Source organism: Medicago truncatula, chromosome 7, assembly GCF_003473485.1.
Source record: "Medicago truncatula cultivar Jemalong A17 chromosome 7, MtrunA17r5.0-ANR, whole genome shotgun sequence".
Classification (NCBI taxonomy): domain Eukaryota; kingdom Viridiplantae; phylum Streptophyta; class Magnoliopsida; order Fabales; family Fabaceae; genus Medicago; species Medicago truncatula.
The window spans coordinates 39,110,340-39,171,287 of NC_053048.1; the positions used below are offsets into that span (position 1 = coordinate 39,110,340).

Sequence of the window (60,948 nt, forward strand, 5' to 3'; positions counted from 1 at the left end):
TATTTTTTTCAATGTATATGGCTCGTACAGTAACACGGATAGACGATCTAATTTATCCAATATACCAGTACATGTTTTTGTTTTCATTTTTATCCATTAATTTTCAATATATGCTCATCTGCTATCCATTAATTTTTATCAAAATAGCCTAAGTATCAAAGCAATGAAGTAGTATAAATTAAATGCCAAATCTCTTTGTATCAAAAAAAAAATGCCAAATCTCTTTTTCTTTTCTTTCTTTTTTGTGAGAGAGAATGCAATTCTAAGTCATAAATTATTGTGGACGACAGGACGATGGATGGAAGATGTCCAGGGTACTATGAATATCAAGTGGCTCCACTAACACAGTATATTTTGCTGGATAAAAATGTATTATTTCTTTAAGACCACAAGTAGGTAAATAATAGTAGGAAGTTAGAAAAATATTAGTCAGTATTTAAACTACAGACCAATATTACAACTTTTTCCTACTCTAGTCAAAGTATTGGCAAGAAAAAGGAAATAGGTCGAAACACAAAAGACCATAAATAACATTGTGTAAAGTTATTCAACTAGAGAATAATCTACTTCAGATTGTAGATGTCTAAAACACCAATCGAACTTGAGGGATCTTTTTCCATAAGGAGCTGGAAGCATAATGCATTTTTGCAATCTTTTATCATCCCCTGAATAGACACGGCATGTTGTAGAATCTTCATTGTTGGCATAAACAGAGTTGCTCTCATATCCCCACCTGTTTGGGTTGCTCAATGCATAACAATTTCTCGGCCTACAATTCGCAGCATAAAGTAATGCAACGTCGCCTAAAGTTTTCAATTTGACATAATTCATGGTTGAGAAGTCTATCTTATACACTTTCCATATTGTACTCAACTTTAAATCAACCACTAAAAGTTGCTCATCACAATTAACCAACCTAAGGAACGTGTGGTATGGTTCATCGGGAGTACTCTTCAAATTTAGAAATCTAATATTTGCAGAATTCAAGCTTAGTACCCCTATATTGGCCTTATGAGTGACAATATATATTATATTATGCAAAACCACAAAGTCAACAACTCTCCCTAAATGTCTCTTTATCGAATAAGTAACCCACCCACAATTTCGAGATTGATAGACATGCAAACGAAGGCTGCATAAAACCACCAAGACAAATTCGTCAGAGCATTTCCCAAAAGCAAGCAAAGCACGATCGATTGTAAAAAAGTTGCTTTGAGAGGTAGGGGTATTGACTATCGTCTTTATTCTTGTGAATGGGTTGATTAGCATAAGTGAATTATTACGGCAATGCGCCATGATAAAATATCCGCTAGAAGACGTAACATATCTACACCATCGTAAGAAGGAGTACTCCATCTTCAAGCAATAAACTTTTTGGTCGAGTATGTTTATAAAGGAATATGATATACCACGATGAATTTGAAGAAGTAATGGTTCTTGGGACGTCAAGAAATTTCTCCAATAAATTTTATGAAAAGCCCTCCAATTCTTGCACACACCGGCAAACTGAAAGTGGTCATCGAAATCTAGTGTTTCGGAAATGATATCAAGCACATCCATAGGAAGTTGACAGTTCTCACCTACCTTGTTCACTGTTTTCCCTCCTTAATTTGTATCATAACAATAACAGTATTAGGTGATTTCTAAACATATGTTTTTATATTTATTTCTAAAACATAAGATATTATATTATTAATCTCACACCAATACGAAGAAAAACAATAGAGTATAATTATTGAAGGGTTGAATACAAACAGATAAAGCAAAAGTAAAGGCATATAGTAGAAACATAGTATCAAGATATGTGAAGTGCAATGGAAAAAGTAGGAACGAACCAGTTGGAATGATGAGGAAGGTGTTGAATCTGAATATTAAACCTGGATATCCTTGAAGCAGCTCCCTCACTCTTGCTTGGACACCTCTTATATCAATTATTTCAGCCTTGAAATCTTTTATGAGTTTTAAAAACTCATCATACTTTAACATGTTATCATGCTTAGATGCAAGTTTGACTTCCTTAAGAAGAGACTCAAGTGCATAATCATGGCCATCGTTTTGCGGGATGTTAATCTTTATTAATCAAAATAAATAGTAATATTCAGTATAACTTCAAAATAATAAAACCAAAATAATTTAAAGAGGAAGAAGCGAAAGCATACCATTGGAGGCTGATTCTGAAGCTAATGAGGGAATGAAATCGGTAGACTGGGTTAAACCCTAATTCAGAGTAAGTTATAATATTCGATACCTTTGATTGATTTAAAAAAGAAAGGAAGATTAAGTTATAATTGAATAGTATTGTTTTATATTTTATGATCAAATCAAATCAATTTGATTGTTCCTCCTATTGTCGTCGGTTGCTATTTAAATCTATATAAAGAAAATATTGGGTTTTGGAGAGATTGATTTTGGGATGATTTTTTTTATTAAAAAAGATAAGAATTTTTGTTATATTATTGTCGTTTTTTTTTTGACAGAATATTATTGTCGTTGTTGAAAAATATAAATATGATTTGTTTAGTTTGTTACATATATAAATATGATTTGATGAGTTTGTTACATTTGAAAATCACAAATATTTTTTTTTGAAGGAAAAGTCACAAATATTTATAATTATAATTTTAATCTATATCAAAAAATTTATATAAAATTTTAATCTATATCAAAAAATTTATATAAAATATTGTTTGTAATTTACACGCATTTTTTTTTATAGAATATCGTTGATAATCTACACGCGTCAGCCTAATTTTTTTTATCTCCACTAGCATTTAGACAGGCACGAATTCAACATGTCATGTATGTTTATCCGCCTTTTATACTACGTCAATGCGTATAAATTATAAGCAATATTTATATGAAATTTTGTTTTTTATAAAAATTTTAACTTACTCAAATTACTCCCGGGAACAACATACACGAGAATGTAAAGACAGGAGTTTGAATCATGGGTATTTTTTTAAAAAATTGTTTGGCACATTCTTGAATATTCCTAGGAAAATTGGAAGTTATTTTCTTTTAAAAAAAGTATACAAAATTTCATGGAAATGTTGGAAGGTAGAAGAAGTTATTTCATTCACAAGATTTATACTCGGGAATAATTATTTTCAATCTTGTAACAGATATGGGTATACTCTTTCCCCACCCATCTATCTTTCCAAAAACTAGTCCCCCTCCCATTTGAAACCTTCCGCACCACCCTATTCGTAAACCGATTGACACCAACACTTCCTTATAAAGTCATCAAATCCTTCCACCATCCGGAAGAAAACTGCGGCCATCTAGTCCCTTCCTCCGGAGGGAAACCGAAAATAGTGTCACCATATTTTTCTCTCAATAGTCAACACCACTTTCCAAAAATGTATGTCCTCTTGAAGTAGTCTCATTTCCACTTAGCCATAAGGCTCAAATTCACCAACTTCACTTCTCTCACCCCCAAACCTTCCCTTGCTTCTAGGTTTGACCCAACAAATTTTTCAGCTCCCTCCAACCCCTACCCAAAGAAATTATCTTTGGATACGAATTACCATTCTCACCCGTCACCACCTTTGCCGGTATTTTCATGAAGGACAAAAAGAAGATAGAAATTGCAATCATTACGGAGTTAAGAAGAATGATTCTACCTCCAAGGCTCACATATTTGCTTGTTCATAAATATTTTGGTCAAGTAAAGCATTGGCTCTTGTAAAGCATTGGTCCCGATAGATTGTTATTAGAAACATCAAGAAGTTGAAGTTGAGGCAGAGTTGTAAGAATATGAGGTATTGAACCAATCAATCTATTCTCAGCAAGAGTCAAGTTCACTAAATTAGACAAATTAAAAAATGCAAAATTGCCAAATCAACCCTCACAATTTTTCCTCTTCGACACTTAACCACTCCCTCGTCAATACAATCATCCTTCCCTTTACCATTTGACACAAAATAAGCATGCCCAAAAGATTCCAAAATCTCAAGCGAAATCTTGACTTGGGGATCACAAGGTCCAACATCACTCCCAAAAAATTTATTTATTCCCAAGTTGCCTTAACACCCTTTTGAAACATTACATTGATATTGGTCCTTAAAGAAAATTGTGGTCCAAAGAGATGCTCTTCAAGTTAGGGAGAGTGAACAAAGAAGGTGGAATCAAACCAGTTAACAAGTTTAACTGAAGCTGCAAATCAAATAAATAGTTGAATTAAAACTAACGTGAATTGAACTCGCGAACATAATGTCCTTAAGCCATGACGGAGAGAAGAATTTCATGGATGATATAATGTCAATTTTCATTTATGAATTCTTCTCCATTTTCATTTGAGTCATTTATTATTTTTACCGCACTTGACAACCATCATGTAAGCACACAACCTCAAATCCTCCTTCACCTAATTTATCTCGAAACAAGTTTGTCATTCTTATGTCACACACACACGCACACGCGTGCGAGCGCTCATGCGCACACACACATGATTTTTTTAAGATCCACCTTTGTAATAAAATATGATACCTCATACATATACAAATAATCACAATAGGTATCACAAATCCAACGCAAAGCAAGGATGCCCCTTCATGAAACTAAGTAAGATTAGAAATAACTATCAATAATTAATTTAAATTGTCAAATCTTAAATAACCAACTAACCACAAGACTAACAGATAGATGAACCAGTCCTAGCTTATAAAACATAAACTAAATAAGACTAGAAATAACTAGCAATAAATAAAATATAAAAAAAAGAGTTGTATTAATTGAACTACCATTTGTATGACAACTTATGAGTCAACCATAAATTTACATAAAAAAACGAGGTATTGACACAAAAACCCTTAGGAAGTATATTAGCGAGGGTGACCTTGTCTAATGATCCTTTGGAAATGAAGTTATAGAGATCCTTTGGAAATGAAGTCATAGATTAGTGCTTTTTAATTTTGTTCTCATAACAAAAACCCAAAAGTGAAACAATGTTCACATGTGAGGTTCTAGTAATTCTATCTACTTCATTTATGAAATCTTTTCCATCTCCCTTTGAATCATTTATTATTTTCACCTCTACTTGATGACTATCACGTAAGCTTATATTGTACACAACCCTAAATCCTCCTTTACCTAATTTCTATTGAAAGGCGCAACTTCTTCTCTCCATGGCGATCAATCTAAAACAACAACACTAAGACTTGTTTTGATTGCAGGTATATTTTATACTCTTTATGTGTGTGTGTGTCAATCTTTTATTGTATTGTTTTAATGTATTTCGACCATGTTCTACTTGTTGGTATTATGTTATATTATACATATTAACAACCTAATAATTTAGTTCAAATATTTTTTGAACTATCGCTTTTAACTTAAACATTTTTGTGGGTGATTTCCAAACATGCACTAAATCAATGTTCACAAAAATTATTAGTTATAGTTGTAAAAATTAGGAATAAATTATCTCTATAAATAATAATCATCATATAAATAAAATCATCAATTAAATATTTAAGCGAATAAACAAGAGGGATATCAAGTAAACTTATCTGTTCTTGAAATTGCGGTGATTCGAAGTCGGTAATGTTGAAATAAACAAACAAGTCATTAACGATGATGACCTGCACACTAGTAAACCGTTGAATAACACGAGGCGTGACAAAGTCACTGTCCTTAAGGATTTATTCGCCTCATAAGCGCATATCCTCCCAGGACACAACATATTCTTCTCAGATATGAATCACATCAGAGGTGACAGAACAGCTTAAATCTATCTCTAAGATAGCAGGAGATGTAACCCCAAAATAGTCAATATTTTTTGAGAGGAGAGAAAACTATTTTTTGTTTATGTTTTTGGGAGAGGAGTATTTCTCTTGCTACCGATGAAAGACTATTTAAGAAAAAGCTTCACTCCTATTTGTTTACGTAAAAAGACTTTTTCTAAGCAAGTAAAAGAATTCTTTATCATGCAAAAATAAAGCCTTAATAATAGCTATTCAATTGTGCATGTTGGAATGAAAATATAACTGCCTCTGACTCAGGAAACAAGTAAATGTGCTTAAATAAAAATAGTTAATTACATTAACTTTTGAAATAAAATAAAACCCAAAAGTTACAACAATCCCCCACATATTTCAAAAGTTATAATAAAAGGTTAAATAGAGTTTTCTTGGGTAAACATCGTAGATGTAATGCATCGGAACAATGTAGCAAGCTATGAAACCCGTCCTAGACTAATGAGACTTAACACACAGTGAATTGGTTTAGCAAGCTATGGAACCCAAGACACTTGTTGTATGCAAGAGGTCTCACAATCACATTACACCCCCACAATTCTTGTTGTTACGCGGTTGTGCGCTAATAGGCCGTGCGCGTGCCTGGTATTTATGAGTGCTCCAGAGACCCGCCACGGTCTCATGCAAGCGGCCCCACTTGACACTCATATAGGTGATTTCATCTAGTGTATGCTACGACCATACACCACCCATAAGGGCTTATGGTAATCATTAAAAGTCTTAACAACTTATCCATCAATTTTATATTATTTAGCACATCTCATCCATTATCATACACTATAGGAAAGAGACAACATTATTTTAATGCTAACAGAACTAACAAGTAACTTGTTTTTACCCATTGAACCTTCTTCATGGGATCTCCAATCACAGAGGTTGGGTTCCCATTACTTGTCGTTTTCTAGTGGCATAGTCTCATTTCCCTAAATTTCTTCCCAGGGGGTTTTATATATGGATCCGCTTAATTCACAAATATTGACTAAGACGTCTCTAAGTCAATTACCTCTTATTTCATCAAGTCTATAATAATAAACTTGGATTACACACTAAATTTACACAAGTCGGCCTAGGGGCTACTAAACGACATCTTATTCATCAACAAGATAAATTTACTTTTTATTCTTATTGGATTCATATCAATTTGACATCTTTGTATTTTTTTTAATACAAAGGTTTATTCATTCTATAAAGAACATCTATTCTCATATATATTATCAAAACATCATCCATGATATATTATCATAGGTTTGCTTAAATAAACTCTAAGCAACAATACCCCCACATAGGGGAAAATTTGAATCTATGTTTAGAATTATTATACAGGTCTACTTGGAAATGCTTCCTAGCGACAACGATCCCATATTGGGTAAATATAAATCCATGTGTAAATTTTATTTAAGTCTGCTAGAATTATTTTTCAAGTGATATCACCCCCACATTGGGGAAAATAAATTTACACATAGATAAATCAAACATCATTGCATTATTTTAATATACAATGGATAATCCACAATATGTCACCAATATTTTAAGGTGTATCTCAATATATATCTCATGAGTTTATCAAGTACCACAAAAAAAAAAAATATACATGTCCGCTTAAATTACTTTTAAGCGACAACATCTATATTGCCCTTATTTCACTCATAGTTGAAATAGACATATTAGAATTCCATGACGTCTTAGTCAATATTTGTGAATTTAACGAATTCGTAGACAAAAACCCGGGAAGAAAACGAAGGAAATGAACTATGCCACTCGAAAACGACAAGTGATGGGAACCCAACCTTTATGATTGGAGATCCCATGAAAAAGGTTCAATGGGAAAAACAAGTCACTTGTTAGTTATGTTAGCACTAAACTGTTTTGTCCTTTTCCTATAATGTTATGACAATGAGATGAGAAGTGCTAATTAAATTAAAATTTGAGGGTTAGGCTTTTAATGCCTTTAATGATTACCATAATCCTTTAGGTTAGTGTGTGGTTGTAGCATGCACTAGATGGAATCACCTATATGAGTGTCAAGTGGGGCCGCTTGCATGAGACCGTGGCGGGTCTCTAGAGCACTCATGAAAACCAGACATGTGCACGGCCTAAATGCGCAACACAACGATGACACGAAAATTGTGGGGGTGTATTGTGATTATGAGACCTCTAGCATACATCAAGTGTATTGGGTTCCATAGCTTGCTAAACCAATTCACTGTGTGTTAAGTCTCATTAGTCTAGGACGGGTTCCATAGCTTGCTACACGGTTCGATGTATTACATTCATAGGTGACTCAGGCTAATTATTTTCTTAATTTAAAACTTTTGAAATATGTGGGCGATTGTTATATATTTTAGATATTTCAAAAGTTATTTATATTTAATTATTTATTTTATTCTAATTGATTTAATTAATTTTATTTGGAAACTAAATTTGCTGACTTCTTCAATTCATCACGTTTCTGTTTTGCCAAATTTGTGTAAAATTCTTTTGAAATAATCTTCCTATTTAATAGGTGATATTTGTTAAACTTAATTGTTTTTCAATGTGCTTTTAAATGTCCTATTTAATAGGTGTACACATATGTGTGTAATTCTGTTGTGATATCAAGTGCCTGAGTAATTGAGTCTGTATATTTTTCTCGTGTTCTGATAGCTTCGATATGATTATCGTCGAGATGAACCTGTTGTACTCTGGAGAAGTTGCGTAATTCTGCGAATAATTTCTTAGTTCAGTGATATTGTCACGCCTCAGGTTTTACTTTTTATTTTCTTGTTTTGCAGGTTATGATCCTTCAGTCATCCGCAATCAACAGTTATCAACACTTATCTTTTTTATTTGTTACTTATTACTAGTTATTTCTAATCTTATTTAGTTTCGGTTTTATAAGTTATATGTAGTTCATGTATAAGTTACTTTTGAGGTTAGTTGGTTATTTAAGATTTAACAATTTAAATTACTTATTTTATCTTTCAACTAACTCTTTTAAACATAAATAATTATATATTATTTATAATCATCATTCACTTTTTTGATCTCATGCAGGAGGATTTCATTAAAATCAAATAACCGTAGTGTGGAGGATTTCATTGAAAGATATTGAGCATATCAATATGCCACGTGAAAAGAATGACAAATACCTTTCAAGAGAAATTAGGTAAAGGAGGATTCAGTGATGTGTACAATTCAAGCTTACGTGATGGTCGTCAAGTAGCGGTGAAAATAATAAAGGAGGATTTCATAAATGAAGTAGATAGAATTGGTAAAACCTCACATATGAACATTGTTTCACTTTTGGGTTTTTGTTATGAGAACAAAATTAAAAAGCACTAATTTATGACTTCATCATGTCCAAAGGATCATTGGATAAGATCATCCTCACTAATACAACTCTTTTTTTTTAATCTTTTATTCATTGCTAGTTATTTCTAGTCTTATTTAGTTTATGTTTTGTAAGTTAGGACGGGTTCATCTATTTGTTAGTCTTGTGCTTAGTTGGTTATTTAGGATTTTTGACAATTTAAATTAATTGATAGTTATTTTTAATCTTATTTAGTTTCATGCAGGGGCAATAGGGTTGGAAATGAGTCGAACCGAATCAAACTTATATGAGTTCGACTCGACTTGATAAAAATTAAATCAATTCGAAATTCGACTCGAGTTCGTCACAAACTTTTTTTCTAGCTCGAACTCGACTCGATTCAAACTCGAGAAAAACTCGGTTCGACTTGATAGCTCGAATCAAATAAAGAGAAAAAAAACTCAAGTGGACAAAGAAAACAAACTTTTTTTTCTAGCTCGAACTCGATTCAAACTTAAAAAAATTCGGCTCGACTCAATAGCTCGAATCAAATAATAAAAGAAAAGAGAAAAAAAAAACTCAAATGAAAAACAAATAACAAATATTCAAACGGTCTTAAGACCACTTAAATAAATGCAACACTATGAACTAATCAATACACTATTGATCAATTCTCACAACGAGATAGTCTTGCATAGACACAAGCAATTAGGCACAAACTTTAAGCACACACATAAATAAATAAAAATTAAAGATAAATAAAATGGTCACATCAATTAGTCTGTTTCTAACCAAGTATTTCTCTTCCCACAACATGTTAAACACCGTTTCTAGCTGCTCTTTTATAAGCCATCTTGCTCTCTGTTGTTCATGAAATGGCCGATGTAGGACTAAATGTATTATGTATGTCACACTAGATTTTTTTCGTTGATAGCTACGCAAAATGTATAATGTATGCTACTAGTGTTAAATAAAATAATTAAAACTCTTGAGTTTAATTTTTTAATTCAATTATATATATATATATATATATATATATATATATATATATATATATCGAGCTGGTTCATGAACCAAATGAGTCGAGTTATACATAGTTTAAGTTCAACTCGTTTACTTAACGAACTTTATTTTCAACTCAAATTCGGCTCATTTAGTTCATGAATCAAGTTCAACGAATTAATTATCGAATCGAGTCTCGAACTATTTTTAAGTTGGTTTGGTTCATTGTCAGCCCTAAAGGGCATCCTTGCTTAGCATTGGATTTGTGATACCTATTGTGATTATTTGTATACGTAAGAGGTATCATATTTTATTACAAAGTTGGATCTTAAAAAAAAAAAAAAACATATGCATGTGCGTGCGTGCGTGCATGACATAAGAATAACAAACTTATTTCGAGATAAATTAGGTGAAGAAGGATTTGGTGTTTTGTGCTTGCATGATGGTGCGGTAAAAATAAGTCATTCAAATGAAAATGGAGAAGAATTCATAAATGAAAATTGACATTGTAACATCCATGAAATTCTTCTCTCGGTCATGGCTTAACAAAATTAGGTTCGCGAGTTCAATTCAGGTTAGTTTTAATTCAACTTATTTATTTGATTTGCATCTTGAATTAAACTTCTTAATTGATTTGATTCCACCTTCTTTGTTAACTCTCCCTAACTTGAAGAACATCTCTTTGGACCACAATTTTCTTCAAGGACCAGTATCAATGTAATGTTTCACAAGGGTGTTAAGGCAACTTGGGAATCAAATAAAAATTTCGGGAGCGATGTTAGACCTTGTGATCCGCAAGTCAAGATTTCGCTTGAGATTTTTGAATCTTTTGGGCATGCTGATTTTGTCAAATGGTAAAGGGAACGATGCTTTGTACTGACAAGGGAGTGGTTAAGTGTCGAAGAGTACAAAAATTGTGAGTGTTGATATGGCAATTTCGCATTTTTCAATTTGTCTAATTTAGTGAACTTAACTCTTGTTGTGAATTCGGACACAAATTTCACACCAATACAAATTATATGATGTGTGGAGTAAGTATCAATGACAACCAACAACCAAAGTAAACCACAAGCAACAACAATAATATAGACCTAGTTTATAATCCAATTGCATAACAAAACCACAATTCAAGCAAGGAATAAACAAGTTAAAGAGAGTAAAGAAAAGATAACAACACCAAGAAATGTTCACCCAGTTCGGTCCAACTTGACCTACTCTGGAGGAGAGATTGATCTCTCCAATCCACTATCAATGAGTTCTTACAAAGAGATACAAATGGGTTACAAGAAATTAGCTTCAACAAGCTCACAAAGCACAACCATGAATTTTCCCCAAAAGGCACCAACCCTTTTCACAAGAGCCCCCTCTTTTGGTTCTCCAAGATTCACATCTTGAAGCTTTGAACCTCACCCAAAGACCCTCAACCTTTAGTATCTAAAACCCTAAAAGTTCCCTCCTTTGGTTTCCATGAGATTCACCAAGCTTTTTCAACAAATGGGTCATGGAGTGCTTACATAGTGTTCAGATCCGGACAAAATCGTGTCACAATTTTCCAAATCATGACACGTTTGGTGCGTACGATCCAAGGTACGATCAACTTTATCCTGAAAACGTGCCCAGCAAGCTGAAAATTGTGTCACGTTTTCCCAAAATCGTATCACGATTGGATACCCTGAAAACCATGCTCACTGCCTAGAAAATCGTGTCACGATTATGAACTTTTCCCAAAACCATTTTTGAGCCACATCTCAACTACTCTTGTTGGGAAATTGAAGCGGCGAGAAAGCATGCTAAGCTCTATGCGGACATTGAAAATGTAGAATTGTGCGGTTAGTGAGAACTTATAAATTAACATAAAAGCTTATTTACTTGCATAAATTATTTTTTGTAAGCTAAAAAATATGTCAATCCAAACAGGCCCCATATATAAAGGGAACACATGGCTTTAGGTTGGCCTTTTCACTTCCAATTATACACCTAAACAAATTTGCATATAAAAATGTTATATTTTTGTTGTCATTGAAAAAGATAAGAATTTATATTATATTTGGTATATTTTTTGTGTCATTGAAAAAGATAAGTATTGTTTGTTTTTTTGAACAAGATAAATTTGCATATAAAAATGTTATATTTTTGTTGTCATTGAAAAAGATAAGTATTGTTTATCTAAGGAGGGTTATTATATATTCTACCCTCCTTAGATAAATATAGTTTGTTACAATATAAAAGCGCATAATTTAAATCAAAATTAAAATTTCCTAAAAAATTCTATTCTTAATCTATATATGCATTAGCGGCTAGCGCAATAAAAAGAGTGGACATAATTTTGAGATGACTTTTTAACTTCCAATTATATCTCTCAGGTGTCAATTTGGATGAGGTAATTTAGATTCATAAAAAAAAAATCAATTATATCCTTAAATAAATTTGCCTCTGAGATGTTTTTTTTAGCAAATCTAAGAATACTGTATTTTTTTTTACAAATAAAAATGATATATTGTTGTTTTAATTAAAAAAAAAAATAGTATTTATATTATATTTACTATATTATTGGTATCATTAAAAAAAAAAAAGAATATTATCCGGTATTGTGTGTTAGATCATATTGAAACTTGTGTTCACACGTTTGTGTGGTGTTATTTATCATTTTTCATATGGTCTTCCATTGGCTAGAAATTGTGTTAGTGATGCTCTAGGATCCGTTTAGTTCGAGAGTTTTGGAGGGAAGAAGAGGGGAGATAATATTTTTAATATGACATTTTTGGTTCAATTTTTAGAAGGGATGGAAGAGAAGAGGAGCAAAATCTCTTCGAACCCACTTTTGGCTTCCCCTAAATTGGAGTTTGTTGGAAGGGAGAGGTGAGATGATCTCTTTAAAATTTTATTGCATTGCCAAAATTATCTTTAGATTAATTTAAAATCTCAATATTATCTTTGTAATAATTATTATTATTATTATTAGGTTATATTATCCCCACGGACCCCTAGTCTCACATCACAACTAATCTCTATTTAGTAGTTATTCCCGACCTGCTAGAAGCCCACAAGAGCTGGACCCGAAAGCCTCGCACTCAAAGGAACTAGAGACAACACGGTGAGAAAGCATGCTAAGCTCTATGCGGACAACCGTATAGACGCACATCCCGACTCCATTTCGACCATCCAGATCATCTTTAACAGACTCATATATTCACGCTGCATCTCATGGAGGTAGTTACAAGCCTCCGTGCCTATATAAGGGTGATTCTTCATCACCCTCGAGGTACGATTCACTTTCACCTTGCATTATGCTTAACCACCTCATTCACATTCTGACTTGAGCATTGGAGTGTTAACGCACTTGTAGGTACTTTTCACTCCCACCGTGGAATGACTAGCTCCGCCGCACCATGAGCATCCATCTGTATTGCCTGTGCTTTTGCTCTTATAATTGGGTTGATATTTATATACCCATTATATTCCCTTCTTAATATAAGTTTCTTTGCTTCAAGAAAAAAGCACATATGATGTCACATACATAGATTGTCTCTGAATTTTGACATTAAAATAACACAACTCATTTCATATATACAATCAATACTACAATTACACAGTGACAACTGTTGTAAGCTTCAATAGCGAAGGCAATACTAAGGTTTTTCAATTTCTTCTAGTAGACACCCTTTTGATAATCAGGCTCACAGAAAGCTCCTCCAAGATCATCACAAGCCTCTGCTTGGAAAACCCTGAAAAACACATCATCATCCATTTAACATTACAATTCTGATTTCATATTTCAACATTCAATAGTGAAGCTAATGAAAGTAGTAATTAAATTTTACTATAGCGAAATCATACGTCTTAGGCTCATTGTAATCAAGATATTCCCTCTCAATGTTCCCTGAAGCTGCAGTCTTTGGTGTATCATTCCTTGCTTCAGGCTGCAGCTTGACTTCAGGATTCATGTCTGCCAAACAAGCATCACCTCCAACAGTTTCACATGCCTCAGCTGGAAACACTCTGACAATAACACAAACAAATGTTATGGCAAAAACCATGTTGTGACTCTCCAAAATTTAGTCCTGAAACAAAATTCTAAAAGTCCAAAAGAATAATTGTGATGGTTGATTTTAGTTATAGAGATCATTTTTTAATTTTGCTAATTTTGATGAACAAATTCAGATTGCATGTACTTACAATTTCATGAACTAAATTACTGATTCATTAGTGAAATATGTATTTTATCAAAAACAATGAATATTTTTAGATTACCATTTGTCACAAATAGGTAGATCAGTTACTTAGCTAAAAAAACCATTGAAGGAGTTTCATGCAAGAGTTTGAACCATACCATGGAAACTAATAATATACTACTCACTTAGCAATATGTACCTATAAATAATGAGCACGATCTGTGCTTCCTATGTTTATAAATATAATTACAACCAACACTTTCAAGCATCAACAAACAAGCCTAAGAAAACCTAAACTAAACTAAAATGAATTAAGGTGGTAGAGAATGAAGGCTTACGAGAATGCAGAATTGTAATCAACTGTTGAAGGATCAGAGTTGTCGGTTACAACTTTGATTGCAGTGTAACGAGGTGGAGAAGAACGTGAGGCAATCAATTTGGTAGGGAAACTCAAATTAGTGGCAAGATGTGAGATACTCTTTGGTGTTGTTAAAGGCACAAAGGTAGTGGTTGCAAAGGTTAGAGCTGTCTGCATTTTTTAAGGGTATTGTTAGTGACCTTTTGAGTTGAATTAATCTTCTAAGGAAAGTTTGGTTTCGATTTATAGAATAGGAATAGGATACCTATCACTATAGTGGATGAGATATTTAGTATTCAGGATAAGGTTTCCTTTTTGTCTTGGGAGATAGATTGTCCTGGCTCACAAAATAATTGTGAATTTCTTGGACCTTTACAATCACTACTAGTCCATGTTTGTGTATTCTCTATTCTTATCTGTAAGAGCATTTCGTACAGCCAGGTGTAAGCATAACAGTAATACTATATTATCTATACATTTCTACATAATCCAAGGATCAAAATGTTGATTTACTTCTAAGTTATGTTATTTATTCATGTTGAGTTTATAGTATATTAAACATTTTTATTATAATTGATCAAATAACATTTTTTTTTTTTATTATTTTTAAAAATACATAATCCAATGACTCAATACGTTAACAGAGTTCCTATGAGAACACTTGTAAACACAACTTTACATTGGACATTTGTCTAATATAAATAGAAACATTTTTAATATCATCATTAATAAATAGAAACATCGTTGTAAACAGGTCAAAATGGACGTCTCTGCCTAGGGACAATATTCTTGTCCCAAACCAACAGAAAATGGAAGTTCCAATTACTCTGTTCAAATTTTCTACAACCAATGATCTCTGAAAAGTTTGAAAAATTTCAATTGCCAGTTCAAATTTGAAATGTTTCAGTAGAACGAGATCAACTTGAGTTGAGAGTATATCCATCCCATTCAACAATTTGTGACAAATCTCAAAGTATTTAGGGATTTTTTTCTTCTTCTTATTTTCTTGAGGTTGCTCAACTATTAATCAAGGACTGTGATTTAATAATATTTCACAATAAGATGAATAAAGTCGGCAAAACAAATCAAGCAACTATGTTTCTTGCAACAAATTCCAGATAGGAGGCAGTAGTTTGAGAATATTCCGAAAGTGAAAAAACATGAACAAAGCAAAACAGCTTAGCTACAAAATACCATTAAAACTCATGAAAACCAGTTTACAAAATGTCTGACCATCACTTTTCTCCTTTATAGACTTTGTTGATCATCACATAAAAGAAAAATGTTTTCCTCAGATAATTCTTTCTTCAGCCAATCAAACATTGTAATAAATACAGCATTGTCTATCTAAACCTGAAAGGAGGCACATCAAACTTCTGTAGTCAGAATTCCTATATTGTGATTTCTAGATCTCTACCATGGATAACCTTGATTATAAATCACTCATACCAATTAAATTATACATATTGACTCTCACGTTTTCCCTCGATGGAACTATGATTCTTTCCATGCTCTGCTAGCCGCAATACATGATGAAACAGAGGAGCTATTGAGGAACTGTAAGTCAGCAACTCAAGCTAACTTCATCCCAGATTTCATTTAGAAGACAGTTGGGTGTGGTCAGCAAATAAAAGTAGACTGAAAAACACCATTTACACCTCAGATTTTAAGGAGTGTCTCACACAGACTAGATCGTCCAACTTATTGCCATCCATTTTATATTGAGAGACCCCTTCCATCTGCCTGTAGTGAACCTGTGCTTCTTTCCTCAAACTTTTCAAAGGCATGACTTCCCATTTTTTATAATTTGAATACTTTCTGACATCACTCATATCTGATGATCCTGAAATAGGCCCGCCTTTGTCTGGGTCCACATTGCCCCACACCTTACAATTGCCAAACTGTCCTTTACCACCAGCCTTATCAGCTGAACTCTTTCTCAAGTGCCAAGCTGCTGCATGTGCTTGGCTTATCATTTCTCTACTTGGCACATCTGACCAGTCTTGCCTCCTCTTGGATCTCATTGGGGAGTGAATCCTGATTACCTACAATTAAACCAAATGTCAAAAACATATAAAAAGAATACAAGGGTTATTCTATGTGGAATTATATAATGCAAATACCCCAAGACATTCTAGAAGTTGGTAGTATGCTCTTCCTTGAAGTGGATTGTGACCTTTCCTAGGAGCAGAGAAGTATCTTGTCCTATAAGGAAACAAAAGTGATAATAAGGAAGATAAAACATGTACAGCAATCAATATGTGAAATAAATCAAAATTCAAATAGGTAAACCCACCATTCAGTGTATCCCGGATCAACAGTGAAACCATATATATCAACAATATCACACATGGAGAGTGCTAATTCGATAGACTTCATTCCAGTTCCTTTGGCACCTCGACGCAGTACAATACCTTGAAAGAGATAGACTGGATTTGGTAGAGTCTGCATAAAAAGGTAGTGCAAAAGAATGTGGATAAACTAACTCTAGGAAGTATACAATGGCAACCATCTTCATCAAATTTATATACCAAAAGGCATCAAATAAATATCTATCAAAGAACAGATTCTCACCTTTATAACTGCATTGATTTCTCTGTGTGTCAGACTTTTTATTATGAGTACCTCATCATCTGCAAAATAACAAAATTAATTTACTCATTTAATAAATGTAAACACTAGATTTCTAGTTGAGTGAAATTCTAGATTTCTAGTTACACGGGATAGGGAACCTATCTACCAGTTGATTTCTATAAATTTGAGCAAGATATTTAAATTAGACCAGCTAGCAGCTATCCAGATATATATTGATAAATTCATCAATATACTTGATAGAATCTAATAAATTGCATCAAACAAACAATTTTTTGTTATTACTTTAATTTATTTACTTATATGGGGATTATACTTATGAGCCATACCATACTATAAGTTATGGGATAGGGTAAATGAAATGAGCAGAGACTAAGAAAAGAATCCAAGGAGTGAAGTTATGGGATAGGGTTACTGATGATCAGATTGGCTTAATGCTTGTAAGGTCAACCATGGAAGCGATTTACTTGATACGAGGAGTGAAGTGATATTGGGAGGATAAATAAAACTTACACACGGTTTTGCATTAAGCCCGTGGGTGGCCAAATTTTTGCATCCTCAATCCTCAGAACAGTCTTACACCACCGCTGGAATCGGCAGATTTGAAGCTGCGTATTGCAGTATCCAATTTGCTCATACACCAAAAGAATACATCTCATTGTGGTTGGTGTAGATGTGTGGATTATTTAGACAAGGAAAAAAAAGGGTGGGACAGAATGAGTATCCTGCAAAGTGGATCTAGTGCATGATGTGATGGGTTAGGCCCAAATAGGTCTTAGTGATGAGATTAATGAATGAAAAGTAAAAGAAAACTTGGATAGTTATGCCAACCGAGCTTTGTTTTGGGTATAGTGGGCCAAGCCAAAGCGAATAGAGTTCAGGAAATATATACATTCATTCGCTTATTGTTTCTACAATGTAGATTAGAATGGGGAGACAAGGATGAGGATAAAAGGGTTTCTTATGTTCAAGTTTTCAGGTCGAACAAAACCTTGAAAACAAGGTTGAATTTCAGGGGAGTGGTATTGTTATGGACAATCAAAGTGGTTAGCTGGTTTGTTAGAGGGAATCCGCTACATAATAAATGCAAGGGTGGAGGGGGATCATTCAGATTTGTAAAAGTTTGAGTGAATATAGTAGTGGCTCTGTTGTAGAAAAGAAACTCTTGGAGAGAGAGATCTTTCACTTGTTATCAATATTTAACAAAATTGCTACTTAATTTCAGTTCTATCTATCAATTTTCCATTACAATTTCTACATTTTCGCAGCGATGCCTCTGTAGAAAAAGTGCCGGGATTGAAAGTAACACTGAAGTTCTGCTATTGAAGACATTTTATAGACCAATAAATGGGAGGATCCAGTGGTGAAGAAGCCAGTCAGTTTAAAATTTTTGTGTAGCCCTGTTAGGGATATAACGGTGGTTGATCTCAACAGCTAGGGAAACAAGACTATTCGCCGTAGTTTTTATTGATTCAAGGAAAATGGATACACAAAGGGCTATTCTGTTATGGGTTCTACTTGTTGTTGCCTAATCCACCCATATCGATGCATTTTTCACTTCAAGTACTGATCGAAGTTGGCTCTATATCAAAATTTCACAAAAGGATAAAATCAATTATGAAACTTTAAATATCCCCATTTATCACGGAAAATTTTAAGAACGGGATATTCAGATCAATTAGAGATGTAACCTTGATAGAAAGGGAAACAAAAGTGTTTTGGTTCTACTTCTGAAAACTGTTCTTTGATTTTCTTACTGTGTCGTAGAGTTGAATCCAGCTTCTCTCACATTATTTCCAAAATCTTTAGATAAAAATGTAACCATACCAGGAAGAAATACAAACAGGGTATATTTTTCTTTTTAAGCAAATTTCATACAATACAAGAATGTTATGTGATTTGTACATGCTCCTCAAACCTTCTAAGTTTATCCACGTTTTTTATAGCACGCCACACTTCACAAATGATCATGTACTAATGTTCAAGTAATATCACATAGATGCTTAAGTCGGTAAATTTGGGGAGAGTGGAGGGGATTAAAATTGGATCAGTGGTTCATAATCATGTTGGCAAAGTGCAACGAGGCCTAGTGCCAAGGCATTCAACCATTTAATTAAACAAAAATACGGTTAAACACGTATAATGCGATGGGAGAAATCCTTATGCTAAAATTTAGAATTATAATTTATGCAATTCTGAGGACATGAAAACCAGGCATAACCCTTCACATGGGATGGAATTAGAAGAATATGAAACACAAAAAATTAAAAAAATAAATGAATCAACAATGCTACAAGAAATTACACAAGGTAAAGTTCTCTGTAATTTCTTAGGTAACAAAAGATGGGTATAACCTATTTAAGGCATATAGAGATTTAAGGGAGCAACCAATGGTAAATGATGGTGAGGGTGAATATAATCTCAGTATAACTAATGTGACCCAGAATCACATGCGTGGTTATCGATAAAATTTGACATTTTTGTTTAATTATTATCATGTATAGTAACTTACCAGAACCATTTAAGATAGGAACCATGTTGCGAGCAGCACCTCTCACGACTAGACGGAAATCCCTCTTAAGACCAACGTACTTGGCATATTTCTACACAATTCATAGAGGTAAGGTAAGCTTTTGAAATAAAGTTTCAAATTAGGCCATGTTTGAGCTTTTATTAGCATATGTCAATAAGTAACTGGATATCAACTCAACAGAAAGCCAAGTTTTAGAACAATAAATTATTTTAAAGTTGATATCTAAGAAAAATTTACCTCATTAACAGGGGCCTCATTGTCTCGAAAAACAGCATCATGACTATCAATTTCTTTGCCAAATTCTGTCTTCAGAAGGTCCCCAGAATTCCCAACAACAGCACAAGTACGAAACTGCCGTGGGTGAAAGGGGGGTTTTGCGGGTAATAATATATTAAGCTGTTCTTCACAAAGAGTCTTATTATAGCACTTCTTTGCCCCCCTACAAGAAGAAAACTTGTAACTACACTTGCTTCATAATCAAATGTTCACAGAAAATACAATTGACACACAAACAGAAGTCAATTTTTGAGATTCATACAATTGTGCTATTCTTAGTGGAGCATAATCTACCCAACCACCAGGACGAACGTCAAGATACTCTCTTGTCAACACTGTGGTCATGTTACGGTACTGCAACAGCACAACATAGTATTCAGTACAGATTCGTCCTAAAACACAACTTAAGCAGAGGTGAAAATATAAACCATAGAAATCTACCTGTTCCCATAGTAGTATTGCCTCACACACATCATACGTGTACTCCAAAGGCTCAAATTTTTTGAACTGCTGATTGTACTGCAGTTGTTGAAACATTAAGAATTAAAAAATATATTAAAGAAAACCAGCGTCAAACTATAAGTTGAAAATTGAATTAAAGAAGAAGGGTTAGTAGACTAAAGTATATACCCAAGTGCTGTTGGTGCCTTCAGGGTATTTAAGGACCAACGTGCAGTGGTCAATAATGTCTGCAGTGAGTCCAAGCCCCCTATTAGCCTGTTTTCAATCCAAAACTCAGCTCAGTTCTTCACACTACGATATAATTCAGATATTCTGACCAAGAAAGGAAGAAAAAAACAAACACGGTCAAATCCAGAACAGTGTTTGGATTCTCAATTAAGTGTCGGAATTGATTTTTCCACCAAGCTAATGCAGTTTTAGTAAAATACAGTTATGAATACAAATGTTTAGTTACCGTCCAAACTTAAATGAGATTCAAATTGTGAATCGAAAGACCTATTTTCTGAACCTAGAACAAAATCAAATCATATTATGAAAACATAAGATATGTTACCAATGAAATAAGAAATTTTTAAGTGAGAATCATTGATATGGAAAAATTACAGGCTGATATTTCATCTTTTAACCACAGTACTCAAGTGGTTGGCAAAAGAAAAGTGGTTGGCTATACGCAAAATTGACAAAACAAGTGGCTAGGTATACAAACCACTCTCTTGTCAACACTGTGGTTCATTAGAATGAATTGGGGTTTAAGATGAGATTCACATCCAAAGTAGATACACACTAGAGATGTGTATCAATTGGATTGGATTTAGTTTCATACTGAATCCGGATACATACTCATAACCATTGTAGTCCGGGTCGAGTGCTGGTTCGTAGGATCGTACGACCCTACGTCCCACGGCATCTCAACTGTGCTTCGACTTTACTCATGTTCGTTTTTGCTCTGTTTGCTCTGTTTTTCCTCTGTTTCCTCTATCAACAACCTACTGATCCTACTTATGAATCGTGTTTACCATCTTTCACCAGCCTACTGATCGTACTTAAAAACTCAAACCTGACTACATTGCTCAACAGCAACAACAACAACAATCAAGTCTTATCTCACTAAGTAGGATCGACAATATGGATCAAATTACACCATCATATACCATATTTCGATCCAACTCACTAATCTCTAAATCTTCCTTAATAGCTTCTCTTATAGATTTTCTAGATCTTCCTTTGCCTCTAGTGATTTGACTACCCTTCATCCGATCTATTCTCCTTACGACAGACTCTACATGTCTTCCTTCTCTCTCCATGCCCACACTACCAAAAGTTTTACATACTAATACTGAAAACATCCAAGCATTATAACGCTTGAAACTCAATAATCAATTTTAGAAAATCAATTAATTCAAAATCATGACCTAAACACACACTAAGTTTCTCAAAAATCACTTAAACACTATGCATAGCAAAAAATGATAAACGGTAAGAAAACGAATGATGTTATTACTGAGATGGAAAAGTTACCACACATTGCTTGACAGTGGACTGAAACTGAAATAGATCACGAATTGATTCGGAGTTGCGACGATCTGAAAAGACGGAGCCTGATAATGCGAAATGAAAAGAGAATTAGGTAACTGAAAATTAAGGAATAATTAGAAAGAAAGATGATTAGGGAAAAAAGTGATTACCGACCGGAGAAGAAAGAGGATTGGATGAAGAAGAGAAGGAGGAGGGAGAAGAATGCAGCGGCAAAGACCAGATATAGAATCTTCGGTCTCGCAGCAGATGCTACTTGCTTGTGCTGTCTCATTGATCTTGTTGCTATTTGCTACTCCAGAGAGAGAGAGAGAGAGAGCAGTGAACGACGACGTTTTTGGCTCTGATGTGAACAACTTCGACTTTGCTTCTGGTGATGGAATGGAAGCGCAACTATCACGCTGTTACACCTTGCATTTTTTTCATCTCTTGCATTCTGTTTTTCGTCAGTTAAAAAAATTATGCTTCCCTCAAAAAAATTACAAGAGTTTGTGTTTTTAGATCTTCATATCTAAGTTTATTAATTAATATAAAAAAAAAATTCAAATTTTTGTTCATTTTAAATTAAGAGATAAAAAATTCATATAGCGAACAATCGTAATAAAGAGAACATAGAAGACAAACTAGGGGAAAAGATGTCCTTTTATAAAATGCTGGATTTGTTTTTGAAAATTACAAGAGAAATGGTAGAAAATATTGGATCTATATTCTCCTGAGATTGTTATGAAGTATTTGTTTCATGAAAGTAAAAATACTTTGGGAAAAAATTGGGAAACATGTTTTAAGGTATTTTGAAGAAAAATTAAAGTTTGATTAATACTCATAACATCTATTCAAATTGTTGGTAAGAGCAAAAAAGAATTTACTCAAGGATGAAACGTTTAAAAATTTTGAATTTTCATTGAAATAATTCTTAGTCAAATTTACTTACATCCAATCACATCCCCATTAAGAAAAAATATGGTTAGTTACACAATTTTAAGATAATTTTAAAATCCCTCAAACAAACAAAAAATCTTTCAAAGTAATGTGAGCCTTTGTTTTCTCGTTCCAGGGTGTTTTAAAAAGCTGTACAATGAAACTTCCGCGGCAAAAACCACAATTTTCCTTAACACATACCAAACTGCGACTAAGTCAAGTTAAATAAGATAAAGGCTTAAACAGCCACTAAGTTGAGCTTTAATTTACAACATGAATTATGGACCAAACTATCAGAGCATAACATGATGTAATTCGAAAGATTTTTTTTTTTATCTAAAAACTTCAGCTTTTGGTGGAGTACAAGGCTAACTCGATGCAAAATGAAATATAAAACTTGAACTCAACCCGCTAAAAATAATTCAATAAATTTTATGAATTGATAGACAAATATTAAGAGTAAATAATGCAAAGAACGGAACCATCCTAAACAAAAACATCTTTAAAAATGTGCGCAGTATCCAACATTGGACATCATATTTATTCTACAGATCCATGGAAACATTCTGCCTGAAGTCGTGGATTATGTACTGATGAAAACACTTATTTCTCCACACAAGTCTCTACTTTCCTAAAGTTAATTAAACTCGCCATAAAATACATGTAATCTACAGGACAAATAATCAATAACGCCTGCCACCAGATGTTGACAGAAGAACTCGATTTGGTTTCTTTCCTTTCTTTCCTAAGTCATTTGTCTTCGGAGCATTCGAAGTTCCATTAGATTCTGCTCTAGATATGACATTGGAGTATGATAGTGTCTCCCCATTCCTCAAACCTACAGGATTCCAACAGTTGAGAAATAAAACATGTTCAGGCCCTTGAAGCCGCTTGATTCTTCACTGGCATAACACATTTGGCAAGAAAAAAAAAAAAAAAATTTGCAGAATCATATAATACCTGCTGTACCAGAAGAACCAGCAATTGAATTGTTACTATGTAGATCGCTAGTTTCTTGAGTAGGAAAGGATGGAGAATCATGGCCAGCGGCAAAACCAAGCCTAGTAACACTTGAGAACAATTTCCTCTCACCAACAACCGGAGGACTTGATGACAAAGCAGAATTTCCCAGAGCTAAACAAAAAGCAAATTCAAAAATTATACACACCACAATTGATCATTAGCTGCAATAATGGAAATTATGCAGACCTGTTACACTCAACAACAACCACACCCCATACAATTAGTTCATTTTCTCGCACGCAACATAACATTTCTACAATAATAAGGTTTCTAGTAATGTGATCACAAATTCCTCATTTCATTTTCCTAGTAAAAAAAATATATTCCTCATTTCAACATCCAGAAAGCAGATTGCTGATAGGTTCTATCAATTACCTTCAAAGTCATCCATGGAGAACGTGGGAGGATCATCACGAGAAATAAACTGATAATGGGTTGACATGGAAAGAGCATAATTATCAGTAGCTTCGGCCTTCAATTTTTCCTTTTGTTCCTACAGAATAAGAATACAACACAATTCCAAAGTCATGGCAAAGTGCAAGCAAATTATGTGGATGCCAAATTCAATTTCAATCTAAAAATCATTGGGGTGCAAATTAAGAAACTGAGAATTAAAAGTCTGCACAACCCTAAGTAAGTCTGCACAATCCTAAAGCCTAGCATGGCCCAGAAGAACCCTGTTATGCAAGCATTAAGGGTGCAAGAAGTAAGCCGGGAGCTCCAAAAAAATCCTATTAATCGAAAATTTAAACCAATTTACATATGTTTGTGTATATAATATGTTGGCCTACATCAATACCTTCTTTGCAATTTGCTTCCTCTGGTTTGCACGTTTCTTTATTTCATCCATAAAAGGGGCCAGTGCTTCAGGAGGCAACATCTCACTCAAATCAACTTCACAAAGCTGAAAAATTAGCAAACATCTATTATTTATTTATTTTTGATAAAGCAAACATCTATTATAAATCATAAGAAAATATTATAGAGCTAAATAACTCTAAAAATGTACCTGAAATATTGTGGTTAGCGGAAAATGACTTAGAAATCGATACCGCCTCCTCATAGCCTCAGATTGAGTAACTGTCTCCAATTGTAGAATCCTTCCACTTATTCTGCAATCGGTTATAACAAAAAAGCATTTAATGCTCACTTCTAAAAGGAGGGTGCTTATTCAAATCGTCAACCATAGGTACACAAAAATACACCAAAATATTGGATAATACCCTCAGGCTGCAAAGTATATAATCAAATAGAAAGAAAAGATACAAATTCATGCAACATTGCATGAAAATTTGGCCTTTGATAGAGACCCAACTGCGATTGGTTTATGTAGCCAACTCACCTACTGGGTTAAAGCCTACTGGGTATTATTGTTACTTCTCAGAAAACATTTTCAACCAATCCAGTACTGGGAGTCTCTGATAAGAAATCACAAACCAAACTTACATTTGAATTGAATACTAGCATTTTAGTTTAAAGCCAAGGTTTAACACTATCTTGAAATCCACAGTACAATCTTGAGAAACTAAATGGCATGTATATAATTAAATCATACTAGTTTTCCCGACATTCATCATTTTTCACCCAAACCTAATTCCATATGTACATAAAACTCATGGGATTTGACGTCCTTGATGTCAGACACATGTATGTGTATAAACCAAAATCATGACATGAGAATCACTAGAATCTATGCACACAAACCAATGCATTTTTCAATTATTTCAGCACATAGTGGAAGTAAATTTTGATATTTCTCAAACCTGTGAGGAAGTTTATCATAGCTACCATAATGATGCAGTAAACACTTCGTGTTCAAAGGATGAAGAATTAGATGTTGACCATCAACGGCCTGAAGAAGACATGAACATGGTAATATTAAAATGTCATAAACTACACGGAAATTAGATTGAAAGCTTTACGCATGCTTCAATCAGGCATTGTCTGATAAAACTAAAAGTAGCAATTCGACATAGCAACAATGAGGGATTACAAGATAAAATGGCTTAGGTTGCTATACACAATTTAATGTCCAATGATAAAATTCAACATGTTGGTAGTAAAACAAAAAGTAATTGGCATCCACTAATACAACCAGCATGACAAATAAGCCAGACCATCTTAACAAACATAACACATCTTTAAACTGACATGAACAAAATTAAAGCCATTAGTGAAGAAGATAACTGCAGTATCAAAACTAGCTCAAATTTTCCATTTTATGAATTAAAAAATCTAGGGTGGCATCGTGCAGCAAGCGACCAGAGGACCTATTGGGATACCACTTCAACAGAACTTTGACAATTAAGAAATCTCTCTATAACAATATTGTTATAAACGATCACTCAGTACAAGAAAGTCAATGGATAATGGCCGCAGGGGGCACCATGAAAGCCATGGAAATAGTTGCCACCATATAAAAGCTGCCATACAATGGTGTTTTATCACACAACTGCCATACCTTACTACCATGGCTGCCATTTACCAACATCGGTGAAAAAAATCACATGAAAGGATCAGATCCAGTTGTTTCAGTTTAAACATCTACCATGTTAAACTCAATTAAATTAATAAATAAAGTTAATTAGGTCCACCGGAAAGAAAAAAAAAGTTAATTAGAGACTCGTTCTAAGATTCAATACTTGTTCCTTCTCAAGTTACGACGAGAACCATTTTCAGCCCCTAAACATCAATCCATTTCCTGAAGTGTTTCTGATTTTAGAATCACAAAGACAATTTTTTATCATCTCCAAAATCAACCAATAAATCTTCATTTACTGCTGCCAATAACATACTGCAACCCGCTTTCTTCAACATACACTCCCTTTTCTTTTAAAGTTTTAGTAGTCGTGATGAGGTGAATGAAAAGGGATGGGATGGGATGGCAAAGGAACAATTATACATGTTTCATAATTAACAACAAAACTTTTTTCGACTAGGTGGGATTGGGTACATGGATCAATCAACGCCATAAATCCTGTCATGTATTTGGTTTAAAGATAGATTATTTACCTCTAAATTACTCTCAAGTCTTAACAATTAGCCTATAATTTTTCTTGGTCTCTCACTACCTACACATCCCAGACAAGCCAATCACAGACAACATGTCTTCCTATACCTTACAATTTACACGATGTCAAATTACTCCATATAGTGCCTAATATGGACAACCAGTCCATGATGACAACACATTTGTTCTATCTAATTAGGAATATATGAAGCAAGAAACATGAGATGGACACAACAAAAACCAACTGCCATTAGTTTACCTGATAGAAATTGTACGAATCATTTTCCTTTGCATCTCCAATGCCATTTGAATGCCCTTGAATACAATTTTTCTCTTCATATGAAGAAGACAAAGTTATCTCCTTCTCAGCTAGTACCTTGTCCACATCCAAAGTATCATCCTGACAGGTTCCAGCAGTTGATTTATCCAATATTACAACCTTACTTTGATCGGGGAAATCAGTGGAGGAAGTTCTTGATCCATTAGAACAGCTTTCGTCATCACTATCCCAAGCATTTGTAGATATTGATGGGGTCTGGGGTGCATAATCAATGAGGTTGGAAGATTTTTCACTATAACAAGCCTTGTGCTCATTCCAGTACTTTTTTCTCTGCTTTAACTGCTGCATTGCAGCACTAACATATGGAAGCTTCTCCATGTCGTCAACAAGACCTGAATCAGCTCTGGCCAGCCAACCGTCTAGATCTGATATTGCATGTCTCACTGAGAGATCTACATCTGACGTGAGTGTGAACTTAGAAAAGGGGTCACATACATCGCCTCGGCCACATGATGAATTATCACCCTCTTGTTTATTTTTATGCGAAAGAGTAAATGAATCCTTCTTCCTTGTTAAGAAAGTGAACTCAATATTATCTCCTACTTGATACTGTTTGACATTTGTGATGTGGAGTGTATATAAATCCTTGACAGATATTGTCACAAAGCACAACGGACACCTTTTCCAGCGATCACCTTTGTGATCCTCTTCACCCAACATCAAGTATTGTAGTATACATGGAAAACAGAAAATGTGTCCACATGAGGTTATTTGGGGACACAGGGGATGCTCCAAACAAATTGGACACTGAACTGGAAAGGGGGTCGAATATGTCACGCATATAATATCTTCCCACTGCAACATTTTATCTGGATCCATTGAGTCCGGTGAATAATTTCCAGAATCTAGCACCATGAATTTGAAATTGGCCTGCAAAAACAAATCTTTGTTGTATGGTCTTGTCTTCCTCTGCCTCCTTGCTGGAGGGGGAGGAGGAGGACCCCTTTGTTGAGAACGGGATATTGGATCATACTGAAAATTGAGCAAGTGATTGGCATTTGCCATTTGAGACTTCCTTCCTGCCAATGGGGTGCTTCCTTGAGAATATACAGACCCGGTAGTCTGTTGGTTTCTATGAGAAGAAACTGTTCCTGTTGTCTTCCCCTCATATTGGGAAGATCCAACTGTCCGTCTTCCTGAGTGACTCCTAGATTGTGTTCTAGAGTTTCGCTGAGGTGTCTTCATACCACTTGAAGACTCTAATTCCGTCACCTAAAAGCAACAGAGATACACACAAACATACGATCAATGTCAACTCTATACTTCTAACAGATCTTAGGCTTCTAGAAAACAAGTTAATTAATCAACATTCGACATAAGTTCCTTCAAAACATGCATTTCAGGTGTGACAAATACAAGAATTCAATAGATAAATAAATAATCCAATCCTCCACGTGGAAAATTAAAATACCTTTTCGGAGGGCACACCAGAATTTTCTGCAGCAGGATTTGATGGACCTGCCAAATACACCACAAAATTATTCATTAGAACAAACAACATCAAATCAAACAGATAAAGAACTTCATTCAAGAAAAACTAAAAGAAAACACTTAACTCCCAATGATCATACCTCAAAACAAAAAACAAAAAATCTCACAATGATCAAATTTCATTAACCAAAAACAAAAAAAATTGAAAATCCCCGCTTTTTATAACCTAGTGAAGTCAGACCAATAATCAATTCACAAAAACAATAGTAATAAACAGCCCCCATTGATTTAGTTCCCAAATTCTACACATAAAAATTTGAACCCTGCTCCTAGACAGCATTTCTAATACAAAATCAGAGCAACCAAAACGCAGCTACAAAAAATTTACATTTTTTTAATTTAAACTCGTATTAATTTATTCTCTACATACTAAACGGGAAAACAAAATCGAAATAATGGGGAAATTAAAGGTTTAATGGAACCTGGAAGATCGTGGATCTGGAGAGATCCGAGAGAGTGGTGGAGTAAAGGGGAAAGAGAATCTGAAATTCCATGTTGTAAATTAGGGTTAGGGATTGTCGAATTTTGAGAAGATGAAGATGACGATTGGGTTTGTGAGGGCAAGATGGACATGAAATATCTGGAAGAAAGGGGGGGTTAGGGATTCGTCACTGCTCTATCTATCTATCAACTTCTTCTAATTTTACTTTACCAAAAATTATGAAAGATGTTTTTATATTTTTGTTTTATTTTCGCGGCATGGTGGGGCTTCAGGGTATCCTTGCCGCATCTTCGCCGAATATTTTTCTACCGCCACCGGTCTTAACTCATGTAAATACAATTATGCCCTTCCTTAATTCCTTCTATTATTTATTTTCTATTTATTTATGTTTTTTTTTTTTCAATAGAATAAAAACCATAAGCTTAGCTTACTTGGTAAGGGACAATGCATATTATATGCAGGAATGAGGTTTGAATCTCGGACACCCCATTTATTCAACTTTAAGGTGAATTTCTTTAGCCGCTAAACTACTTGACCAAAAAAGGAAGAATAAAGTTTAGGTGAGGGTCAATTTCTTATAACTGATAAATTGAACCAACTTTTTTTTTTTGGCTATCTATCCCTTTTTCTATCTCAATTATGATGATTATTTTAATTTAATTTATATTTATTTCAATTTAAACTTCGTAATAAAAATGTTCCACAACAATTGATAAATAGTTTTTTTAAGTCAAATTAACCTATCAAAATTAATACCGAGAATCAAATGTAAAACTTTTAAGAGAAATATACACCGAAGTTTTAAAGTTTCAAATAAATACTATCAAACAAAACCAAACGGATTGTTGATAGATAAATACGAATCCAGTGTAGTTTAAATTAAAACTAAAATTTTAAAAATAGTTAGTTGTTGAATCCACTATAGGCAATCAGAAATCTTTTAAGTTTGACAATTCTCTTAAAATTGGTCATTTTATGCTACATTTTGCTTGCATAGTTGGCTCTTGAAGTTAAGTTAAATTACACTTGACATCCTTGAAGTTTGACATTTTCTTGAAGTATTACCATGAATTGTTAAAACATAATCCAAATAACATGCACAAGTTGATTAGCAAGTACTTTGTACAAGGAGGTTAATGACATTGATTATGTGGATACTCTTTATTATCGAAGTTTTTAAAGTTTGTACATGAACTTTGATGATTGTAGAGAACTGCAAGAAAATATAATTTGAAAAATACTAAGAATGCTCTCTTTTTAGCATTCTTTAACATTCACTTTTTTATTGGATAAAATTTATGTAGGTCTTACCACTTTATGTGGGATCGATTTTCAATGTGTGATACCCATGTAAATTTCACCCATAAGAGAGTGGATGTTGGAGAGAGTGTTGAAAAGAGAATGTCAATTGAACTCTTCATATATTTTTTATTCTCAAGTTTTTAGAGGTTTTACATGTGCCCTGATGCAGGCATGGATGCTCACTTGCTTTTTAAGCATATATTTTTGAAGTAGTGAGCTTGATGAAAATGCCAGAGTGAGGGATATGACTATCATTGCAAACATAATATAATATAACAAATCAAGTAAAAAAAAAAAAGCATAAATCACCATTTTGAGAAAACTGTCAAAATCTGATCACAACCCTGACTTATCAATTTGACATTTTTGTCGGAAATTTGTGAACTCCATAAACGATTTTATAGGGAAATGATATATGTAGTAACAAATAGATAGCAAAGCCACCACAAAGGTGAGATCACTATAGTACTTTTTTATCAAGTGGCTCTCAACTAACATACGATAAGGTAAATCATATGTGAAAAAAAAATGTTATTTGAACATTATTTTGGGTTAGTAAAGTTCGATAATGTTTTAAATGGTTAATGCATTTCACACACTAGGTTCACTCAATTTTACACTAATAAAGGCCTTTATGGAAGCTGTTTTGGAGGAGTTGAAGATATGGTGTTGTGCAAAATACCCAACAATTAAAAGCTTCAGACTTTAAAACTATGACATGTTATCATTGTCACAGGAACGTATAAAATATCATATGCTTGTTAAAAAGCAAGGACTTCATTCAACAAGTGATTTTACTCTACAAAGCATCAAAAAGATGGTTACTACTATCAAAGTAAATGGTGAAAGTGCGGATTTCCATTGGAGCAAGCTCCACAGTTCGCTCTTTTGGATCAACTGAACCTCCCCTTGAAACACCTTCATTTCCAGAAGATCCTTCTACTTTCCAAACAAGTCTCTTCTTCTCCATCTCTGTCCTTTCTTGATTTGCAGATAAGCTCATTTCTTTCACTTCTTTGATCTAATACCAAGGAAAACCACACTTCAGTCGGAAAAAGAGGTGAACAAGACTTAAAAAAGTTTGGCTTAAATGCACTATCGGTTCCATATTTTCACTGATTCATGATTTTAGTCTCCATTTTAAATTTGAAAATATCGTCTATCAATTTTTAAAATTTACGAAAAAAGAATTCCATTACCGAATTCGAGGCTTATTTATACTTAAGTATATGTTGAATAATATACTGACATGCCACAAAGTGATGTGACATTACATACATGGATTGAATCTTATTATTTTAATTTCCATGTTATTAAAGCACTTTTAAAAATAATTATATAACTTCAAATAAAGAAAATGTAAAACCCTAAAAAGTCAGACTTCAAAAGAATAAGCATCACCACATCGCTCAGTGACTTTACAGCTCATTATTCAACTTGGCACTTGACACATCAACAAGAATAAGTCTCATATTCAGTGGAAGAAACTTCTGGAATTTAAAAAATTTGGGACCATATTTTCGAATTTAGAAATAGGGGACTAAAATCAATTATCGGTGAAAATAGGGAATCAAAAAGTGCATTTAAGCAAAAAAAAATTCCATCAATTTGTGAAATCTATCATTGTTTACCTTCTTTCCTGGGAAAAGCTTTTTCAACTCCACACTTGTCACTACAGAGAGATCCTTGTCTTCTTCGATCTGTGCATAAATTTGATTGGCCAAGAGAGTGAGGGAGGAAAACAAAACAAGAAGCAAATACAGAACTCAACTCATCAACAGTGTTGCAACACCCTGAGCTAATCTTATGTCAACGCATGAACACAAAGCACACATTTGAACTTCTAAATAAGAATTAAAATACGGACCTCATATAAATGCGCTAATCGAAGGAGAACTGTCCCGTGATCAAGTTCCTGAAAGGTCCAAGAAAATATAGTTACAAGCTAAATAATTTCTGCTCAACAGAATAGAAGTGCACTTCCGCATACACAAATAACGCAAAGCTTGATGCCATCATTAAGCCGTCCTTGTAATAGTGGTTAAATGTTGGCCAAAACCAGTTCTCATTTATTTATCTATACTGAACTAATAACACTATAGGGCATAATGGAAAGCCAATATTTAAGCAAGGGATAGTGACATGAATACCTGTAATGTTATAATAACAATATTTTCTGGTAATGTGTAAGAAGAATCAAATCCTGAAAATGTTGTTACATGGGTATTCGTCCAGTCATCATCTTTATCATCCTACCAAATAAAGTTGATCTTTTAGTGAGTGGCAAACATGACATCATTATAAAGTTATATCAGAATTAATCCATGCATGTAATTCACCTTTTCGGAAAAGGCTAGCAAAAGCGGAGAATATATTTCCTGGCCAAATGTACGGCGCCATTTAGCTCCCTCACCCAAGGGGTCTATTCTATAATAATATTTCCCTTGGACCTGCAAAATAAGTAGAAAGCTATAGATTCGAAACTTACAATATTAATTGACGCAGCAGTGACATTTTCCAGCATAAATCGGCAAAAACACATGCATTCTGCTCCAACCAAATACACTAAAAATGACAAAAACTGAAAATTGCCACAAAGGCTAGGTAGGTATAAGTCACTATTGACAAGGTTGGGAGTAAATTCATCTTTTTAAGGCTTCAATGTAATTGAAAATTGGTTAGTTTTTCAGTATATGATCGCTAAAAGCAATCATACATGCCAAATTATGACCTTGACACTTTGGTCAGCTTTCACTAAAATGGATTGACATGATATGTCAAAACCTTTTTCAGCTATCCGTGTTAAGACCAATTGGATAGTAATTATGAAGTTTGCCAAGCAACAATTTATAACCAATATATACATATGACATTGCTAAGAGGAAAAAAATGATAGCCACTATTTGTTTTTAAAAGTCGGTAAGAAATTCTTACAGTTAGACCCTTGCAATTGTCAGCAACACAGTCTGTTTCATTTAAGGCCTCTGCAACACCTCTAGAATCATCAAGCAGCAATCTCCTATTGGTGAAAAGAAAATTCGATATTTGGTAAACTTTCCAGAGCTCTAAAGCCTCAAGTTGCCTTTTTTTATGCATTATAAATATAAATTAAGCAATAAACTTTAAACTAATTGCATATTAATATTTCCTTTATAATACCAATGATTTAATAGCACGGTTTTCAAATTAAACTCAGTAGTAAAGCAACTTAAAATATATAAACTACACTGTTTTTTAATCTTTACACTGTTAACCATATATGCCAAAAGGGCCACATTTTTAAGAAACAAGACAGTGTTAAGCTAATATGAGATTGAATCAACTGTAAATTAAAGTATATTTGGTATACCTGATTAGCAATCTATTTAGAGCACCGCATGAAGAATACAATATACCTGTGGAGCATCAACTCGATTTGTCCATCTCCTAAGCTGGATCCTCCTATAGCTCTATCCACCAAAACTGAAAATTCTGTCTTATCATCTTCTACGTATATCCCAAGATTAATCTGAAAGGACAAACTAAATTATATCGTGAACCTAAAGGATTGATATAACTGCAACTTGAAAAGAAAACAGAACAAGAAAAAAAGATAATCAACTATTAGAAAGTTGGATATTTTATAATATGGAACAGCCAACAGATTTTAGACATGCATGACAGTTTCAGCAATAACAATCCTCCAAGAAAGGAAATTATATCTTGAATACTACTGATGACTTTAACTGAAATGTTCTATAAAAGCTCACTTACTGGGTAATAATTTCCAGCAACGGGCTGGTGCACTTCCAAGTCCCAGTCTGTTCTGTAGTCACGTACCTGCAGAGAATGAAATCCACAACAGATTTAAGTTTTCCCTAGAGCAGAGAAAAATGAATGACTTGGATGTTGCAGATACTTTTATGCGCCAATAAGAATTATGAAGATAATAATGAAAAGTGACTCAAGTGCAAGGTAGCATCTAGTGTTGGCAAATTATAGATGATCTAAACTAATGAAATGCAGTATTGCAAGGAATTTAATCTAAGCTGCTTACCCTTTTGATAAAATCACGCCCATTAGAATCTGTGTAAAAAGTTTTATTGGTTTCCATAGTAGTTGAAATCCGAGTGGAAACTTCTTTACCAACTCCATCTTCAATAGGTATAGGACCAACCTAATATTCCAAATACCATTAGTTCAAATGATTCAGCATTTTGCATATAAAATCCATATAAGAAAAATCAAACAGTCATAGACAGATCATAAATAACTATGAGAAATGACACAAATGTAAATATTTTTTTTGAAGAAGACACAAATGCAAATATAAAAGGGATAATTGGAAAAGCTTACAATAAACTCTACTTCAACATGTTCCTTTTCTTTGTACTGTCTGGTAATCTGCATTATAAATTTTTCAACTCATCATGCAATGACAATTTTTTAATGAGAAATTAATACTCTGATGTTGTTAGAGATCAAAATCAAAGCACCTGATATATCCATGGATTGATTCGTTGATGCACTTCATCTAGTATTGGTCCATGGAGAACAGTCACTGGAACCTGAAAACTCAATCACTTTTAAGTGAACTTTATAATCAGAATTTCTATGTAGGGATATTACATTTCAGAAAACATTTCGAACCTGTCTTTCATGGTTTATAAGATGTGTTCCATTTGGACGGAAGATATAAGCTCCAGCATTCTGTTACAGAAATTAAATGACATTTAAATTCAACGTAAGATGCCTGAAATGAAGAAACAAAGATATATTGATATCTATAGTAAGAATAACCCACCTGTGGATCTTTTTGATCAGTTCCATTATACCCTGAATAGTAAAGGTAACTCACTTCAACTTGTTCCTCAACCTTCCAAGTCAAAAGTAAGAGTGTTAATCAAATATTAATTTTTTATCCAACAGTGTAAGAGGAAAAACTGACAGAAATTACAAACATGCTGAGAGGAAAGGAAAATGATAAACACTTGTGATGGAAAGTAACTAAAATGGAATCATGTGATGCAGAGTGAAGCATCACACACCATGTTTCTTGCATTAACATAATTGGTATGTTTTTGTTGATCTGTAGAAAATGTAAGCTTCAAATTTCCTTGACCTATTGAAGACTTTTCATGACTTTGAAGTGTATAAACTGATGATCTGGTGGAACCTGAAAACAAGCAGAAAACATTTATCACAATGTTCATGTTATGAACAAGGGAAGTAGATAACGAATTATTTGAGGAATGATAAAGCAATTTATATGTGAACCTGTTTTTTTGGCAGTCGAGACAGTGTAAGTGCTAAAACCAAATGGTGGTACAGAAACTGAAAATGCAAGCCAATACTTGGGTGTCTTGGATGGATTTTGTCCTAAATATGCCTTGACATAGTAGTTTCTTAGGTCTACAAATACCTCAGCCAGAGGTAGAATTTGAGATTCTATTTCTACACCTTTGGAGTCATGAACTGTAACATCACCATCAATAACCTGCAAATGTTTGCAGCTTCAAAACATATCTTACTTATATAAACACTCGTAGTTGGTGTAAAACACTTCAAATTAAGTAGATCATAAATTATTATCATGTTGTCACAAACAAGTATATATATATATATGTGTGTGTGTGTGTGTGTGTGTGTGTGTGTGTGTGTGTGTGTGTGTGTTTAATTTGAAGCTACAAACATGATAGACACAATGTGAAATATTTCTTGTTACAATAAATACTAGAATGGATTCACTCACAGGAATTCGAATCACTTCATTCCTCTTCCAACCAAGAGAGTTATAAACCACAATAACCTGAATATGGAAAGAGCTGATGAGAGTATGCGATTCAAAAGTTAAATATGAAACAAACCAAATGGTTGAAAAAGAGAACAAAACATGTCATGACAGAAATGCTTGCTTACCAAACTCTTTCCTTGAACCAGTTCAACTTCTGATGCAGGACAATAAGTTATGTTCAAAAGCGGACACTGAAAGAAAGTGAAAAAGTAAAGAGGGGGAAGAAAGCAGATTGTTAAGTAATCAATATGTGAGTTAAATGCTAAAGACCCAAACAGCCCCTTCACTTTCAATTTATTCAAGCTTTATCACTTAAAAGTTCAAGATTCAAGGCATTTTACTTGTTGAAACTTTATAACTGGGTTATGACATCCAGTAACTGATGTTGATTCAACCAAGCATGCCAGTGATGACGAAACCAGTTCCTCTGCCTGCACAAAGAATATCATAACATGACATACTAGCAATTGGATATAGGCAATTACTTGAATATAGATAAACTGAAACTGCACCTCCTTGTAGCCTATTGCCAATCGTTTAGCATAATCATTGGCCACATGCTGCTTTTCTGTGCCGGTGACTGCATCATGGTGTTGAGCAATTGCTAAAGCATCAGCTAACGAGTCTGTATTTGGCCCTGACTTCTTTCGCCCTCTAAAATATTCTAACTGTCTTGCAGCCTGATAATTTATCGGTATAAAATAAATATCCAAAAACCTGAAGACTTCAATTACCTTATATAAACTTAAACTATAAATATAAATGACATACCAAATAATAGCCACTCATTAATCTGACATAGCGTTTCAAAGCTGGTCTACTGGTAAAGTATCCTGTCCAGAAACCATTTGCACGATCTGAATAACTGGGTTTTTCATGCAAATAAGAAGGAAAAAGTCATACAGGGAAAAGGAAAATCAAGAAATACGCAAACAGATTATGCAATAATTACATATTAAACTCACGGGAAGAAATCGTCAGTCTTGATTGGCCATGACTCATTTGCAGCATATTTTGCATCTGTATATATGGAGGGTGTAGAGTACAGAGCATTGACACGTCCATCCTAAAGTTGTGCATCCAAAATCACAAGTCAAAGCACAGTAAACATATTCTTCTTATCTAAGGATTACTGTTTGTCTTTACTTTATATGAACTTAGAACCCTAGTCAAAGGGGGTGATACCTTGTTCACGTAATGAATGAGCTTGTCCAACTGTCGGTACCATGTATGTGCGTATTGATACTTAAAATCAGTTCCCATTGTCCACATAATGTGATTTGTCCGAGTTATGTTTGCCTGAAAATAAAACAGTACGAGACAACAACGTAGATGAGATCATGCATAGTTGTTAAAGTTTCTACCACTTCAAACTCAAATAGTAGAAGTGAAGTTTTTGTTCAAGTTCCAAGCTAGAATCATAGTGTGGTTAAGGTAGATTGTGACTCACAAAATTTTAAAAAAATAAATAAAAAATTCTCAAAAGCACGCATTAAAGAAGATCTAAGGGATGAATGTGATTACATGCTAAAATCATAATCCAACATTGTAGTAGACAGATATTGGAATACATTCAGAGTTAATCCTATGCAGTGTGCAGTGTATATCACTAGATATTCGTGAGTACATCCACACTGCAAGTAGGTGAAGGTTCATTTAACATCTAGCACACCAGACATGAACGATTTATTATTTATTGATGTCCCTCTTACTCTCTCATTCATTTCAATTATCTCAAAACACCTTGTATCCAAAAATCAAATATATTGTTCAGCAGTTCGAAGATATGATCAACTTACTTGTGACAATGCAGCAGCAACAAAGTCATTCACTCTATCTTGCACATTGTAATCAAACAAATTCATGTTATCCTTCAAGCAGGAAGTAGTCAAAAGTTAGTGGCTGAATACCAAAAAAAAAAAAAGTGATAGAAAATTAACGAGTTTTTGTAATTTACTTGAACTATTTGTGAATCATCATTCACTTCAAAGTAAAATCCAGAAGGAGGTTCATAGTTCTCAGGGAATGCACCAGCAAAGATCTGGAAGAACACATCGGCAACAAGCACACACAAGAAAATTAGAAAGAACAATATAGTTTAAGAGACACCAATCATGGTGAAAAAATAAGGCAATGATACAAATCTTATACGAGAGAAAAAATATTAATTCTTGATAGTCACCTGAGCAGATGAACCGAGGCTCTTGCTACCTTGCCAGATAACCTCAAGACTCTTCTCCTTTTTGCGTTTATTCCTATCTTGGTAATCGATCCTACCAAAGAAAAGTGAATCAAAGCCAACCTGCATAGTACTTCTGACAGTTATTTCTTTTTTCAAATATGTTAAGCACAAGATTCTATGGTTGAAGATTTATGGCATACTTCAGCTCCCAATAAATAAGCCTGCACAGCAGAATGTCCAAACGGGTCAATTTGCCAACCAATTCTTGGAGTCAAATCGAACTCCTCTTTCAGAAATCGGTGTCCAAGTGTAGTCTGATCAATCATGTCTATGTAATGAACTACTGCCTCATCATGCATACACATGCCACCGTTTCTGTGACATGGAAAAATAATGAAAAAAAATTACATTAATACCCAAATATTAGACAGGATAAGAATATAACCCTCACAAACATGAAGGATGACTTTGTTCTAATCAAAATGAAATCTTTTTCGGAAATGTGATTTACATGAACTCTAGTTGACCCGAACTAACAAGCTGCTTAACTATATTCTTAACAGCTTCACTCTGATCATCCCACCATCGCTGAAAAAAGGCCTGCAGTGGGTTTACATGTAAAATGGACATATGGTTACCAGTAGCACAAAAGAACGCAAAACAGTAAGTACTTGAGAAACATACACTTGGATTGAATTTGAATGTTTATTGTATTATTTATGAAGAATTGTACAAATATACATAGAAAAGAAAGAGTATACAGATCCCTGAATTTTGGGACAAATCAATCGGTCTAAGCTATCTATGATTACTTTACATTACAATCAACACTTCTCCTCAGGGAAAGAGGCATGGAAAGCAAATTGAATCTTGGAACATCACTACATTATTAATCCCAAAAAAATCAACTTTTTCAGTTACATATTTTACCTCTATGCACACAAGTAGTAACACTTCAATCCAATAAATATGGTCAATAGAGCAAAACATACAGTAGTTATCAAAAAACAAGTTAACTTACTATCTCCACATAGATAAATTTCCTGTTCTTATCAGCCAATAGAGCATGAACCATAGAATCCAACACATTCTGCACACAAGCACCCTACACATTGCAAACGTAACAACTCCATTAATTTTCAATCAACACATACATTTTTCACATAAAGTTTAGTCAAAAAAAGGAAGAACAAAAAAAAAAAGACCTGAATAGAATTGTTGGAACCAACATAGTACTGATCAACAGTCTTCAACCACCCAACATCATCATGAGTATGAGCAACCAGATGAACATTGAGCTTCCCAGAGACTACACCCTGTGAGGTGTTATACTCTATAAACTTGGATTCTCCTCCATAGAAGAGAAATCCCAAAAGGGTCACCACAAAGATCAATTTTTTCTCCATTGGGTGATGAAAAATGACGAGTGGAGTGAACTCTTCACACCCCAGAAACAGAAAAACGTTACTATTGCTAAAAATAGAATCTTTTGTGAATCTATGTGGCAGAATGAAAGATGGGTACTTCCACTTGGTTATCATGCACAGTGATGATGCAACAAGTTCACCATAATCACTTCCATGTGTATTCAAAGGTACAGAGATACAGGTGCTTTTATCAGACACTTTGTGATGGTGAATTTTGTTCTTTTTTATAAATTAGGTATCTTTTGAGACTAATTTTCAACTACATTTTTGTTTTTTTATATCATTTGACACCTGATTAATCAAGCTAAAAAAATGTTTAATTCAGTTTACTTCTATAACATATAGTTAATCAAATTAGCAAATGTGTTTAATAGATAATTAATCACTTATTAATTGAATTAATCACTTTTTTTTTTGTCCTAGTGACTAGAATAATAAGTGGGGTGTTCGGGGTTCGAAAACCCCGGCCCCTACATATAATAATGTATTATCCTACCAACTGAGTTATGCTCACGGGACGAATTAATCACATTTTTACGCATGACTAATCAGTTGAGTTATACTCACACGACAAATTAATCACATTTTTACGCATGACTATCGGGATGTTGCGGGTGTATACAAAAATTTGGTGTACATGATATTTTTGTTCTTGTACATTTTCAAAACTCAAAATTATCACTAATTAGCAATTGTACAAAGAAGAATGTTATTTGAACGACGAAAACTTAATAACTTATTCGACAATCTTATAAAAAAAAAAAAATTAGATTTAATTACACTCCCCTCCTTTAAGAGTTTTTTGAATTACAGTATCCTCCCTCTTATGTTAAAATATACACTTCCATCCCTTGAAAAGTAAAATTTATACTCCTTTTCCATTTGAGATGCTTGAATTGCAACCCTCTCCCTTAATAATTAAATATGTCATACACTTTAATCTATTTTAACATAAATAAATATTTTTATGATATATAATAATTTTGAACTGTCATTTAAGAAAAATAAATTCATTTCTTTATAATTTAAATATCAATGATAATTAAATTTAAATATTTTGTTATTATTTATAATTTAGAGTATAAAATTCACTTTTAAATAACCATACATTATCGACTTTCATAATTTTTCACATAATTTAATTTTATTTTGGGTTATTTTATATTTTAAAATCGGGTTTAAAAATATATGTTAACGAAATTGTGAATAAAAAATAGTGAAAAACATGTATTCAGAATTTGATTATATTAAAATGGATCGACAATACTATTTTTCTTTGGAGTGTGTTAGATTATTATTTTTTTTGCAAGATTATTAGAAATAAAAAAATATTGAGGGAGTAAAGCGTATATTTTAACATAAGAGGAGAAGAGAATGTAATTCAAACTTCTCTCAGGGGAGGAGAGTGAAATATTTTCTAATATGTTTTGAAAAAGAAGGGAGGGAAGTGTATATTTTAACATAAGAGGGGAGTGGAGTGTAATTCAAGCATCTTTGAGGAGAGGAGAATGTAATTTACTCAAAATATTATTTATAACTATTTATTTGATTTGGGAAGAGATAAAAAAAAACTAATAAAAAACTAAATTATATCTATACAAATATATAAATACATTGATGGTCAAATAAATAGTTTGTTAATATGATATTTCTCTTGTTTAATATATCCCTTCAAAAATAATAAAGTTATTGTGTAGATTTTTTTTATATTGAAATATGTTAAATATTAATGATGTGTGCTATCTTATCTAAACAGTTTTAAATAAAGAGAAATTGTATTAGTAGTAAGTTAACATGACTTGACTTCCAATGCAACCAAAAATCGAAATCAATGAAAGTCTCCTTTTCAATAGTTGGTATAGTCACTGTGTGTCTCACATCATCACTAAAACATTTTTCATTTGCATATTTGTTAATTCAATAATTAATTGCTTTTGGTTTTGGATAACCTTCTTTTTACAAAAAAATAAACTTTTTTTTTTTAAGGAAAAAGAAACTTTTAGATAACTGGATAAGAACTAGATCCAAACGAGTGATGTTACCTTTTAAGTTTTAATAAAGTTTTAAATTTTAAGAAGAAAATAAAATGAGATGTGGAAATTCTTTTTCCTTTTGCTGAGTCACAAATGACATTGGACTTTTTTTTTTTTACAAGAAATGACATTGGACGTTGTGGAGTGCATATATTATAAGCAACCCGTATATCAAGGATTTAAATTTTTAGACTATTGGGTCCCCTACGTCTACGTGAAACTGTTCATTTTGATAGATTCCATCACCATTGCTATTTTTACTGGTACAACTATTTTTTAAGAGAATTTATGATGCAACCAAAATATATAAATAAATATACATATTGACACAAAATTTAAAACAATAAAGAAACGTAATCAAAGAGATAAAATTGTCCACAAAATAATTATACAAGAATCATTTCTTATTTTACTCTTTCCGTTTTTAAATATAAGCAAATTTTATATTTTAGGTTCATTTTAATTAATGATGTATGTGGTTTATAATATGAATCACATACATCATTTATTGAATGAATTTAAAAAGCAAAATTTACTTATATTTAAAAACGGAAAGAGTATCATGTGACAAATGTCTCTGCTTGAATTTGAGTGCCAATATATAGCAGTGTCTTCTTACTTGATCATATTCTTTATCTACAAAATTCAAATTAGAACCTTTTTTTTTCTTCAAAAAAATTATAACCTTTTTTAAGAGAGATAAGTTATTATTATTTTTTGAGAGGAAGAGATATAAATTCAGTTTTATTCAAAGAAAAAAGTGTTGATACAATTTGTATAGTATTTGGTCTCTATAAAGTTTTAGATGATAATTATATGTTTAAATGCTCAATTAGTCCCTTAATTTAATTTCAAGTATCTGTAAGTAATAAAAGGTTCGTTTAAGTCCCTTAACTTTATTTAAAGTAACGGTTTGGTCTCTTAAACTTAACGTTTTTTTAATTAAATTAACAAAAAGGATCAAACTGATACTTTAAATAAAGTTAAGGGACTTAAACAGACATTTTATTACTTATTGGACCAAACTGATACTTGAAATCAAAGTCAAAGGACCAATTGAACATTTAAGCATAAATTATATTACACTGGTATAATATTTGAGTGATTATATTGCTCAATAACTTTCTACTTCATACCAATATTACAAAACTCATATTAGACAAACCCCCCCCCCCCCCCCCCCCCCCCCCCCCCGATATTTAAGAAACTTTAAAACCCCTGAAATTGTCAAACGTTAGTCAATTATCCCCTCCATTTATTTTGGTTGTTAAACCATATGACGTGGCAAGTAAATGTACACGTGACACCTCTACATTAGCTGAATTTTATGCTACGTCATAGAGGGGTAAATGACTTTTTGTTGTTGTTGCTTTCTTCATCTTCTTCCTTCCACTTCTTCATCATCTTTAACATCACTTTCATCAATGTTCATAAAAAATGCAGAATTTGTTTTAAGAAACAACAACCTATCAACAACATCATCTCATTACTTCATCTCCAACCACCATCAACAACAATAACACCACCTAAATTAATCAACAAAAATCAGTTCACTACCTCCATAAATTCTGTCAACAAAAGCACTAGTACATACATATCTAAAGCCTAAACTATATCTTCAAAAATAAAAACATAATAAAATTGAGTAGAATTCTATTGCTGAATTGAAATTTTCCTTGAGGCTTAAATCTTAATGTTGGTAACCTCTGAGCTACAATGAATGGAAAAGTGTTTGTCATATTGAATACGGTTAATTATTGAGTAATGTAAACAACTATATATTTTTTTGCGTGCTGTCAATTATTTTGCATATGTTGTGTAAAATCTGGTTGTTGTTTCTTAAAACAAATCATCAATTATTTTGTTGGTTGGAGGTGAAGTAATGAGATGATGATGATGTTGTTGATAGGTTGTTGTTTCTTAAAACAAATTCTGCATTTTTTATAAACATAGATGAAAGTGATTTTGAAGATGATGAAGAAGTGGAAGAAAGAAGATGAAGAAAGCAACAAAAAAAAAAGTCATTTACCCCCCTATGACGTGGCATAAAATTCAACCAATGTGGAGGTGCCACGTGTACATTTACTTGCCACGTCATATGGTTTAACAGTCAAAACAAACGGAGGGGGGTAATTGACTAACGTTTGATAATTTCAGGGGATTTTTGAAGTTTCTTAAATGTCAGGGGGGTTTTGACGAATGCTACAATTTCGGGGTTTTTTTTGCCTATTTACTCAAATCTCTAGTATGTAAATCATCTTTCTAAATTTCTACATAAAGATAAAATGACATTTCATTGAATTGTATCAATATTATATTATCGTCTTATGTTTTCATCAATAAAAAAAAAATTAAGATCTGATGTACTTTTAATAAAAGACATTGATCTTGATATACTTCAATGACATAACAAATGACAAGCATTATTGTTCTCCTATACAGCTCTGCCATGCATCATTGCATGGGTGCATGGTCTACTTGGACCGGAAAACTCGTGTTGGTTTGGATTTGGTCAAACTCGTTACGGACTAATAAAAACTCAACGATTCGATGAGATCATTGGATTGACAGGGTGACCTGTACTCACGGACACCCTAACTTACAAGATTAAAACCTCTAGAAAGTTTTTCTGTGCAGAACTCTTGTAGTTATATTCACCATCACTCAAGTTAAAAAGCTTCTTATTTATTTACAAGCAAATTTGGAAAATACATGTCATTTTCAGCATCACAACAACAAAACGTACATGCTTCTCTGTTGGTTGATTTGCTAGATTGCTACATGCTTTTCTGCTGCAGGAACTGTTTGAAGGGGATTAAAGTCAACAAAGAATGTCCGAATTTCCATTGGAACAAGTTCAACAACCAGCTTTGCAGGATCAACTGGTCCTCCCCTCACCACCTTAGACTCTTCACTGGAGCCTTCTACCTTCCAAACTAATCTCTTCTTTTCCATTTCAGCTCTTTCTTGATTGGCAGACAAACTCATCTCTGTCACTTTACTTATCTGAAAAGTTTGAGTTGTTAGAAGGAATCTATACATGTAATAACAAAAAATAGCTTGGAAGATAGTTGGTTATCATTCTTACCTTCTTGTTAGGGAAAAGTTTTTTCAATTCTACATTTGCAGTTACCGAATAATCTTTGTCCTCTCCAACCTTTACATGTATACACACCATACATCAATTCTAGAGCATATATATAGCAGAGGATATTTGATTATCAAATTTCTTTGCAAGTAAAACAGGTCACACAAAAAATCATTCCAATCATGGTTAAGAATGCAAGACACAGTCCTACTCAACCTCAACGACATGTACAATGCAAGCCTTTGCCTATTATTTTGTAAGGCTTTGTTTGTGAGTTGGGTTTTGGAGGAATAAGTCTATATTTTGATATAAATTTGATATTTTAAAAAAGGGTTTTGCTAGAAGCCACCCATGAAGGTGTCTTTTAGCAACCCACACCTCAAGGTGAGATTATCCACTTTTTAGTTATAAACTTGCTAAAAGACACCTTCATAAAAGGTGTCTTCTAGCAAAACCCTATTGAAATAAAACGATGGATGGTCATATAATACTTCAACGACACTTAATTCATTTACAAAAACATTTTAATGTCCTTAATTTGAAAAAGAAAAGTAATCGCTCCCCTCCCCTCCAAAATCCAACTCGCAAACAAGGCCTAAGGGAAATTATACTCTAAGAAAGAACCAAAGATTACTATCACTATATCAACAAAATAATTACAACCTCATAAAGGTGAGCCAGTCTTAAGAGTACTTTTCCATTTCCAAATTCCTGCGAAAAAGTTCATAAAAACAACAAATACAAATCAGAGAAAAGATGAGGTAAAATGTTAGAGGCGTCTGAAAGCATGATGTTCTGTTATATTGCAGCATGGAGATAGTGACAGAATGTTGAGTAATTCTGTTAGGAGCAGTAACAGAATTATGAAAATGTCATTAAGTTGAAAATGAGGGTGTGGAAGTTTTGTGTGGAGCCTTTGCGGCTGTCTCAGGTTTTCTCTCTGAATTTCTTTTCGTAGTTGCATTGTTTTCTATATTGTACATAGGTAATAAAAAAAATCTCCTGAAGTCAATCCCTAGCATACCTGCAGAGTTAGAAGAGCAGTGTTGTTTGGTAAACTGTAGGAAGAGTCTATGCCAGAAAATGTTGGTTTTTTTGAATGCAACCAATTATCCTCATCCTGCAAAACAAGTGGTAAAAAGTTATGATGAAGCGCTTAATTACTCCCATATTTTTTAATTTATCCCAGTTCCTTTTACCTGCTCCGTGAAAGCCAACAGCAACGGTGAATATAATTCCTGGCCAAGTGTACGACGCCATTTAGCACCCTCACCTTTACGGTCAATTCTAAGGAACAGTTTTCCTTGTATCTGGAAATACCAGGTAAACAGTGCTAGTAAGAGGCGTGTTGGTGAGCGATTTCTATAACACACTTGATGTATGTTGCAACCACATCAGGATCGATGTGCAAGAAAATGTTGTTTGATCAATAAAACAAAAATGTATAATTGCACATAAGAACATCCATATCTCTGATAAGATAAAGTTAGTAAAACGAAACCTTCATCGAGCATCCTCATAAGGAGGAAATAACCACAAATCGTTATGCAAGAAGAGGTAAATTTATTTATTGTAAGATATACTTAACAGTTAAGCCTTCACATTTATCAGCAATGCAAACAGTTTCATTAAGTATCTCTCCAACACCTCTTACATCATCATGAAGCATCCTCCTAGAACAATATAAAACCAAATTATTAGAACCGGGAAATATTAATCATTATTCATTAATTACCTTCCTACATAGTGAATTGCAAAAGCAACTAGAGATTAATGTCAAAAGAGATGAATGAGAAATATAGCCAATAGTTGAGCCAACCTGTGGAGCATCAACTCTATTTGACCATCTACCAAACTGGAACCCCCAACTGAGCGGTCCACCAAGACCGAGAGTTCTATATCGCTATCTTGCAAATATACTCCTAAATTAACCTGAAAGAATGATAGGAAGCCATGCTTTTTTTTAAACACCCATTTGAAGAATAGGGAAAATGGACCAAAGTACAGAAATGGTATATTTATTTGAAACGTATCAAAAGCTTTTATTTATGTGACAAGTGAAACATTGTGAGGTCAGTGATTGGAACTAAGAAAAATATGAAAAGAATAAAATTTTCCATGAGACTTAAATTCATTCGCTCAGCAAAACCATAAACTCAAAATATATAGTTTACAAAATCCTTAGATATATACATAAGACTGCATCAAGATTAACAAACAGGAAATAGCAGTGTGGATTTTAAGTCATTATTTAAATGAAACATACTGGGTAATAGTTTCCAGCTACGGGTTGGTTCACTTCTAGATCCCAATCAGTCCTGAAATCTCGAATCTGCATAACAGTTTTATTTTTCAATAGAAATAGAAAATTCATCAAGAAAATAAGGGAACAAAGCTAGAGGTTAAGAAATCTCTCAAAATAAGACAAAATGGGACAGCAAAAAAAATGAACACACCCTTTTAATGAAGTCACGTCCATTAGAATCTGTGTAGAATGTCTTGTTGGTCGTCATTGTAGTTGAAAATTGAGTAATAACTTCTTTGCCAAGGCCATCATCCACAGGTATAGGCCCAATCTATATATGTATAAATGGATTTAAGATGCAAACCCTCAACTTTCAATTGTTTTACCAATCAGATAACAAGGAAGATAACCTACTGTGAACTCAACTTCAGCATGCTCCTTTTCCTTATATATCCTCACAATCTGTACAAGAAGAAAGCAAAATAAGACTTCAATTCTTAAGCTCCATATGAAAAGATTATCACAAGAAAACAAACTTTAAATTTACTAAAATTTGAGGGGCCAGGGGATGCCACAGAAAAGGGGAGCGATGTTACTAAAAAACTATTTCACGGTTAAGTGAGCCATAATTTACCTGAGATGCCCATGGATTGATCTGTTGATGTACTTCATCCAATATCGGACCACGCAGGACAGTAAAAGATGCCTGAACATAAATTAATGCACAAAACAAACATATAATTAGTCATCAACTAAATTTATCATTAGCTGCTGAAGTTTTGAAAGGAAAAGCTTGTAACCTGCTGATCAGATTTAATGGGAAACGAGCCATTTGGACGGAAGACGTATGCCCCAGAAGCCTTAATAAAAAAACACAGGTTGCAATCAAAAAATATATTTAAATTATATGGGTTTGCCCCACTTGTAAATATACCACACTCTTAATGTTAGAATATATGGAGTTAGGTACTTAGAGAATATTTTGTATAAATTGGAGAAAAAATAATAGCGGCATTCTCTAGATTTGATATTTTTCAGTAAAAGGAGAGATCCTTTGTGAAGGGGAAAACCTTGAGGGAATTCTATTCTCGTCTTTTTTTCATTTTTCAGCAATAGACTACTATTCTTTTGATTCCTTCTAACTTTCTTCCAATTCAATTTATTGTTGCTCTTCACATTTATAAAAGAAAATACCAAAAAGATTATATAACAAGAAAGCTACATCATCTAATTGAGACTGTCAAACATATAGCATAGTGTACAATGCACATGGCTAAAGACAAAAATATCAAAATAAAAAAATCTTCCTACAAATAACATAATTGGATTATGGCAAAAGATACATCGGCATAAAATTTTCGATGTGCATACCTGAGAATCTTTATCATCCCCAACGTATCCAGAATAAAAGCTGTATGATTGTTCAACTGATGTTGTAACCTTCATCCATAAACAAAACAAAATAATAAACTTCAGCATTACTAGCTTTATGCCTTAATGTAAATTGGAATTTGAAATTGTACCGTCACATATTCAGATAAACTTTGATCATGGAACATATTTTTAGAAAAACTAACATATTGATAATGAAAATTGAAAACTTACTAGATTTCTATTGTTAACATACTGAGTCAATTTTCCTTCATCTGCAGAATAAAGCAGCTTTAAATTCCCTTGTCCAACTTCTATGCTATTATTAGTACTTTCTTCTGATCTGAACTCCGTTGAGATAGTTGAAATATGACCTTTATAATTTGGAGAGTCATAAAAGTTTGAGTTAATAAGTTAAATCTTCCAGTCAAACATTACACATACAGAGAGAAGAAGAGAGAACAAGCCCGGATATTGTTGATTTATTAGTCCCTTATTCACATCTTGTACAGATTTATTACTTTATTTTCCTTTATCACTACAGATCTATTGCTTTATTCAGCTCTAATATAGGAAACTAACAAAGAGTATTAGTCTACCCCTTTTACAATGAATTAACCAGAAATAATATAAATTCATTCCAAACGACCTATCAGCTGAAAATTAAAAGCGAAAGTAACATCACTAACCCGTATGTTTAGGACTTGATACTACATAGGTGCCGAAACCAATGGGAGGTACCGATACTGGAAATGCAAGCCAATACTTGAGGTCCCCAGCAGGGGCTGTTCCTACATATGCTTTGACATATTTTTTTCTTATGCTCAAAGTGATATTAGATATAGGCAGAAGCTGAGACTCAATTTCCTTCCCAGAAGAGTCCTGGACAAAAACCTCTGCAGTGGAAACCTGTGGCAAATATGTTCTGAAGTCAGTCATGTAAAAGCATAAATCAATGTCTAAAGACTTCAAAACTTAATCAAATAAATTTGTCGGAATACCATACCGTGTGTGTGTGTGTGTGTGTGAGTGTGTGTGTGTGTGTTCTGTCTCCATTAGCACGCTCATTGGAGGAAGAGTGCATACATTTATGGAATAAGAAGGAAGAACAAAGCATATAAATTACTCTGGATCCCATTGGAATATACGAGATATCTCAAAACATCATTACTTAGTTATTATTCCGTTAGATTATCTCCTAGGATTAGTATATAAATTATTCTGTTAGATTATCTCCTAGGATTAGTTTCTGCATTACTTAGTTATTATTAAAATTTGATTTAAGCCTAACTTGACCTGTCAATACTGGCTTATACGTCGAGGGATCCTTCCCACTTATAAACACATTTTCAGATCATGTCTCATCCAATCTGGGAGTCTCAATACACACCTAAAACACTCAAGTCTGAACATCGTAAGCGTGACTTGATTGGCCCGATAGTGGGTGGCCAACTTAAATTGGATAGACTTCGATACCATCACAGTAAACTTTTACTTAAGGAGGAGTGTTGGAATTTATTTATTTAAAAAAATAAAATACCATTAAAAATACCTACAGGAATTCGAATCACTTCCTCCCTCTTCCAAGCAAGAGGATTGTAAACAACAATCACCTACAAAAAGCACCAAAATTGGGAGAAACATTTTAATAAGATTCATATTTAATCATACTTTAGAGTGAAGCAACTTTTCAAGGGTTATATGATGTAAATATAATATAATAACATATTATTCCTACCATGCTTTTTCCATTAGCCAAGGTAGCTTCTGACGGAGGACAGTAGCTTATATTAAGGAGAGGGCACTGCAATGCAAACATATTTGCATAAAAGATTTAGGGTCATATCACAGTTTTCTCAAACTCAGGAATTAAGAACTCTAATAACTTGTAGCTAAGCAAGCCTTAGTTCGTAAATAAAATGAAGTGAAAGATTAATAATAGAACTCAATAGCCTGTCATAAAGTGAATCCGTCAAAAAGAAACCGAAAAGAGCACTCTGCAAAATTATTTTCAGTAGGTTCCAATAATTTTTATGTCACATTTGTTTATATTAGACAAAGAAAGAAATAGGAAATCATATCGGATGAAAAAGGTTAATGCAGTAAAAACAAGTCATTGATGGATTCTTGCATAAAAAAAAAAAAAAAAAAAGACAAGAGAAATGAATTCTATGACTAGAGTGCACCTGCTGGAAGCCTGTTACTGGGTTTATCACATGCGAACTTGATTTTTGGTTTACCAATAAAGCAAGTACAGATGCAACCAAGCTTTCTGCCTGTAAATTAAGAAATTGCGGACCACTTCAATTTACAATTATGAAATCATAAATTAAAAATAAAATTATTAATATGCACCTCGTCATAGCCTATTGAAATCCGCTTTGCATAATCAGCAGCAACATGCTGTCTTTCTGTCCCACTAACAGCATCATGGTGCTGAGCAAGCGCTAAAGCATCAGCTAATGCGTCGGTATTTGGTCCTGATTCATTCCTCCCTTTAAAAAATTCCAACTGCCTTGCTGCCTAAATATCAAGAAGAAAGGAATAAATAATGCCCAGCCAAGGAAGAATGATATATGAGAGCTCAGAAACATTTAACAAGTTACCTCGTAAAGTAAATGAGTCAAACATTATACCTGATAATAACCACTCATTGTTCTCACGTAACCCTTTAAAGCTGGCCTACTTGTAAAATAACCAGTCCAATATGCATTTGGATGATCAGCATACCTGACAAATTGTGTCTTAAAATTCAAATTTGAGCTATCTGAATTATGTGCGGCGGCTTTAAAGTGAAGGGGGAAGGAACGGGAACGGGAAGTGAGAGATGCAAGGATTCATTTCCTCTTTGTAAAAATAATTAACTCCCCTAAAAGATTAAGCCGGTAGGTGAAGGCTCGTAAATAGCTTTATTATCTCTAACATCCTTCTTTAGATGTATATGAGAAGGGAAATCTCCTCCTCTAGCCTGGGAGTTAAAGTTTTTTTTTTTTAACAAATCAAAATGCCTGGGAGTTAAAGTTAAAGCAGGAGAGACAGCCATTATATTATATTATCCCTTTACTTAATTTAAAATAATAATTTTCACTTTTCATTCCCTTCTTCCTCCTTACCCCTTACTTCAAACATAAATATAAAACTAGAGCATCCAAGAAAAACTCACGGGAAGAAATCATCAATTTTAAGAGGCCACTGCTCATTAGCTGCATATTTTGCATCAGTGTAGATAGATGGTGTTGAATACAATGCATTGACTCGACCATCCTGAGAGAATACCAGTATTGCACGAAAAGCAGGTATGAATTTCAACTCAAAAAGGTGATAAACCAGAAAGTCCCGTTAAAGATGCTAAACAAGTTCTCCAGAAAAACATTTTAGACAACAAATTGCAAACCAGCGCACCTGATTGACATAGTGAATAAACTTATCCATCTGCCTAAACCATGAATTAGCATATTGATAGCGGAAGTCTGTCCCCATTGCCCACATTATGTGATTCGTCCTGGTCACATTAGCCTAGAAACAAATAGACAATTTAGTCCACAACATCTACAAAATATCATTATTCCATCTCAAACTACATAAAACTAAAATAAGTATTCAGAATAAAAACAATATTTAATCTCGTAAAATTTCCGAAACTTTTTTTGTCTTTTTCTATAAAAAAAAAAACTCCCAATTAAAAGCCATTGACTCTTTCTTCAACATTATAGTCAAACAAGGCCTCACCTGAGCCAAGGCAGCAGATACAAAGTCATTGACTCTTTCTTCAACATTATAGTCAAACAGTAGAACGTCATCCTTCAATATAATTTTACGTGAAGTTTAGAAGAGGCGGGGATAAAGCACTAAATGTATTCTTCAAATAACTTTTTAACAAATAAAAGAACTCTACCTGAATAGGTTGGGAAACATCATTTATCTCAAACGTGAATCCATCAGGAGGATCATAATGCCTGGGAAATATCCCAGTAAATATCTGAAATGAAGTTAAATACAGGAATGATTCATGCAAGAAATAACTGAAAATAATAAGAAAAAAAAGTCTTCTCTCTTAGTAGACACAATATCATTCGGCAACTTACTTGTGAAGAAGAACCAAGGGACCTGGAACCTTGCCAAACAACCTCTAGAGTTTTCTCCTTTAATCGTTTGGCTCTATCTTGGTAATCAATTCTAGCAAAAAAGAGTGAATCGAATCCTAGCTGCAGCACAGACACAATCACATAGGACTTAGAAATTCATAATGACACGTCGCAACTTTAACATGATTGTGCTAGTGATCCAATCTAGTGCATTCAAGCCTGCTACATCAACAATTAGCAAGAAAGAAAAACAATATCGTACCTCAGCTCCAAGCAAGTAAGCCTGAACTGCAGAATGGCCAAACGGATCAATCTGCCAGCCAACTCTTGGATTCTTACCAAACTCATCTTTGATAAATTGATGCCCAAGAGTGGTCTGATCAATCAGGTCAATGTAATGCGGGGTGGCCTCGTCATGCATGCACATACCACCATTTCTTCAAAAAACCAAAAACAACAATAACATAATAATCAAATTCAAAAGTCACCAACTTGCATCTAAATCTAATCTATGTAGAACCATTAATCATGGAAATCCATTGGATTCCCTGCAACCAAAATAACACAAAGTCACTAAATGACAATCAAACAGCTTGCATTCAAAAATCTGATTTATCCAACTTAAAATCTGAACTGTCTGATCTTCATCTAAAGATTTTGACTTACTAATTTTGGTGAGTTTTAAAGTACATGCATGAATTTGAAAAGCATTGATATAGAAGCTAGTAAGTAGATTACATGAATTCGAGCTGACCCGAGTTGACAAGATCTTTGACTTTAAGTTTCTTAGCTTTACTTTGCTGCCTCCACCATCTCTGGAAAAATGCCTATAATAAAAACAACCCAATTAAACTCAAACACTTCTAGTTCTTGCCATTTACAAAAAAATGAAAACTTTAGTAGCATTTGATTAATATTATGATTACCATTTCAACATAGATAAACTTGCGATTTGGATCCTCCAAGAGTGATGATATAACAGAATCAAGCACGTTCTGCACACATGCACCCTACCCAACAACATGACAATAATGAATAACAATTTGCAGCAAAAAATAGTAAAAATCAGGAAGACAGAAACAAACTCTAATGGAGTTGTTGGATCCAACGTAGTACTGATCAACGGTCTTAAGCCAACCAACATCATCATGTGAGTGAGGAACCAAGTGCACGTTTATTTTGTCTGGGATAATCCTCTGTGTGATGTTGTATTCTATGTACTCTGAATTCACTACATGAATCACAGCCACCAAAACGGTGAATAGCACCACCGTATTGATCATCATCACTATGGTGAGTGAGTTGGTTCTGAGTTTTGGTTTTAATATTACTTACTGAATTAGGAACCTTAATTTTGGAGCTTGGAGTGTAAGCGAAGAAGAAATAAGTGAAAGAGAGTAGACAAAAATTAAAAAATGGCTCTTTGTCCTTTTAATTATGATGTAGAAAAATTGACTTTGAATTTGATGGATAATGTAGCTTTTATTAGTTTTAATTTTCTATCATTAGTTGATCTTATCTTGATGTATTTTTAATTGATAAGTTTGAGTTAGTTCCTATTAATTTTGAAATTGCATTGGTTCGGATTCTAAGATTCGATCTGAGCCGTATTTTTGGGTTTTGGATTTTAGAATTTAAAAGCAATGAGAAGTAAATAGTTTGAAAAGATTTCAATAATGCAGTGTTTATCTTGATCGGTTCCTTTGAACTATTCCCAAGAGATAAGACTAACAACTCATAGGAGAAAGTATCAAAGGACACAACCTCGCGATGTAGAAAGCTACAATGTTGCGACATATCAGACTTGGTCTAATCGATATGCATTAAAGTGGACCAAGAACCTCTTGTGATTTGAGAGGAAGATAAGGGAGTTTTAAGTAGTACATCAAAGAGTTAAGGTAAAGACCATCACATGGGAAAAATACTAAAACGGCCCTAATGGATAAGAAATGACTTTTACTATAAAAGGACAACAAGCCTTCATTGGCAAGGGTGTGTTAGCGTTGTGTTATGTTGTGCTGAATAGAATATAGATTCGAGGCAACATCCTCCAATCAACCCTAGCCACCATCTTAGAGATTCAAATCACTTTTCTTCATCTCATACCTTCATCAATTTCATCTTGAAAGCATAGTAGTTAGATCTTTGTGTTTTAGAGTCATTAGAATAAATTGTTATGTGAGTGTTGCAAAGAACTCGCTTCCATCCTCAAAGGATTGTAATTCTCTTTTATAAACTCTACTTTATTTTAATGATTTATGCAATTATGTTTTTATCTACTCTCTTCTCCGTTTCTATTTTTGTGTTTTAAGTTTATTATGATATAAAAAGTGGTTAAGGAATGATTATGTAAAAATTATATTTGCAAGTTAAGTTGGTTTCAACATTTAAGCTTCTTTTCAACAAACTATTTTAAAGCTAATATTTGAAAGTAAAACTTAACTACTTTTATATTCATTGCAAATTCCTCGAGACTAAAATGAGATAGGAATGGAATTGTTTGTTTAATACGTGTTACGTCCTTAAGTAATGGAAGGAGGCGGGAACAAGAAAGACTGTTTGAATTTTAAGATCTTTGATATGTCTAGAGATGCGCAAACATCTATCTAAGATTCTTGTCATAGGTCATGACCGAGCCTCTCCCTGGATGGAGAGCTACTGATGTCCTAACCTAGTAATATTGCATCTTAAGTAATGTGATTGAACCCCGGAAGGTGTGTCTTCACATGTTTAACATGATGGTTGGGTTGGAAAACCCCTAGACCACCAGATTTCCACGAAGTTGTGTGAAGCTACAACTCTCTACATCGTTTTAATGGCGTACGAAGCTATAGCTTTCATAACTCAAAGTTGTAGCTTTCTAAATCTTGAAAAGCTCCATCTTTACCGAGTTAATTCCTTAACTACATCTCTAAATCTTTTTTACATGTTTTATTTACTTATGCATTTTACTTTAGTATCTTAAAACCTTATCTTTGTTATTTGTCACTTTGGATTTTGAATAACTAAACTTAAGTTTGAAAATACTTAGAACTTATCCACTTTGATCCTCGTGGGATCGATACTCTATTCACTCTTTATTACTTGTTGGGACAGTGTACACTCGCACTCAGTATACATAAAAAACTATTTTCTAAGCATCAGGAGCTCTCGTGAAAGAATTGGTGTTCAATTCAAAATGGTTGTTGCTGAATTAGACAATGATGAGTATCGTTGTATCATAAAGTTGACCATGATTTGTGAAATTTCATATATTTCAATTATAACACTCTTGATTTCAAAAAAATAAAAAAACAGAGACTTAAACTAATTTTTTTTTTCATACGCGAGAATGATTTTTGAAAATTTTACTTTGACACACTTTAAAAAAATCCTAGGATAAGAATTTCAAAGAACTTTAATATCGAACATTTAAATAGAAATTTAACTTCAATAAAAGTTTACATAACGAAGAATTTTAAAATTAAAACTATAAAGAAAAATCATAGTTTTGATGATTTGTTAGTGGAAATTTCTGGCTCCGTCGGATTCATTGGTGACGGAGCCCACTAAAATCCGTCTTTTTGGACATTATGCTCGCATGTTAGTAGATATTAATTTGTCACAACCAATATTCAACAAAGTGCTTGTTGAAAGAGAAGAACATGTTTTTTTTTTAGATTGTTTACGAGAAACAACCCTTGTTCTGCAATAATTGAAGAATCATATAACACTCAATACAACAATGCAACAAAATTGCTCATAAATTGATGGATTTGAATAATGAGAATAAGAAAAATCATGCCACTATATATCACAAAAAAGGGGTTGTTAATGTGAAGAAAAATGTGTCTGAAAGTCTGAAAACTACGTTGACTATGACTCATGACCAACATTTGGATAGCATAATTGATGTTACCAAGGGAAAAGCACAGTTAGGTCCAACAATAGGCTCTGATAAGCATTATAAGGAGGTTTCAACCTTGGCATTAGACGTATCATGAAGCTTCTCTATTGGATCAAACATGGTGGACTTATAAGACTGTTTTATCTTCTTAGAAGCACCTATGGTGGATTTTAACTAGCTTATCTACGGGTACTTTAGCTGATTAGGCAACTTTGAACCTAGTTGAATTCGTTTTAGTTGCTTTACTCATTGTTATTTGGCATTGTTTGTTTTGGTTTGTATTTCATAGTTGTTCTACTCTTTGTATTAGTCGAGAGGTTCCTCATCTTTTGATTAATTTTTAGACGGCTTCTGGTGTGTTGGGTTTTAGCATAGTCCCCCAACTATGTATAGGTTTAAGGTGTTTCCGCCGTTTCCGCCTGTCTTTTATTGCTTTCTTGTGCTTTTATCAATAAAAAGAAAATATTTTCTTTTTTTTAAAGGGGATACAAAGTATTAGATATTCATGTTCATAAAAAAAATTCCTTCAAAAAAAAATTTCATAAAAAATATAAATGATTTGCTTTCAATTTTAGTCTATCATATAATCTTTTTTAATTGATTTGATTTATAATTTATTATATATTTTTTATTTCCAATTCTACTTGGTCATTGCAATATATTCATATAAATTTTAAAATATTTTCTAGACATTCTTTGTATTTTTCATGTATCCAATTACATAATGCTTCTTTTTTATGTATATTTGAGGAGTCATTTTTTTATTTATAGATATTTGAGTTTGATAACCATTTGAATTGGGATTCAATGTCAGACATGTGCGTATGAGAAGAAAAAAATCGAAACATATTAATCCTTATAATGAATTTAAGTTGTCATGAGAGATTAATCTCGTTCAGTGTGAGCGAAAGTTGTATACTTTTATAAAATAAAAAACCTAAATACAAGTAGTTTATAATTCTTTCAAAAAAATAAAAATTAAATGTGTAATTGAACATTTACAATTGAAGATCAAGTATTAATTATACTTTTGATGAATTCAATAATAAAATAAATGAATAAATGACTCTAAAATTTTGTACCAAAAAAAAAATGACTATAAAATTTATAAACATTAACCAATTGTTTAATATTTTTTGGATGTAATACTTTTAGAATTAAAGTTTTACTTTTCAAACGTAAATTTGATCGTTATTTTAAAAGAAGAATTAAAATAATTTAATGATAGTCTGTATTATTTTATTTTTTGAAAGAAGTGTATATTATTAAATAGTAAGTATTAAATGTATACTTGCTCCGGTTCATATATAAGGTAAAAAAAATCGTTCATTGAATGATTAATATATCTAGTCTACATTGTAAAATAAATACATTAATTATTCAATGACTTAAAAAAGAATCTTTTCTTATATATGAGTTCGGAGGGAGTATAAGTTAATTTTTTGAACAATATTTACAAAAAAAAATTATATATGTATTGATGCGTTAAGTCCCTCTTTTAAAGTTGAGAAGAAAATAATCACAAATCTCTCAAAAAAAAAAAGTTGAGAAGAAAATATATATTAAATAAATGAAGCAGCGCATAATATAAAATAAATTTAATATAAAAACTTTTTTTTTGAAGGAAAATTTAATATAAAAACTTAATTGGTAGGATATTATATTTTGACTAGACTTGTTAGATACTAAATAGTCCAAACAATAACTATTGGTTGACGGTGTGAAAAATATTTTCAATTATGTGTATATGAATAAAATTGTAATATTTTTTTGTGGCAAAAATGTTTCTTTAATTCAAATCTTATAGAAAAAGAAAACTTGCAAAGTAGTTATGAAAAACACATTCTTTCATCTTTATGAATTAATTTCTTTTTCAATATTATCGAATTTTAATCTATAAAATTCAATAAATCTACACTTTTCATTCATCATATTTTGAGTTCAATGGAACAAGTCTGAAATCAAACCCAGATTTTATTCATTTTGTTGTTGTTTTCCATTGTCTCTTTACCAATGGACAATTCTAAAAACCAAAACCAATTACCATAAGAAAAGAAAACCAAATCTGATTCATCTGATAGTCTTCCAGAGCATATCGTTCAAAACATTTTCACTTTGTTACCGATCAAAATGTAATTGTAACGACATCAACTGTGTCTCGTAGATACAAAAAATCATGGTGTCATAATCGTAAATTCTGGGTATGGCTTCAATCGTTGATCATTTATTCCATTGTCGCGAAGGTAACAAAGTTAAAATGTTTCAGTTACATATCGATGGGATCAAAGCTTTGATTAAGAGATGGTTACAAATATGCACTCAAAAGGATCTTGAGTTGCATTTTTACCGAGTTTCGTAGTTGAATTTAATGTTTTTAACACATTGCATAAGTTAAAAACACTAAAATTGGTTCAATGTATGATCCAATTACCGAGGTTCCGAGTGGTTTGCGGTTTCTGCAAACACTAAGTTTGTGTAACATCCACATCACTGCCTCTATTCGTATGTATAAATTATCAAGCCTTATTCAGGGTATGTCTGTAAGGATTTGTGATGGAGTATTTCGAGACGTCCAATGTTGTTTTGTAAATCTGAGGGAGCTTCAGCTGTTTATGTATGGCGGAACATTTTGCAATCCATATCATATAACCATGTTTCTAAAAATGATAATTTTGAATTAAAAGTATAATATATAATATGGGCACAAACTTTGATCTCTCAAGCAATTTATGTTTTTTTCTCCCTTCAGCCTAACTTTAAACTACATGTGCAGCTAAATGATCACCAGTTTGACCTTGGAACACATTGGCAAATGCACCAGAAACCTCACATTGACAATTGCAATCACAAATTTACTCAACTCAAAGTTGTAGTGCTGACAGGTTTTAAGTATCTGCCTTCTGAGCTTGAATTAGTAAAGATAGTTTTGCTAAAAGCGGTAATTTTGGAGAGGCTGGTGCTAATTCCACCAAAGATTATTGGTCTTTGCAAGTTCATAAGAGAAGATGCGTCAAAATATGAAAATCTTTTTTGGTTTTTGGATGACATCGAAAAATGCCATGGTAATATTACATGAAAATCATGTTCAGAAGTGTTCTGTTAATCCAACCCATCCAAAATGTTGGATCTATACAAATGAAAATTGAGTTTAAGGAAGTGTTTGTTTAGTAGTGGTATGTGTTTCTTCGATGGTGTTGCAATGTTATAACGACAATGTGCTAGCTTTGCATTATGTGTCATTGTTTTTTTTTTTTTTTATGGTGTCTTTAGTATACCAAATATTAGACTACAATTTTTACTCGAAATTGATATAAATATAAAATGCTTGAACTTATTGGTTAGTAAGTAGTAATTGATTATTTAAATTATAATATTAGATGCAAATAAAAAAAATCATGGTATTATGTCAAGTAGACGAAGTGTCAATGTTATTGTTACAATTTAGGTCAACGGTAAGCAGATTGAAGGGGTCAAAAGTGTCAGAGAAACCGTGTTTGACCATTTTGCTTCTTATTTTAAGGATTATATTAAGGAATATGTTATTGTTTGAATTTTAAAACTCTAAACCCCCAAGGTGAGTAAGGGGAGCTGGTCAAACCTTTTACCATGGAGGATGTGAAATAAGCAGTTTCAGACTACGAGAGTTTTAAAAATCTAGGTCCCATAACCATAGTCAGTTTCAGACTGCGAAGGTATCAATTTTGGGTTTATTAAAGAGTTTTGGAGCAACATCAGAGATGATTTCACGCTATTTATTTCTGGTTTTCACTGTAACAGGAAGCTATCAAAATGCATAAATTTGACTTTTATAACCCTTTTTTTTTTTTTTTTAAAGTGGATAGTCCTCATAGACATATTTCTCTCATGGGATGTATGTACAAAGTGTTTGCAAATGTTCTTGCAAATAGGTTAAAGCAAGTCATTGGAAGTGTGATATTAAATTCTCAATATGCTTTTATGAAAGGGAGACATATAATTGATGGTATTCTTATTGGTAATGGGGTGGTGGATGAAGCTTGAAAATTTATGAAAAAAATGTTGCTCTTTAAAGTGAATTTTGATAAAGCATGTGACTCAGTTGATTGGAAGTATTTAGACGCGGTCATGGGTAAGATGTGTTTTCCTACTTTGTGGCCTAAATGGATTTCAGAATGTGTTGGTACAACAACTTCAATTTTGGATAATGGGTGCCCTACTGGTGAGTTCCCTTTGGAAAGGGATTGCGTCAAGGTGATCCCTTATCTCCTTCCTTTTTTTGCTCATGGTAGAGGGGTTGAATATAATGATCAATTCTTTGGTTGATTTCAGGTTATTTAGAGGTTATCATGTGGGTGAGAGTGATTCGATGCAAATTTTTCATCT

General features: G+C 33.1%; 5 protein-coding genes across 6 annotated transcripts; all 5 read right to left on the reverse strand.

The window, feature by feature from the left end:
- Positions 1-13,502: 13,502 nt before the first annotated feature.
- On the reverse strand, positions 13,503-14,927 carry LOC11436793 (light-regulated protein 1, chloroplastic). The gene is made up of 3 exons (XM_003624450.3): positions 14,555-14,927; positions 13,882-14,043; positions 13,503-13,769 (listed from the first exon to the last, which is right to left on the reverse strand). Exons 1-3 carry the CDS (start codon positions 14,749-14,751, stop codon positions 13,694-13,696), a joined length of 435 nt encoding a protein of 144 aa, XP_003624498.1. The 5' UTR covers positions 14,752-14,927; the 3' UTR covers positions 13,503-13,693.
- Positions 14,928-15,730: 803 nt separating this feature from the next.
- Positions 15,731-22,446, reverse strand: LOC11429118 (sialyltransferase-like protein 1). The gene is made up of 11 exons (XM_003624451.4): positions 22,127-22,446; positions 21,956-22,035; positions 20,606-20,692; positions 20,417-20,494; positions 20,238-20,329; positions 19,937-20,138; positions 19,679-19,769; positions 17,149-17,207; positions 16,871-17,019; positions 16,698-16,779; positions 15,731-16,619 (listed from the first exon to the last, which is right to left on the reverse strand). Exons 1-11 carry the CDS (start codon positions 22,242-22,244, stop codon positions 16,227-16,229), a joined length of 1,431 nt encoding a protein of 476 aa, XP_003624499.1. The 5' UTR covers positions 22,245-22,446; the 3' UTR covers positions 15,731-16,226.
- Positions 22,447-23,309: 863 nt separating this feature from the next.
- LOC11436794 (RING finger protein 10) lies at positions 23,310-29,415 on the reverse strand. Of its 2 annotated transcripts, XM_003624452.4 has the most exons (9): positions 29,175-29,413; positions 28,673-28,719; positions 27,181-28,473; positions 25,675-25,763; positions 24,921-25,023; positions 24,711-24,815; positions 24,287-24,404; positions 23,849-24,022; positions 23,310-23,726 (listed from the first exon to the last, which is right to left on the reverse strand). In XM_003624452.4, exons 1-9 carry the CDS (start codon positions 29,323-29,325, stop codon positions 23,572-23,574), a joined length of 2,235 nt encoding a protein of 744 aa, XP_003624500.1. In that variant the 5' UTR covers positions 29,326-29,413; the 3' UTR covers positions 23,310-23,571. The 2 variants fall into 2 exon arrangements, with proteins under 2 accessions (XP_003624500.1, XP_039683273.1); XM_039827339.1 differs by lacking the exon at positions 23,310-23,726 and having other exon boundaries at positions 23,955-24,097; positions 29,175-29,415.
- Positions 29,416-31,163: 1,748 nt separating this feature from the next.
- On the reverse strand, positions 31,164-40,110 carry LOC11436262 (probable alpha-mannosidase At5g13980). Its single transcript, XM_003624453.4, has 29 exons — positions 39,657-40,110; positions 39,473-39,556; positions 38,963-39,051; positions 38,652-38,826; positions 38,452-38,571; positions 38,227-38,310; positions 38,069-38,140; positions 37,455-37,568; positions 37,235-37,335; positions 37,041-37,134; positions 36,782-36,949; positions 36,611-36,700; positions 36,395-36,460; positions 36,228-36,284; positions 35,753-35,972; positions 35,524-35,651; positions 35,280-35,351; positions 35,126-35,185; positions 34,972-35,043; positions 34,832-34,879; positions 34,533-34,652; positions 34,250-34,315; positions 33,892-34,004; positions 33,431-33,515; positions 32,836-32,946; positions 32,647-32,748; positions 32,364-32,411; positions 32,128-32,196; positions 31,164-31,517 (listed from the first exon to the last, which is right to left on the reverse strand). Exons 1-29 carry the CDS (start codon positions 39,990-39,992, stop codon positions 31,296-31,298), a joined length of 3,186 nt encoding a protein of 1,061 aa, XP_003624501.2. The 5' UTR covers positions 39,993-40,110; the 3' UTR covers positions 31,164-31,295.
- A 4,165-nt stretch (positions 40,111-44,275) lies between these two features.
- LOC11427062 (alpha-mannosidase At3g26720) lies at positions 44,276-54,117 on the reverse strand. The gene is made up of 29 exons (XM_003624454.4): positions 53,786-54,117; positions 53,627-53,710; positions 53,439-53,527; positions 52,963-53,137; positions 52,701-52,820; positions 52,511-52,594; positions 52,345-52,416; positions 52,018-52,131; positions 51,779-51,879; positions 51,252-51,345; positions 50,971-51,138; positions 50,802-50,891; positions 50,354-50,419; positions 50,172-50,228; positions 49,305-49,524; positions 48,850-48,989; positions 48,616-48,684; positions 48,045-48,104; positions 47,879-47,950; positions 47,659-47,706; positions 47,456-47,575; positions 47,266-47,331; positions 46,819-46,931; positions 46,588-46,672; positions 46,199-46,309; positions 46,024-46,119; positions 45,663-45,710; positions 45,000-45,068; positions 44,276-44,917 (listed from the first exon to the last, which is right to left on the reverse strand). Exons 1-29 carry the CDS (start codon positions 53,984-53,986, stop codon positions 44,681-44,683), a joined length of 3,069 nt encoding a protein of 1,022 aa, XP_003624502.1. The 5' UTR covers positions 53,987-54,117; the 3' UTR covers positions 44,276-44,680.
- Between the last annotated feature and the right edge of the window lie 6,831 nt (positions 54,118-60,948).

Excerpts from the sequence above, each read along its gene's own strand:
- LOC11436793 (XM_003624450.3), bottom strand. The coding sequence starts at position 14,751 with ATGCAGACAGCTCTAACCTTTGCAACCACTACCTTTGTGCCTTTAACA. Across the intron at positions 14,044-14,554 it reads GATTACAATTCTGCATTCTC|AGTGTTTCCAGCTGAGGCAT; the intron begins GTAAGCCTTCAT and ends TGTTATTGTCAG. Across the intron at positions 13,770-13,881 it reads GATTACAATGAGCCTAAGAC|GGTTTTCCAAGCAGAGGCTT; the intron begins GTATGATTTCGC and ends TGTGTTTTTCAG.
- LOC11436794 (XM_003624452.4), bottom strand. The coding sequence starts at position 29,325 with ATGTCCATCTTGCCCTCACAAACCCAATCGTCATCTTCATCTTCTCAA. Across the intron at positions 25,764-27,180 it reads ATTCGTACAATTTCTATCAG|GCCGTTGATGGTCAACATCT; the intron begins GTAAACTAATGG and ends TGTCTTCTTCAG. Across the intron at positions 24,405-24,710 it reads GGAAGCAAATTGCAAAGAAG|GAACAAAAGGAAAAATTGAA; the intron begins GTATTGATGTAG and ends CTTATTCTGTAG.
- LOC11429118 (XM_003624451.4), bottom strand. The coding sequence starts at position 22,244 with ATGAGACAGCACAAGCAAGTAGCATCTGCTGCGAGACCGAAGATTCTA. Across the intron at positions 20,330-20,416 it reads CAATACTACTATGGGAACAG|TACCGTAACATGACCACAGT; the intron begins GTAGATTTCTAT and ends GTGCTGTTGCAG. Across the intron at positions 16,780-16,870 it reads GATCCGGGATACACTGAATG|GACAAGATACTTCTCTGCTC; the intron begins GTGGGTTTACCT and ends GTTTCCTTATAG.
- LOC11436262 (XM_003624453.4), bottom strand. The coding sequence starts at position 39,992 with ATGATAACCAAGTGGAAGTACCCATCTTTCATTCTGCCACATAGATTC. Across the intron at positions 38,141-38,226 it reads ATGATTCACAAATAGTTCAA|GATAACATGAATTTGTTTGA; the intron begins GTAAATTACAAA and ends TCCTGCTTGAAG. Across the intron at positions 32,947-33,430 it reads ACAATTGCAAGGGTCTAACT|GTCCAAGGGAAATATTATTA; the intron begins GTAAGAATTTCT and ends CTTATTTTGCAG.
- LOC11427062 (XM_003624454.4), bottom strand. The coding sequence starts at position 53,986 with ATGATGATCAATACGGTGGTGCTATTCACCGTTTTGGTGGCTGTGATT. Across the intron at positions 51,880-52,017 it reads TTATTCACTATGTCAATCAG|GATGGTCGAGTCAATGCATT; the intron begins GTGCGCTGGTTT and ends GTATTCTCTCAG. Across the intron at positions 50,229-50,353 it reads TGGCTAATGGAAAAAGCATG|GTGATTGTTGTTTACAATCC; the intron begins GTAGGAATAATA and ends TGCTTTTTGTAG.